The sequence below is a fragment of the Miscanthus floridulus genome, chromosome 19, assembly GCF_019320115.1.
Source record: "Miscanthus floridulus cultivar M001 chromosome 19, ASM1932011v1, whole genome shotgun sequence".
Lineage (NCBI taxonomy): Eukaryota > Viridiplantae > Streptophyta > Magnoliopsida > Poales > Poaceae > Miscanthus > Miscanthus floridulus.
The window spans coordinates 104,318,176-104,390,264 of NC_089598.1; the positions used below are offsets into that span (position 1 = coordinate 104,318,176).

The following is a 72,089-nucleotide window of genomic DNA, read 5'->3' on the forward strand; positions in this document are numbered from 1 at the left end:
AACATGTTTTATAACACTGTCGATGTTTCGAACAAACACCGACTAGTAAATTTATAATTGTTGCGCGTTAGGCCCGGACGGTGCACTAAAGGACACAAGATTTATACTAGTTTGGACCGAATGTCCCTACGTCCAGTTTGTCGTTGCTCGTGTTATCAGTACCAAAAATGGTTCGTAGTAGAGGGTACAAACGGTCGAGAGAGGGAAATGTCCCAAGTCTCTGATGGAATGGTCGAAAGGGCGCCAAGAGCTCGGTCGCTGCTTGCCTGTATGCGTGATGTATTGTGTGTGTTGAACTGATCCGTCAAGCGTCGGTCCCTTTAGTGGGGAACCCTGCCCTCCCTTTTACAGACCAAGGGAGAGCAGGGGTTACAGATGGGAGAAAGAGAAAAATGCCGAAGATATAGATGGTTATTGAGGGAGTCGGGTCTTCTTTTTTTCCCTATGTCTGCCCTACTTAACACGACAGGCCGTGTCAGAGGTGGTGTGTTCGCTGATCCTCGTAGGCCATGCCCTGACCTCATTTAGCAAGTGGGTGCGTCACATCCTACGCCGGCGGACGGTGCGGCGTGCTAGAGAGCCAAGTTGTGACCCCTCGGGGAGTAATAGGGGAAGTGACCATACGTCCGTCACTGTGGATGATGTGATTTCTGTCTTGGACCATAGTGGCTGCCGTATGCCTGTGTTAGTATCCACGTCCGAGGACTGAAGACGGCGCCTACTACACTGACTATTCGTGCACTGTTACGTCAAAAAGGGCTTAAAGCATCCGTCCCATCGTATCCTGGCGGTACCTTCCTACAGGCGTGTAGGGCATGGTCCTCGGCACTGCGTTTGACTTGAATGTCCTATCGTACCCTGTGCTTGTCATCATGAAGGAGCAGGGTGCGATCGTCGGGCGAGACAGAGCCCACCCTCGGACGTCAGGTGAAGCGGGGCCCGCCCCTAGCTATCGGGCGAGGCAGAGCCCGCCCTTGGACGTCGAGCGAGGCGGAGCCCACCCTCGGATGTCGGCGCGAGATGGAGCTAGCCCCTGGCCGTCGGGCGAGGCAGAGCCCGCCCTTGGACGTCGGGCGAGGCGGAGCCAGCCCTTAGCCATCGAGCGAGACGGAGCCAGCCCTTAGCCGTCGGGTGAGGCGAAGGCCAGCCCTCAGGGGTCGAGCGAGGCGGAGGCCAGCCCTCGGGGGTCGGGTGAGGCAGAGCCAGCCCTTAGCCATCGGGCGAGGCAGAACCAATCTTCCGTCGTTCGGGCAAGAAGCGTAGTAGTGTTCTTATCTGACTAGAAGCGTCAATGTTCAATAGTCATTAGTCCCACCTCATTAGGTACCCTGGTATTAGGTCCCTGACAGTAGCCCCTGAGCCCCCGGGTGATTTGAATAGAATCGCTCGGAGGGTATTTTGATTTGCCTGAGGGTGCGCGCGAGTGCACCCGTCGGGTGTAGCCCCCGAGCCCCCGGGTGATTCGGATAGAGCCGCCCGAGGGGTAATTTCGGATCCCTCGTGGGTAAGGCTGTGGGATTTGGTTTTTGTTAGCTAGATAGTTTTAAGGGAACCCTGGTATCCCATTCGCGGGGATTTCATCTAGGGTCAGCCCCGCTGGGACTCGATTGTGGATCGAGACCCCCCTGCTGCTTGTGTACCTAAGTCCTAGTTGCTTGCGGGCCCATCCCTCATTAGGACGACTGTGGAGACTATTGGGCTGGCCCTTGGACCCGTATTCCCTCAATGTGAAAAAGAGTCCTGGTCTGCCTGGGGAAGGTGAACCGTCCGACGTGATTTTGGTGGGAAAGGATAGAGATCGTGGGCGCATATCCTGCGATATGACACGACGGTGTGTCGTGGCAGGCTCAGAGATCGAGGTGAACGGTTGCCCTTCTCACATCCGTTGCCCCTATAAAACCACAGAGTTCGCCCCCAGGGTTTCGTACTTCGCCTTTTCGCCTTCACATTGTCAACCTCCGCCGCCAATCGCCAGAGCCTCCCATACTCGCATCACGGCCGCCGTCAAGCTCGCATCCGCATCGTAGCCGCCATCGAACTCGCATCCGCCCCCCTCCTAGTCGTTTCAATGGAGCCATGGAGCAGATCCAGCATCACCCCTCATCGCCTAGAGGGCCTCGTTCGCCGTGGCCTCCTCCGCCCGCTGACCGCCGTCGAGGAGTGGCAGCTGTCCAGTAATGAGGACGTGTCATTGCCGCCCGAAGGGTATGTCGTGTCCTTCGCTCACTTCTATGAGTGGGGAGTCGCCATACCTGCTCACAAGTTCCTTCGGGGGCTGTTGGATTACTACCAGATGGAGCTGCAGCACCTTACCCCCAATGGGATTCAGCACATGGTGGCGTTCATCGCCCTATGCGAGGGGTTCTTGGAGATTGATCCTCACTTTGACCTGTGGCGACATCTCTTCACCGTCAATCTTCTGAAGAAGTGGGATGGCAAGCAAGAGCTGCACGCGCCGGTGGGATGTGCCGACATTCACCTCCACAACAACCGGGCAGAAGCGTACCCATTAATGCATCTGTCGACCTCCAACAAGGGGTGGCATTCGCAATGGTTCTATGTCAAGGATGATGCCACCACCCCCCTACTAGTTTTCTCTAGGCGCGTCATCGAGGAGACCCCAGGGTCATGGAAGTGGGGCATCCCGGTCAAGGAAAAGAAGAACCTCAATGACCTTCTCGCCGCCCTCCAAACTTTGAAGGATAGGGACATGAAGGGATCAGGGATCATTGGCGCTTACCATGCGAGGAGGGTGGCACCACTGATGGCGCACGTGCTTCCCCTGCACCAGATGGTGCTTGGGGCGTCGTTTGAAGGGATGACACTTGTTGGTAAAGCGCTCTCTCCCTCCGAAGTGGCACAGCGCATCAAGGAGGCGATGGAGCCTTCGAAGGACACCGCTGGCGTTGTCCTTGATTTTGTGTTTCTGGTGCCGGGGCATCCCCCAATGCGGCCGGAACTGAGGTTTATTGACTTCGTAAGTTTTCTTTCTCCATACTCCTTTTTTACTTGAATTTCTGACCCCTTGAAGCTGACCTTAGGATGGCGGGACCAGTGAGGGCACTATTCTTCAAGGAAAGCCCGGCTCCATTGCTGAAGGATTAGACCCTGGCGAAAGCAAACCGTATTGCAGCCGAGTGGGACAAAAGGATGAGGGAGCTCAGGAAGGAGCTGCTATGGAAGCAGCAAGCACGTGATCAAGGAGAGGAGACAGACAGTGATGACAACAACGAACACGATGATAAGGTAGCTGCCGATGTGGATTGGAATGTCCTAGAGGACAAGGATATGCTGACAGACGCCCACCGGTCCATGTAGGGACCCTTCTCGTTCCACACAGAGGGAAGTGAGTCCGTGAGGTCGGTGGAGCTAGGCCCGTCCTTGGGTCCAGTGGGAGCCGGTGGATCCACCGTCACACCCAGGGTGCCGGTAGGGGATCGGTGGATGGAAGGGGGTGGATCTGCCACCGCCCCCGAGGTGCTGATGGTGGGGGGCGGCTCCATCGCCGCGCCCTCGGAGACAAGGGAGACAAGCCCCCCTGCCCGGGAGCAGGGGGCAGGCTCGAAATTGCCCTACCCAGACGAGTTGGGGCAGGGGTCTAGGGGTTCGTTCCCAAAACATTCCCGCTGCCCAAAGGCATCAGAGTAGGTCACTAATTCCCCTGTTTTCCCCCCCCTTTTTATTTTTCTATTTTGACCCTATGCCTTTTACTTCTTGCAGGTTCTTGCGACGGGGCCGCTCTCTAGGGCTGGCGCCCAAGAAGAGCCTTGCCCTTCAGGCAGGACGGACATCATTGCCCAACGTCGCTCCTATTTTGGACAAGAGAGGCGCTGATGCTGTGGCCTCGTTGGCTGGTCTGGTGCAGCCTATGGTGGCGCCTGCTCCCTCAGTGTTTGCCGAGCAAGCGGCGGTGGAGGTGACTCCGCCATCTATGTTGGAGCGAACAGAGATGCTGTCCGTGCCGGTGGCATCCTCTATGGCAGGCGTGGCACCGCAAGTCGAGGGTCCAGCGTCGCCGGTGGAGGTGGTCGCGACTACGCTAAGGCAGGAGCAGCCAGACGCAGCCACGGTGGTGTCCGAGGGGGCGGCAAAATCTACGCTACCGGATGCCCAGGTAGAGGTGACCGCGACAAGCCTGGCGCCACTAGATGTAGCCACGGTGGCTACCGAGGGGGCGGCGCAATCCGCGCCACCGGTGGCCTAGGCTGCGGCGCCCGAGGCAGGCCAAACGGGGGAGGACATGGCCAGAGGATCTTCGGGCATCGTGGTGGTGGTGGAGAGGCCCAGTGGGGGGTCACCCTTGACCCTAGTGTTAGGGGGCAGCTGCTCGCCCATGCAGGGTGAGTCACGCGCTCCACTGGATGGATCCCCAAGACCCAACGTCGACTCTCTTCTCGCTCGACGATGCTGCCGAGAGCATAGAGCGGGAGAGTCTTGACAAAGGGATCTCAGCGATGATGGGCGTCCTAGATCAGGCTCAGGTCATCCTATGCGACGTCATCGTACCTAATGGCCGGGTATCCGTTTGATCTTTCGTCTCGTTTTCTTCTTGTCTTCATGTTTTTCGTATTTTTGACACTAGTCTTCTTTTCAGTCCCTCATTGCTCATAGTCGAGAGAAATCCTAGTTCCTCCATGAGCAGAAGGTGGAATGAGACCGCCTCATTGAGGAGGCCTGGCTGCACAGAGATTTGAGCACCTAGCTCGCCACTGCCCAGCAGCGGGAGACCGAAGCACATCGGGACGTAGAGGAGATCCATGGGATGTTCGAGGACCTATCGGCGAGGGTGAAGCTAGATAAGGAGGTGGCTGCCAAGGTCTGAAAGGAGTGGGACGAGCTGCTCCAGAAGGACGTTGATGCCTGCCAGCGGGCCGTTGAGCTCCTAGAGGAGCTAGAGATGGAGCGGGATCTTAAGCTAAAAGCTGAGGATAGGTCCACGGCGCTGTAGCAGAGAGCGAACCAAGATGCTGAGGTGATCGCTCGACTACATAGGGAGCGCGACTAGGCTGTCCGAGGGCACAATGAGGCACATCGGGAGGCCAGGGCCTTTCGGGCTAATCTTAGAGACGCGGTGGCTCGAAGGCTAGAGGCTGAGGAAATTTCTACCGAGCTAGGCACGAAACTCGCCATGGTGCGGGGAACCCTTCAGGTTAAAAGCGATCAACACGATCTTCTATGCTCTGTCATCGTGGTGGTCTATGATGACCTACAGGTGGCGCAAGAGGAGGGGACCAGCTCCCTTACGACTCATGCGCTGGTATCACGACGCGGATGGGCCAGCTTAAGGAGGATGCCTTTCATGCCAGGATCACCCAAGCCTTCACTGTTGCCCGTTCTCATTACGATCAGGAGATCAACTTAGAGGTAATGAGCCAAGGCTTTGTGCCTGGCTATGAAGACCCCGAGCTAGATGAGATTGAGAAGGCGGTGACTCCCCTTGCGTGGAACCTGGCGAACAGGCTAAAAGACATGGTTCTCCCTTTGAGGAAGTAGTTAGTCGAATAAGTTTGATAAACATTTATCTGTAATATGTGGACAAGCATCGGTACTTTTGTGTCCGAAAATAGATTCATGACTTTGTTTCGCAATTTCGTTTTGTTTGTTTGATCTTACCTTTTTCCCTTTTTGTGATGAAAAAAGATTTATGCGATCCGACCCTTCTGCTTGTTAAGACTGTAGGGCCCAAGGTGTTTAGGAGAAATTTTGATTGTGCTGGTGAGCGAAATTACCGTAGCCATCTGAGCATGGGCTTTTTGTGGTCTTACCTATCTGTTCCCCCGAACCTTGTCGCTAGTCTCGACGTGAGGAAAAGGTCTAATGTAGCGACTGTTTCGAAAAAAGAAAGGAGGTGCTCGTACCTTTGTTAGCTCCCGAGTGACATCCGACCCCTTGCGGTCGCTAGGGCTGGATGTTACTAGAGACCGGAGCGAGGGTTGCAAACTTAGTCTTGCATTCGCACGTAACCCTTACTTAGGATTTTGGCAATCACTGCATGACCGTGTGTTTGGTTTTATCGCTGGCCTGGCCTTCCTCGAGCCCCACATGTGGTGGGGATTCAGTCAAGGGTCGGCTCATTTTGTGACTATCGCCCCGTCCACGGTTTCTATAACTGGGGGGTTAAGGTGATGTCACTTGCCTCGATGGCTCGAGTGACGCGCTTTATGAGCTCGCTAACAGAGATGTTCGGATGGAATTCGATCTCGTTTGCTTTGTGACAGGGTCGACAAAGCCCTCGGGTAGCGTTCCGTTGCTCCTTGACCCACCTTCTAATAGATTCTCCCTCAATGGGGATTCTATGGGCTCGGCTAGAGGCTGGATTGAACTAGAAGGTTGAGATGACCCTTCCTGCCTTAATGCAGGTCGGGCAAAGGCCGCTGAGGCTCATCTGTGTTTTTCTCCCCTAGTTCTTATTGGACATGAGGTGGCCTTAGACCCTTCGTGGGTCAGCCTTCGAACCTTGGTCTCTCGATCATGGATCAAGCGGCTCGAGCCCCTAGGCCTATTAGGGTCTGTTAGGGGTCGGCCATGTTTCGCGCGTTACTTCATCCTTAGTTTCTGCAACCGGAGGGGCTGAGTTGATAACACTTACCTCAATGGCTCGAGTGTTGTGCTCAATGAGCTCGCTAACGGGTATGTTCATGTGAAATCTAGGTCCATCATTCGCTGATAGGGTCGGCAAAGCCCTCATGTGGCATTTCACTACTTCTTAACCCGCCTCCCGATAGATGCCTGAGCCGTTCGATAGGCTCAGGTGGCCCATTGGCCTCTCCTCGATGGAGATTCTGTGGGTTTGGCTTAGGGCTAGATCAAACGAGAAAGGTCGAGATATCCCTGTCCACTTCTGAGCAGGGTCGGGCAAGGCCGCTGGGGCTCATCTCGGTTTTTCTCCCCTAGCTCTGTTTGACGCAAGGCAGCCTCGAGCCCTTTGTGGGTTGGCCTTTGAACCTCGGTCAGTCGCCGCTCATATTGAATGAGGCGGCTAACGCTTCGTGACGCGACAGGAAGCGTTGGAATGCAATGATTTGCAAATGCAACGTTTGGATGTATGGATTCAATGTATAACTTAATTGAAACGAAAGTGGGGGTCGATAACATTACCCTAGTGGTGTGAGCGATGGGAAGCTCTTACCAAATATGTCAGTGCGGGGTTTGGGTCCGACGTTTGCGACGAGGTCAGTGTAACCTACATAAGCATTGCCATTTTTTGTTTCTCTCTCTCGGCGGTGATCCGATCCATCTGATTGATTTAGGTGACCTGACAGCTTCTCCTTGAAGGAGATTCTATAGGAGGACCCCCCAAACCCTTCTTGGGAAGGCGGGAGCTAAAGCTTCTGGTTTGAGGAACTGTGAATTCAATTATGCTGGTGAACAAAAACACCGTAGCCGTTGGGGCATAGGGTCTGGCGGTTCGTCCAGTTGTATTCAAAGTTTTATACTCACACATCGTGCTTCCAATTTTAGACATAAGAAGGGGTCAGGCGAAGAGGATGTCTAAACAGGTAGACACCCTCGGCAGCCCCTAAGTGGTGTCCATGCCCCTGCCATTGCTGGGGTCAAAAACTCGGTAATGAAATTAACGCGCAAAGTAAGAAAATAGAGGTGCTTATCTTTCTACGGCCGTTCGTTCATCATTTTGCCTAGGCCGTTCGATCGACCTAGGAGGCCCGTTCCCCCCCTAGATGGGGGTTCCATCATTGGGTCATTCCATGGTCCTGCCTGGGGAAGCGGAGAGTCACCTGCATTCGGGTGTACCCTGGTTCTCACGCTCAGAGCGCATTAGTGGTGGGCCACTCCCAGGCAACGTCCTATTTGACCAGGCAACGTCTCATCGACCAGAGCGTGTCCCATCGGTTCCGGTGCGTCCCCTCAGGTTCCCGTCGGTATTGATTTCCCATCTGCATTGAATAAAGGAAGGAAGAGAGTTTTTCGCCCCAACCTTTCGCCTTTCCTCAGCCATCGTGCCTCTTCCTTAAATAGGGAGGGGGAGGGAAGTTCTCATCCCATTCTCTCGTCTATTCTTGGGCCGCTACCTCTTCTCCTTCCTTTCCACTAAATGCGTTCGTGCGTCGTGGCGGGTCCTAAGTGAGAGAGGGTAATGCCAGGGAGAGAAAAACTCATAGATCCGCTCATAAATCGGGAGCACGATGTTGAGCTAGAGGTCATCCAACATAGATGAGATGGGGTAGGGTGCCTTTGCTGAGAAGGGGCCACTACTGCCAAAGGAGGAGGGGCACTAGAGGGTGTCGAGCGTCGTCGGCTTTGCCATCGTTCGTTGCAGCCTTTCCTCGGCGGGAGACGCCCTTCGCCCAGGTGCCATTGTTAGGGTTGCGGCTGATGACGATGGTGTCGTCTCTGGACACCTCGATGGAGGTGCCGTTGTTAGGGTTGCGGCTGATGATGATGGCGTTGTCCCTGGACACCCTAGGGAGGGCACCATAGTCGTCGACATGATGCTTGACATTGCAGATGATGGTGCCCTCGAGGATCCCACAGAGCGGTAGGGCATCACCGATGGAGAGCGTGGCATGGCGACCGTAGCAGTGCTCATGGTAGGGCTAGTCAGAAACTGTAATCGAATAAGTTCATGGGGGAGTCCCAAAGTGAATAGTCTTTTGTATTTATGAATACATTAGTCCTTTTCATGATGGGATCACTTTGTAAGCGGTGAATTTGTGCAAAAATGAATAAATTTTCATCTTTTGTTACGTCAAATAGTTTTTTAGATTCCTCTTTTTCTATAGAAGAGGTTTTGGTGCCTTCCGACCCTTCCCATGGTTCAGGTCGCAAAAACTAGGAGTGCGGGTGAATCAATTCTGATCACGCTGGTGAGCAAGGAGGTCGTAGCCGCTGGGGCATGAGTTTCCCATAGTCCTATTAGTTGTACTCAGAATTTATTCTCGAAATCTTAGTCCTTAGGACTTGTTATGAGAAGAATGGAAAACTTAGAGAACGTTTGCAAAGGTAACACAGGAAGTGTTTATAAGATAAACGTATTTATATCGCTTATAACAGCCTCCGAGTGAGGTCCGACCCCTCATAATTTGAAGGGGTCGGATGTCACTAAAGATCGGGGATTTCTAAAGACAAAAAACTGATAAGGCAAAGTATGCATTTATTAAGGGAAAAAATGACATAGCTGCTCAATGTTCTAGGCATTGATGAAGACCTCGTCGTTGATGGTTTTCAACTTGTAGGCGCCTGGCTAGAGTACTTCTACGACGACGTACGGCCCCTCCTAGGGTGGGGAGAGCTTATGGCGGTCCTTGTTGCTCTGCACAAGGCGGAGAACCAGGTCCCCGACATTGAAGGCTTGGTCCTGCACCCATCGGCTATGGTACCAACGTAGCGCCTGCTGGTATTTGGCCGAACAGAGGAGGGCGATGTTGTGGGCTTCATCTAGTTGGTCCATGGCATCTTCGTGGGATGCCTTGGCTCCCTATTTGTTGTATGCTCTGATTCTTAGTGCTTCATAGTCGAGGTCCATCGGGAGGATGGCTCAGAACCACAGACCATGAAGAAAGATGTGTAGCTGGTGGCCTGGTTGGTAGTTGTCCTTAGGCTCCAAAGCACCGTAGGGAGCTCAGTGACCCAACATGCACTGAACTTATTCAACCGATTGAAGATCCTAGGCTTGAGGCCCTATAGGAGCATGCCATTTACGTGCTCGACCTGTCCGTTCGTTTGGGGGTGCACGACGGCAGCTCAATCAACTCGGATGTATTGTTCATTGCAGAATCGAATGAATTTCTTATTGGTGAACTGCATGCCGTTATCTGTGATGATGGAGTTTGGTACTCTAAAGCGATGGATGATGTCGAGGAAGAACAGCACTATAACACCCTAGGTGTTAGGCTTGCATAATTGCACTTGCATTTCATAAACATGAAGCATCATTCATACATGCATGAGCCTTGATGGTTTGAAACATGCTTTTGAAACATTGCAACATATATTTATATCCCATGTGTGTTTGTTTTATGATATGGATAGTGAGCAACACTCAAGTGCAACATGTTCAACTCACTCTTGAAACATGTCATATACTTTAGTGAAACATGGTTAGTTAGTACTATGCAACAAACTCATGAAACATATGAAGCATGGTTTTGAAACATAAGCAAAAATTCACTTGTTTTTCCCCTTGTTTCAATGCAAGTGATGCTTGCTTTTGGTATGATCAATGTGTGGTGTGGTTAATTATCACCTAAAACACCTTAACTACACTTAGGGTACATAGTGGAGCACTATTCATGTTAACTAAATTGACTAATTATGCCCTAAGTGAGGTTTGACCAAATCAGAAACCCTAGAACCAATTTGTTTGACCTTTTAAAAAGTATCACTTAGAAGCTTTGCATGTCTAGGCAACCTAAAGAAAAGTTATAGAAAATTATATGTGGAACAAACTTTGTTTAGAAGTCAAGACATGAAAATGTGTGGAACAGTCCCAAACATGGCCCACTAGTCAGATTTGGGAGCGGATTCAGCACTTAGAAAAATTTCTAAGTCATAGTTGCATTTACAACTTGTTGGAGCTGACTTTGGCTTGATGTAACTCGTGATCCCTTATGAATTAGCTAAAGGTTTCTATAGAACAATTGGAGACCTATCATAGCTCTACAACTTTGATTCAAGGATATTTTGCTAACATGCCACCGATTTAGAGTTTTGATGGGTTGAACTCGCGCTGTCATGCGTCGTTTCGAGCTCTGATGGCGTTCGGCTTTAGGCCATCATGGCTGACCGGTGTCAGGCCGAGCTCACCAAGTGGTGGTCGTACACCGGCGCTGCCCCCACTAGTCAGGCTATTGTTGCCACAATAATGCCACGCGCCTGATGGCTCGCTTCTTTGCTTCATCCGCGCCTCCTCGCCTCGCCAGTTTCCGTGCACCTCTATGCTAACCACCGGTGGGAATCGATGCGGGAGAGTGAGGTGAACACCTTGGTGGGGTCGGTTTCACCGGAGGAGCCGCCACTGGCAAGATAGCGCCACCCCATGCCATGCTCTGTTTTGGTGCCAATGAAATGTGGGGTCCACTGATCTGTGGGTCCCGAGTGTCAGTGACTTAGATCCAGAAAGCTAGCTCATTTGTGCTGATTTTGATGTTGTTTTGTAAAAATTATATCTTGAGTTTGGTAGATCCAAATTAGGTGGTTCCAGTTTTGTTAGGATCATGGTGAAGTGTAGTATTTAGGAAAAATATAACATGAACACTTGTAGTGGAATTTTTGGAAGAATTAAATTGAAACTTGAAATGTGTTTTTAAATGAATGCAAACTTGTTTAATTTATATCTTGAGTTCCTGTGCTCCAAAAATTATGAAATTTTGTTGGTGAGCTCTTCTTAATGAGTAGAAGATTTGGAAAAAATTTGAGGGTCAGTGCATGTATGAGTTTTGAGTTATAGATTTTCCTTTTATTATTGAATGATCCTTGCGTAAATTTTAGTAATTTATCTATGAATCCAATGACCATGAAATTTATTGGAGGGTGTCATGGTACCTTAAGGATGTTATGAAAAATATAAAATCTGTTGCTTGACACTTTTCACTAGAGTTTCCTATTTATGTCATTTTAAGCCTTTATGCCTTGTCATTTTTGTTTAGGATGTTATACTTGTTGAAATGATGTGAAATTTATATAGTGGTCTATTGGAGACATGTATAAACTACTGTAAATTTTGTGGAATTTTCTATACACTTTGGATATGTGTTTATTAATTAACCTCATTATCTAAATAAATTAATAAAGGTATGAAAAGAATTTATTTAGGAATGGCCACTATGTTTTCTGGTATTCTTTCAACATGTGTGATGAGTTGGTAAAGTTGGTTTTGTCCATTTGTATGTTTACAACGTAAGTTAATAATTATTTTCTTGCATTATATCTTTCTGGACAGTTTTAGGAACTTTGTAAAGTTCACCATGATAATTTGGGTTGCTGAGAAAGTGGTGAATACAAAAGTTGTAGATAACCTATGTATCTATCTCCTGTTAAAATTTGGTGGCATTTGGCCAAGTAGTTTAGGAGTTACAGTCGTTCAAAGTTAGATCACAGTTTTGCTTGCTCTCTGTCTTGTTTAGACCTGATTATGTGTTTATGTAAATTTGACCTGCTAAACTTGAGAATCATACTGAAGTGATTAAAAACGAAATGTAGATAATTTCATAAGCTTTCCAGATTGTCTCTTTGCATGTCTTTTGGTTTAGTACAACTCTAGTTATGAGTAAAACTAGTTACTGCTGTTTGTAGCCTGAAAACTGTGACTTCAATGGATAACTTGTTTGCTTGATATGAGTCGATGTGATGCGTTAGATGCTAGGCTAATTAAAATAACTTGTTAGTTGTAGGTGCTAGACCTATTACTGAAGATGAACAACTTTATCTTAGGTTGTTAGAGCTCGGTGAGTGTGCCGTTCTTGTTTTCTAAAAAGAGATATACACCTACTCAGTAAAATAGATGTTGATCTTGAATCATCGTGTCTTTCATACATCCATCTATACATGGCTGTACATTTCATCATCATCTTCCATCTCTTATGCATGCATGATTCTTATACTATGCATATGCATGCTATAGGTGTTCTGGAGGGAGTCACGCTTCTAGAATTCGAGCAAGTACTTTCGGAGGAGCAGCAGCAAGCTCAGAAGCAGGAGGTGTAGGCCCCCGAAGAAGGAGCCAACGAAGAAGTTCTTGAGTGTCCCAATGGGTTGATCCAAGGGCTCATGATGGATATTCTAGCCTATATATATCAGCCCCCGCCACCCCTAGGCATAATGAAAGGATCAAGATGCCCAAGAGGGGGGTGAATTAGGCTAATTCTAAATTTTTTTGCAATAATCAAACCCTATGGTTAGCCCAATTAACCCCTTGTGCCTAGAACAGTGTTTCTATTAATCTAACACACAATGGACTTACAACCTATGTTCCAAACTTACTCTAGCATGGCAATTCTATGAATATAAAAACAAGTATTGAATTGCTCAAAGTAAATGCTTAAAGTAAATGGAGAGAGAGAGAGGAATGCGGTGATGTTTTGCCAAGGTATCAGAGAGTCACCACTCCTCACTAGTCCTCATTGGAGCACCCGCGCAAGGGTGTAGCTCCCCCTTGATCCGCGCAAGGATCAAGTGCTCTCTACAGGTTGATTCTTTGACACTCCATCGCGGCGAATCACCTAAAGCCGCTCACAACTTGAGTTGGGTCACCCACAAGCTCCGCCGGGTGATCACCAAGCTCCCAATCACCACCAAGCCATCTAGGTGATGGCGATCACCAAGAATAATAAGCACGAACTCTCACTTGACCACGCGAAGCCTAATGAGAAGATGGATGCACACTTTGCTACTCTTGATTCACTAATGAGGCTACTCTCTTGGATTCTCAAATCTCAATCACCTCACTAGGACCTTGCTCATCTTAGCACTCACAAACGTGTTTCTCAGCTGTTGGAATGAGCAAAAGTAGAGTGGAGCTTCTATTTATAAGGCAGCCTGAAAAACGAACCGTTATGAGCTTCTGTGGGGTGACCGGACACTTCGGTCAGTTCAACCCACATGCCAGTGATAAAGTGTTGACCGGACGCTGGCAGAGTCCAATCACCACTGACCGGACGCGTCCGGTCGCATTAAACCCTCACTGGATGCTTACTGTACTCGACCGGGCGCTGAACCCCCATGGTCCGGTCAGCACTGACCGGACGCGTCCGGTCGTAGATTCCCTCTCTGGAACCTGAAAGGTCCTAATATGGCTAGAGGGGAGGTGAATAGCCTATTTAAAAATCTACAAATCAACTAGAGCAATTTGATTAGTATGACAAATAGCGTAATGCAAACTTGCTCTAGCTCTACAAGGGTTGCAAGCCACCTATCCAATAATTCTAGTTGCAATGATTACTTAGGCACACAAACTTGCTATGTAATTACCCACTAAGAGCTCTCAATCTTGCTACTCTAAAGAGCTCAACTAGATGAATGCAAATAATAAAGCAAGCTCTCAATTCTAATTACACTAAAGAGTTTGTATCAACTAGTTTGTAAGAATATAAATAAGTGAGTAGGGTGATTATACCAATGTGTAGGGGATGAACCAATCACAAGATGAATATATAGCCAATCACCGGGAGAATGCCAAAGACAAGAGACAATCGATTTTCTCCCGAGGTTCACGTGCTTGCCAACACGCTACGTCCCCGTTGTGTTGACCAACACTTGGTGGTTCGGTGGCTAAGAGGTGTTTCACAAACCTCATCCACACAATTGGACACCGCAAGAACTGACCCACAAGTGAGGTAACTCAATGACACGAGCAATTTACTAGAGTTACCTTTCGACGCTCCACTGGGGAAGGTACAACTCCCCTCACAATCACCGGAGACGGCCGTGAACAATCACCAACTCATACCGATCCTCCACCGTTGCACCGAGCTGTCTAGGTGGTGGCAACCACCAAGAGTAACAAGCGAAATCCACAGCACAACACGAATACCAAGTGTCTCTAGATGCAATCACTCAAGCAATGCACTTGGATTCTCTCCTAATCTCACAAAGATGATGAATCAATGATGGAGATGAGTGGGAGGTCTTTTGCTAAGCTCATAAGGTTGCTATGTCAATGAAAATGTGCAAGAGAGTGAGCTTGAGCTGGCCATGGGGCTTAAATAGAAGCCCCCACGAAATAGAGCCGTTGTACCCCTTCACTGCATTGAACACGGGCTGACCGGACGCTCCGGTCATATTGACCAGACGCTGGACCTCAGCGTCTGATCATGCGATGTGCACCACGTGTCATCGGCTTCAAACACTGTTCATCGGATTTCAACGGCTACGAAGCTGACCGAACGCTCTGGCAAAACTGACCGGACGCAGAAGCCTTAGCGTCCGGTCATTTTCGTTAAGCTCCCCGAGGCGTATTTCTTCGACCGGACGCGTTCGGTCCACCTTGACCGGACACAGTCCAGCATCCAGTGCAATACCCTCGGTACTGTGCAGACCTGTCAGTTTGACCGGACGCACGCTGCCAGGGTCCGGTGCTTTTAGACCCAGCGTCCGGTCAGTTGACCGACACCAGCGTCTTCGCAATCAACTCGTTTTTACTTCTAACTTCTTCACCCTTGCTCCAATGTTCCAACCACAAGAATTTACATCCAGTGCAATAGAAAATAGGCATTCCATTTTCCCAAACCCATCTCAACCCTGCAAACACCACCTCCTTTGTAGATGTGCCAACACCACCAAGTGTATCACCTTGTGCACAAGTGTTAGCATATTTTCACAAACATTTTCAAGGGTGTTAGCACTCCACTAGATCCTAAATGCATATGCAATGAGTTAGAGCATCTAGTGGCACTTTGATAACTGCATTTCGATATGAGTTTTTCACTCCTCTTAATAGTACAGCTATCTATCCTAAATGTGATCACACTCACTAAGTGTCTTGATCACTAAAATAAAATGGCTCCTATATTTTATACCTTTGCCTTGAGCCTTTTGTTTTTCTCTTTCTTCTTTTCCAAGTTTAAGCATTTGACCATCACCATGCCATCACCATTGTCATGATCTTCGTCATTGCTTCATCACTTGGAGTAGTGCTACCTATCTCATAATCATCTTGATAAACTAGGTTAGCACTTAGGGTTTCATCAATTAACCAAAACCAAATTAGAGCTTTCAGAACCTTACTGGAGTCGACCGAACGCTGCCTCTCAGCGTCCGGTCACTTGACCACTCTAGTGTCCGGTCACACCGAACGCAGTCACCTTGATCAAATGTACTGACCGGACCCTGTGGCCAGCGTCTGGTCACACTAGAGCCAGCGTCCGGTCAGCATTTGACCCTCCATTCACTTCCAACTCTTGAACATATGTGAATGAAGTTTGCTCCAAAGGATCTTAGGCATATTGAGAAGCTACCTAGTGCTAGTTTTAACAAGTGTGCACCACACCTAACTCACTAGACTCACTAGGTCAAGCTACCTATCCATACCCCCCTTAATAGTATGGCCAAAGGAAAAAACAAAGTCCTAAACTACTCTAAGTGTCTCTCCAACTCTAATCGACACTTAGAACTAGTCATCCTTAACCTTGTCATCCATCCTTTGAAAACCAAAATGATTTCCATCGTAGGGGCATGACCACCTCGATTGCCTAATCGATCTCCATTACCATGACCTAACTTAATTGTCTCTACAAAACACACATTAGTCATAGTAATCTTGTATTGTCATTAATCACCGAAACCCAACAAGGGGCCTAGATGCTTTCACATAACTCTAGTCATCAAGGCATTTGAGAAGACAGAAACCCTAATCATCCTTAGAGCTCTATCAATTCTAAGGCATAGCTAGTTAGGCTAGGTCAAGAGGGAGTCAAGCAGGCTTTGCTTGGATTCCTGATCATGTCAAGAGCGTGGTTTGGTATAATCTTTGTACCCCCTCTATTTTTTATCTCCATTACTTTGATATGCTAGCTACAATTGTTATGATAATATTAGTATTCATCTCATTTATGGTCTTGATTATAATGTTCATCGTCTACTTTGATTATATGCTTAGTATAGTTGGATTATCATTGTCGGGTTCATAAACCCGGGGTACCTCGAGGATCGGCTTCCACGCCCAGACTCGACCTAGGAAAACAACATATAGTTCATGGGCCGGCCCAAAAATCTAAATCACAGCGGGCCAAAAGGGTAGTCCAGTCACCGACCGGAAGGTCTACCCTTAAGAACAAATGCTCGTTCGTCAACTTCTTCGATCCACCTCTCCGACCAGAGCACTCGCTTCAGGCACCAGCCACCTCTAAGCAGTCTCTCCAATCAGAAGGCCTAGCCCAAAATGCTGCTTCCGACTCCGACCCCACGACCGGGGCTCGTGGGAACCCTACTCATTGCTCTTCTCCGACCAGCGCACTGAGAGCCGACTAGGGCCATCCGACCGGGGACACCCCGCTCGAAAGGAACTAGAAGACGTGCAGAGAAAGGCAAGGCATGACTCACAAGTCAAAACCACTGTACCAGGGACCATACCCTGTACAAAACAGTGCTCTGCAGCCACCCTGACATAAAGTATTGTAGGGACCGCTAGAAACTCCCATATGGTAAGCCCCCCATGTGTCTTTAGACATCGATCACAGTATGGGCTCTAGGATCTGCCATACCAGGTGAACATAGCGTGGCTCGCATGCCACTAGGCATCAAATAGTATTTTACAGGTACCGGCGCCATCATTCCTGAAGAAGATAGCTTGACCTCCCGTGCACGTCTGACATCCTACAATAACATCAACAGTATTAGGGGCGTCAACCATTATCCAGTTTTCATCACCATAGGCAGCAAGGCCTAGAAACATCCGTACTCTCTCCCTCTCACCTGTAAAGCCATCCCCTTCATCTATAAAAGGGGATACGCTCCCTCCAACAAGGGGAGATTGACTTCTTGAAGCTCAGACTCACTAGATCGACATCAATGCTCCCAACCATAGGACCACTCAGTTTCGACCACAACCCTTCCGGTCGGAGCCAGCTGAACCTCTTGTACACCCCCTCCTTACTCCTTCTCGTTTGTAACCCCACTACAGACTTCGAGCACTTGGGCTCAGGAATAAAGTCACCGACCGACCCCGACTGGATGTAGGGCACGTTGCTTGAACTAGTATAAATCTTGTGTCAATGAGTGTTAGGCCACCTCCGATCGCAACGTGCAGCAAAACTACAAATATTTACTAGTTGGTCACTTTCTGCACCGACAATCATCATGTTCATACATAAGTTCGTATAGTGCTCACTCTAAGGATCCATGGGTGGGTGGTTGACATTGTGTAAGAATGGTGCTCATACGTTATTTACCTATGGATACACCCTATATTTTGAGTCATGTGGTAGATCACGGATGTGACACTCCCATGGAGTCCTTTGTAGTCCACTCCCCGAGTATAGGTATGCATGTAGGATGCGATTACGAAGGAAGACAAACTCTGTTCTTAATCTTCCTTAGTAATATCCTTTATGTGTAGATATGACGATGGTATTAGCAATGACTACTAGGTATAATTGCACTAATTAATTTATGCTTTGACTTGTAATTAAGAATGACTTAGGAATTATTCCTCTAATATTCTACCTGACCATGCTAATGTTATAGAAAGAAGTACTCTGAGTGATTTTATTATTATCATTGATCAATACTTATCATATATATATATATATCTTATACTATGACTTACCCCTGTTATGAGTAGAATATTGGTTATGGTTTACTTCTCCATCAATAGTATAACTTATCAATATATGTCCATGCTAGACCTTCCCTATGGTAAAAATATAAATAACGATACCTGAAATACTCTCGGGTGAAGTGCTATAATGGTATATTATCTGTACGCTTGCAGATCCTTTTCATTAATATATTTATATATTCTTTCTAGTCACATAAAATGATAAAGAACTACTTAGTATTATTCTAATAGTAATGCTATGTAATACCAACAAGCATCTCTGGCATCATCACTAGGGATGATAACCTAGTAAAGTAATGTTAGGAAATATAGGTTTATAATAGGTGGCTACTAAAACAAGTGACAAGTTAATAAATACCAACACCGAAGACTATGCTTGGCCATAAGCAAGGCTTACCACCTAACGATTTCCAATCTATGATGCTAGCAGTGGGGGTCAGACCTAACCGATACAGCCATAAAAGCACTTATAGACCGGAACTCATCAACTAGCAAACCTTACCTAGGACTAAACATACCCTGACCACATGCTATCTTCGATCAAGATTGGATTAGAACGGCTAGATTAGTAAGAACCATCGTTAAAGCGAGGCGTAAACAATGTAGTGCGATGAGATGACGATTCAAAAAGAAATATAAAGCTAATCTATCTCAATCTTAACCAAGCAGGGAATTCGTATTAAAATTCATACGAGATTAGACTTAACCGAGGGCAGCCGTGTGGATTTTGATAAGAATCGAGGACAACTATCAGCAATTGCAAGAGATCATACTTAACCAAGGGCAACCTTACAATCAACTGATGATAACTAACTTATACAAAGCTGGCAAGAGGTCAAACCTAACCGATGCAGCCTTACAAACAAGGTATAAGTCATGACGGATACTCACAGACAAACTAGAGGTCAGACCTAACCGATGCAGCCCTACTCGCCGAAGAACTAGTCTAAATCTACTCTACTCCTACTCCTAAGGGGTGGCGTGAGCCAAAAAGTAATGGTATTGATTTGTGTTGATCATTGGAGATGTCCATTACAATGGCCGAGGTTTAATATTTATACCCAAGGCCTGACTATGAGTCCTGATCAAATAAGACCGGTTACAAACTTGAAAAAGAAAAACTCGCTAATTTAAGATAACTTGGATTCCAATCTTTCCCTTCTGTGGAGTCCGACGTGTCTTCATGCTTTGTGCCTTGCTGATCCTGCCAATAGGGTCCATTCCCTTAATATCGCCATTTCGCTAGTGGATCTGATAATCTGTTTAGCCTATTTGATTGGAGGGCTCGGCTTTCTTTGATAATTTCTTGTCTTTAGGGATCTCCTGTCTCAAACCAAATTTCTGTGTCAACACTATCTTCACTCCTGCATGAATATTAGCATAGAAGCTATATTTGTAGCTAGTAGCTACCTTGTACTTTTCCCATAATTAGATTGGCTAGCTAGTATGCTATGTCTATAGTTTCCTTTGAACTAAGAAATATCTTGATTTCAATGGATCGCATGATAAGCAATAAATTGGTCAAGGGCCAAGTAGCCTAAGATCAGGGGGAGTTACTTAAATTGAAATTAGCTAAATGGAGAAGTGACCTAATTGAATGGGATGGATTATAGTGGAAATTGAGTTGATAGATAAAACACACAGATGATTTGGGATTTATGTAGAAAAGGCATTATGGGAATTTTGCATTAATGGCAATTAGAAAATTCTAGAAGAAATTTCATGTGAATTTGGTGTGAGTACTTGGATTAATTTTTTGGCTAAACAATAAAGAAGCTAGAAAATAAAATAGTTTTCTAAACTATGATATGTGTAAATCAGAGGGAGACCCTGAATTTATAGAAATGCTGAACATTCTTAAGTGCATTTTATGTATTCTAACTCGCTGCATTTAGTGTGTAATAACCCCCATATTTAAATATATGCGTGGATATTTTCCATAAAATTTCATCATAGCATACATAAATGGGCCTCTGCTTGTAGTTGGAGATGCATGAATTTGATTATTTTAAGCTCATGATAGAAAATATCTTTTGAAGTATGCTATAAAGATCTAATATTAGCATTAGGGAGAGAGAAAGCCTATATTGAATGCCAAATATTATTTCCACATAAGGAAAATGATTTAAAGAAAATATTCCTTAAAGTTTGAAGCAGGAATAATATCACACACTAAATCAAACAATAGTTTGATTAATGCTCTTGTGAAGCATGAAGCGGAGCATATGCCTGATATTTTTGAAAAACGAGAGGAGTAACTTCAAGTTATACATCAGAAGTAGTGTTTACTAGTAGTAAACTAAATATTATAAAATCTACGGGGACGCCTACGGATTCTAGTTTAGTGTATACTTGTCAAATGAAATAAGAACAAACTCCATTCTCATGAAGAGAACACCTCATGAAGAGTATCATCACGAAGATAAAATCCAACACACTAAGCGTGCGCATCATTAGTGTTGAGTATGAAGAACAATAAATTATCTCTTGTTTGGGAAATAACAAAGAGACAGAATAATCTCATATTATGAGAATATTGAGAGAAAATAATAGTTGTCGACAACGCTACCCTATAATTGCAAATATTTCTCTTATGAGAATCCGGATCTAGAAAACAAAGTTCATGGCAAAGTCACCTATAGCGATTATATTGGGTCAATGAAGAAATCAATTGAGATTGAATCTCCTACTAAGAAGAAATAATTGTTCTGCTATATCTGTGCAAATGAAATGAATGAATATAGAATATGCAGTCAATAAGTGGATTATGAAAATCCATATAATTCCTAAAGAATATAAATCGTAATATATGAAAATTAAATCTCATACCAAGTATTAAGAAGTCTTATAATATATTCCTGAATGAATATTGAAGTCTCCAGAAGAGCATATCCTAAAAGGAATAGTCACTGAATGACTTTGTAGTGAATAACACTATCTCCTTGTGTATATCACATAATAATTTCTCATGTAGAGAATATATCTCATAAAAGAGAAATATTATTCAATAAGAATGAGAACATCCTTGAAGGATTTACCAGTCGAATCTTAAATAAACACCAGTAATCCCTGAAGTGAATGTAGACCCGAGAGAAAGAAAATGAGGAATCCTAAAATACCATGAATGTGTCATACAAATACTTAGAAAGTGCATATTGAAAGGCTATCAATGAAGTGATGATATCCTCTAAATACCATAGAAGGTATAAGAATAATGGTGACTTTGGTAATTGAATTATCCCCTAAATGCGAAATGCAAGATTGGATTTATTATTTAGTGATACAATCAAAATTCTAAAGATTTGTAGAACATATAATTGGAAAATCCACTAAGAAAGAATTATAAGTATTCAAACTCTAGTATAAGTTTGATGCACTATCTAGAAGATATTGAATATTATAACTTATTTACCCCCATAATCCTCTGAAAGAATTTGTTACCCTGAAGGATAAAATTTATTTATTTTGCACAACTAATAAGTGGTTATTATGCACGAACCATATTGCTCTTGTTTATACTCATATTATAATTCATAGAAGAATTGTGACACAATTTTTGTAAGATATAGTATTATGGTACCACATACCATTAACTAAGCACACAGTTGTGAGAAGTGTGATTTAAACAATGAAGTTCAAAGTATGGCTATATGAGGAGGAGCAATTTGATTGAATCTACCTTGATGGTAATTAAAACCACTAGAATTACAAAGATTATGTAGATCATATTTGCTAAAATATTGAAGTTTATGCATAGATCTTGAAGATAAATATCTATTCATGAAGAATAGAATATTCTGAAGAATACATGACCAAAAAGGTTAAATGTTGTACTCTTTTTTTCTAAGTGAGTTTTTACTTGAAGGTTTCTCACGTAAGGTTTTTAATGAGACAACATGTGCAATACAATTAACGAATGCGATGTACTCTTTTATCTAAGAACTGTTTTTTTTCACTGGATTTTCGGATAAAGTTTTTAATGAGGCATGTGCATATCGTGGTAATCACCCAAGGGGGAGTGTTGTAAAACATACAGACTCTATCCTAAAAGGAAAGAGAAATGTGGAATCATAATCCTAGTTCGTTTGTATGTGGGCTCTTACCAAACTCTTAGGTCTTGACAGGACTATATATGTTGGAGCTCTATATTGTAATCACCAATATTCATAGAAATAAAAAAGTCTCCCCATCTCTTGTGTTTATGTGTTTTACTTTCATCTACTATGTTGATCATGAGAGATGGAGAGGAAAATGTCTTAACCGCTGGCAACATGTTTTATAACACACGACTAGAGACATTTATTGGATTCTTTTTTGAGCTGGAATTTAAATGGTTTGGAGTTAGAATAAAAATTTTATTTTCATTGTTTAGTGATTTTTAAAGGAAGTATAGTATATCTCTCTTGTGGTGTCATGAGCTCTCCAGGGTTTGGGTACATAACGCACACATGGCTCAGTATCAAGAGATATCTCACTTACCACTGAAAGAACAACAACATTGGCCCTGTTCGGCTTACCCCTATATTCGGCTTGTTCGGCTTCTTTTTTCAGCCGGAACAGTGTTTTTCAGCCAGTTTTAACTAAGTTTCAGACCAGCGAACGGGGCCATTAAATTCTGGAGTAAATCAAAAAAGAATTACGAGTAACCACGTCAAGTCAAAGAACTTGAACTTGTTGAACAGACTCTTACAAAGAACCCAATAAAAATGAACAATGCTCTAAACAAATAAGTTCTAGACCTACCTGTGTGATCGGAAGCGAGGAGACAATACAGTTTCCTTCTATTTTGGTTTGCACTGTACCATTGTGTAGATCCAAAACCAGCCCCAAAAGAAATTAATTTAGATGATGAAGTAGTACTTCATCTATTCTAAATTATAAGATGATTTATCTTTTTTTCTAATTAAGTAAAATAATATATCTAGAAAAAATAATGTCTTATAGTTTAGAACGTAGGAAGTACTACCATATTCATAGTTAATTATACGAAGACGAGTATGTATCAAACGAAATTTGTTTCCACTTTGTAACGACTAAGGTCCGTTTGGAATAGAGAAACACGTCCATTCTAGTCACGAAACACTAGAAACCGCGCCAAACAAATTTCCTGGCGACAGGATAAGAGCCGGAATGTTTCTCGCTTTTTTTACGTAAGCACACAAAACGACGTAGGCTGGTTTCTAGTGATTTTGATTCTGGTCTCCCTTTTCCAATAGTAATTATTTTTTTTTCATAAATTCTTTTCAGTGTATTAAGTTAAAATGTATTGTATTGAAGTTGTTTGTCCACAGAAATATCAAAAAAAATTGAAGCATATTTCTATTTATATATTTTTTTTATAATTTTTTTTTTGAGAATCAAAATCCAGCCAAACAATTTTACGAAGTGATTCGATCTATCAATGGAAATATTTTTTTTGAGACAACTACGAGCCAATTCCTACCACATACACCTTGACACCTGACTAACGCCGTCGTTATATCGCACGTGCCTCCTATTCTGGCCCTCCGGGCAGAGTCGTCCATTTACGGTGCGATAATGATAAGGTGAGGGCGTCCGTGCGTCTAGACACACTCATCTGGGCCTGTGGGACCAGCCTAGTCTGTTTCTCCTCACGGTCCGTCTAAAACTAAAAATGAACGCATTTCTCTTCCTCCTCGCCTCGTTACGTGGTTTCATCTCGTCGTTGTAGCCGCGATGCCCGCACCCGACTGCTGAACCGGCACTCCCAGCGACCTTCCTTTACGTCCTGTCCTCGCTCCTCTCCATGCCGCTCCCCCGTGCTGCACTCTCTTCCTCTCCCGCGCCCTCCTCCATCCTCCATCACCACCACATCCGAGCAGGGCAGTCGCCTTTCTCCCTCTCCACCGTGCTCACCGACAGTCGCGTAGGAGAGGGAGGTGTCGTTGGCTGAGCCTAGGCCAGGCGCAGCGCGTATGGCCGCTGCCAGGTCGCACCACCATCCTCGGCCGTCGGCTGGCTGGAACCTACCATTCCCCGCTCTACTCTACATCGTCCGAAAGAAGAGTGAAAAATACATGTTGCAAGTATATGTTTCAAGTGTTTTAGATGTTTTATATGTATGTTACAAGTGTTTCATACGGATGTTGCAAAAGTAGATTACGATGTTCTCATATGTTACAATAGTTATATCCGTATTTTGCAAGCTTCCGTTTTCAATGTTTCATCTGTTTTTTCGGACGCATGTTGCAAGTGTGGTTATCTGGATGTTGCATCTACTTTCACACATATGTTGCAAATGTTTTATCTGGATGTTTCGTATGTTTGCAATGGTTTTCAAGTGCTTTTTATGTGTTTTTGCAAGTGTTTCAGACGTATATTTTAAGTGTTTTATCTGTATCAGACATATGTTTCAAAAGTTGTATCTCGATATTTTAAAAATAGATCCGATGTTGTATATGTTGCAACGGGTCGTCATCCACCTATTCCTGTTGACCGGCAGCGTGGGTTGCCTGTGCTTTGGTTGTGGTTAGTCGGGCCTCCAGTTCCTTCGTTTTCCTAAACCGTCCTTGTCCTTGCGAAGGTCGTCCGGTGTCCTCGGTGCTGTCCCTGCCTCCTCCGTTTTCCTTTGCCCTCTCCAAGCGCCGCCGCCGTCGCCGGCCCAGCTCCTGTCTCCGTGCTCTTCGTCGGCGGCTCCGTCGCTGCCCTGCGCGCGGCAATCCAATCCATCCCCACTCTGTCCTCATCCTGATACGTAGTTCATCGTCTACGAACAAACGAACCAAAAAAAAGCTACTCCGTACGTCGGTCTCGACTCGATGTCAGGAGCGGAGCTGCCAGAGGACGTCCTAGCGACGATACTCGCGGCTCTCGAGGTCCCAGACCTCCTCCGCGCGGGCTGCGTATGCTCCTCCTAGCGCCACGCCTGCGACTCCCAGCGTCACGAGCCGCAGCTCGGGGCTCGGATCCGGCCGCAGACGCCGTGCCTTCTCTACACCAACGCGTCCTCCGGCGCGAGCGCCGCGGGCCTCTACAGCCTCGCAGAGGAGAAGCCGTACACGCTCGCTCTCCCGGACCCTCCTATCCGCAGCTGCTACCTCATCGGCTCGGCCTACGGCTGGATCGTCACCGTCGACAGGAGGTCCGAGCTCCACCTCCTCAACCCCATCACGGGTGATCAGATCGACCTCCCGTCCGTCACCACCATCGAGCAGGTCAGGCCACTCCGCGACTGTCACGGTGCTGTTCTCCTGTACGAGTACTCATGGTACACTGCAACCCTTGCACAGAACGCTCAACGTCATCAGTCTTTCGCCTTCACAAGCTGCGGGACTATGTCTTTCAGAAGGCGTTCTTGTCCAACGATCCGTCCACTGGAGCCTACACTGTTGTGCTCATCCATAGCCTGTACTGGCAGCTCTCGTTCGCGAGAGCCGGGGATGACCACTGGACTTGGTTGCCAGACGGTGTTATGTATGCAGATTGTGTCTTTAAGGACGATGGCCTACTGTATGCAATGCGGGTTGATGGTGAAATCCACGCATACGATCTAAGTGACCCTGCATTGAAACCACGAGTTGTCATGGATGGGTTTAAGGTCGGGCCTGGTGGAATCTACATTGTCCAAGCTCCATGTGGTGATCTGCTGCAAATTCACAGGGATCTTGAGTATCCTGATGAGGAGGATGAAGAGGTGCCTGGTGACGAACCTGACTTAGACCCACCAGACGATGATGAGTATTTCTCAGAACCGGACAGGGCTACATCAGAATATGATGCAGAACCGGCGTGGTGGAGCGTATCAGAAGATGGTGCAGAACCAGAGTTAGACTCTATGCCACTTCACGAAAAGGTTGTGTTCAAAGTATATAGAGTGGACTTGACAGCAAAGAAGCTTGTGGAAGTAAGTAGTTTGGGTGACAATGTGGTGTTTCTTGGGCTCAACCAATCACTCTGTCTATGCGCCAAAGAATATCCAGAATTGAAGGGGAATCATGTCTACTTTACTGATGATGGTGAGTGTATGGCTTTTGGAAAGCAAGAAAAACGTGAGATGGGAGTTTTTAACTTGGATAATCTGACCAGTGAGAAAATTGTTTGTCCTCGGATTTGATCCAACTGGCCACCCCCCATGTGGATAGTACCAAATCCTAGAAAGATGAATCAGGCATTGCTCAGTTAGGTGTGAGATCTTGTCCTATATATAAAGGTAATCTTTTATCCTTGTTCGTTCCATGCTTCTAGTACTATCCTGTAACTTGCAACTGTACATTATTGTGAAAAGGATAGGAGTGTTTTGTTTGTTGCTTGGTGCAAATGGCTCACCACTGACGGTCTCATTGTAACTCTTTCATCTTTCATGTTTATAATAGTAGTTCTGGTGTCTAGGAATCAGCTATAGCTATACAGTGGTATTGGCCTATTATTCAGGGTGGTCGGCACGGTTATTTTAGCTGCTGCAGCTGCAACTGCAAACACTGTACTAGCAGCAGCTTATGGCAGCAGCTGCAGCGAACGAAGCAATTGGGTTTAATATATACTTTCACTTCTGAAAGGATCTAGTTCTTTTGGAGGAACATTGTTGGATCTGTGACAGTGAACGTGGGTATTTTTTGGATGCTTGTTCCTTGCATGAATAAAGAAGAATCATGTGTATGAGTTATTTTCAGGAAGACTTGATTTTAATGGCCATTTTTTACATCACTAGACTTGTAGTGGTATCTGCTAATGGGCATGTCAGCATGTGGGTCATTCTAGCTCTCTCGAACTCTAAAGAAAATGTTATTTTCCATGAAGCTGCATTTCTGGTTATATTTCAGAGAAGATAGATATTTCTGTCTTTTTTGTGCATCTGAATGAACTTGTATTTGCAAACTTTGAGCCAGTCATACGAAGATTCAGATAACTCTATTTATAATGTACCTTCATTTTTTACCCCAAACAAAATGTACCTTCATTTGAAATTTTTCCATAAGGAAATTGGTATTTCGTGTAGGTGGTCCTAAAGCTACATGTGGTGCATTGCATGGGATTTGGTACCCTCTCGGTGCTGATTCAGAAGTTATTTGATCGCCGTGCTTAAGCCAGTGCACCACGTCTCCTTATCACAGTAAAAGAGTTTCCGCATTCTAAATATTTGCTTGGCAGGCGTGTTTGCTCTTGCTTGTTGGACCTGTCACTGTTATTATTCACGCAGAACTGTAATTTTACTAGCTTGTGCTTTGTACTCGGTCACCTGATCTGTTCAGTGATGTTTTTGTGTGCTGATTTGCTGGTTCTGCAATGTTGAACATTTGGATCTGAGAAACGATAGCTATGTCACTATGGCTGTCCTGCTGCCTTCCTACTCTGGTCTTGGTAATTGCTGAAATAACAACCAGGTCCGATGCATGCTATTTCTTGAAAGAAATGCCGACTGTTTCTTGCTGATACACTCTGCAAGAGTTAAAACTAACGATACTAATTTGGTTAGCAAAAAGAGTATCAGATTGAAGGTTGGTCTTTAAAACATCCGGTTAAGAAAGAGTCTTTATAATACTCATATGCTGCACTTGACATCGAACATCATCCTTACAAAAATAACGTAATATAAGACGACTGTCAGGACTTATACGATTTAAAAGATGCAAGTTCCAAATCTCGAACAGGGAACAGCAATGGTTCACTTTCCCTAACCTTTTAGTTTTAGGTATACATAGAGATCGCTGGTCCAAATTTGTTCCTTTCGTTCACGGCATCTCGTTAGTCGCCTCAGCACTCACTCATCACCACTCACAACAATTCCTTTCCACGGCCATTGAAAACGGCAAAAGTGATCTTCTTCTTTTTTTTTTTAAAAAAAAAGGAAAAAGTAATCGCTAAAAGGGTTGCAAAGACTCTTCTCGACACAAGCGCACAGCCATTGCTCTCCTTTTTCTCATGAAATAATCACAATTAGCGAATGCTGCAGCACTAGGATATTCCATGGTTTATGTGCCAAATAAAAAGGATGCAATATGTAGTATAACACTAACTACGTACTGCCACACTTACTTGATTCAGTGCCAAGTTTTCTAAAACTCAATATTGTAACATAAACATCAGACCCCAAATAAATAATCAGCTCTGATTACACTGAAGAGGAGAGAATGTTTGGCTATGAACGAGGGTACTATACAGGTACAGATATACATAAAGAATGTTGACTGATTAGTGAAGCACTTTGCTCCTTATTATACTTGGGAAGGAGAAGAACAGTTTCAGCTATGTTGCCAATGGCCTCCCAGAATCTAGGAGGCAATCCAGATGTGAACTATTTCCAGTTGGTAGGAAGCTACTCAGGTCAATCAAGCAAATCAAGAATGCTTTGTTTCATGCACTCAAGCTATGCTTTCCTGGCTCGGTGTAGTTCACCTCTAGCTGCTCAACCTTCTCAAACTTAAATCCACGGATTCTGATCTCTTCCTTCTCCGAGGTGTCCTTGTAATCGACATGCTGGATAGTCCAGCCTTTATTTTGTACATGACTGGTAAGTTTAACCTGCAAACAGACATGGATGCATGGTATGAACCGCTGGAGTATGAGCAAAATATTTCGTTGCTAAGGTAATAACCAAACTACGGAGGTATCTGTAATATATGCCAGGACTCTGAGAGTTAACGGTGCTCAATGTCATGTATTACCTCTGCTTCATCGACAGCATTGACAATAAGAGTGCCGTCCAACGAGAGGCCTTCAAGGAAGACGTTCTGACCATTGATGACCAAAGCTGACCTCTGAGAAACTGAAGAGTTGTCATGCACTTTCTCCTTGACACTCTTGAAGGTGAGACCCCACCGTGGACTCCAGGTCATGCGTGGCCAAACCTCTACCTCTTGTCCGTTGAAGGTATCAACAACAGGGTCAGCTATTTGTGCACCAGCCTGGAAAGAGGGAGGAAAAGGAGCTCGTTGAGCTGGAACACAAACAATTTGAGAACGCCCATGGCCATTGGCCAGTGTGCCCTTGCCAAAGGAATATGCTAATGGAATCACCTTTCTCAAGATAAGGCTGTTCGCCTTGTAAATTGCCATCTCTCCCGAGGTTGCACTATGATAAGGATTGCCTTTTGGAACCTGCAAGAAGCCATATAAAAAATCTTATGATGCATACTCTCCGTAAACAAATATTGATAGTGTCGTTAGAGGTGAATGGAGGAACTATAGTTAAATCCAACCATTACTACAGGAAAAGGTCCAACATAAGTACCCAACAATTAACAGGCCTATCAATTAAGATTGTGTACCCTTAGCATAAATGCTTCACAATCAATGGTAAAATTTTAACGAAGTAAAATGAGAAAATCATCTCAGAGTGAATTGGAACTAGGAACCATACTTTAGCTGCGTCTTCAGGATTATTCTTCACAGGAGCATAAGCAAGCCATGTAGCCATCACCTAGCATTTAAGTAAATCAAGGCATGGTAATAAGAATACAATACAATAATTAGGGATGAATCATGAAAAATGCAGCAAAAATTCTAAATAATAGTTAATAACATGAATGTCTTCTGAGTAAGAAATAACACATGTAATGAACATCATTTGATTACACCCACTCTCCCGTGATTGTAGTGTTTTCCCCTTTTCTCTGAAAGGTAGAGCAGCACTTAGGATTCCTAACAGAATACAGAAAACAGGTTGCCTTTTTAAGAAAGTATATCATGTGAGGATAAGTGGATAACTATTTACAAGTTCTCATTTCCTGATAGTGCCCATTAATTATAAATTGGAGTGAAGGTACTGCAGAGAATCTATAGAATTCCTATGCTGTCTTATAGTTTTTTTTTGGGTAAATGCTGTCTTATAGCTACCACATAAACAAGATAACACATTGGTAAAATAGCAAGATTGGGAGACCCACAGGCTATATTGACTAGAAGAAAACTGAAAGCAGGAAACCATGGCACTCTTTCAGGGTACTGATCCAAATGGTACAACTGATAAAGTTGGTTAACTGATGCATCATGCATATGCTTAAGACTAAATGGATGATCAACTGCCTCTTACCGTGAATCCAACTTTTGCTGAGGGAGGCAACGTTTTTGGATAGTCTTGCATCATGCACTCTAGACGAGTGGAGGATTTAAATGCTGTCTTGGTCGAATCAGTATACCTAAATTGACAAAAATGATCAGAGGCTGGGGTTAAACAAAGGACAAACATTCATATTAAGAAGTTGTACACAAAACAAAGATCAAAGAAAAAACTAATACCATAATATCAATCACTTTAAATAGAAGTACTTAACAGCAAGTGGTTAGAAAAAATTACTTGGGATTTACAAATTCAGAAATGGCACCATGTGTTTTCTTGAGCTCCTCAATGTATGGTCCAAGCTCCAGTATCAACTACAAAAGCATAGTGTTTTTCATAGTACAACAAAATATGCAGCTTGAATGTAACATCATATAACAACATTGGCATAGTTCTGCCCAGTTTTAAAAGCAATGGATAAAATAAACATGAAAGGTTATAAGGCACATAATGTGACATTGAAGGTAACAACATCCACAAAACTCGTATTGGTTTTAGCATCACACCTCCGGATCATAAGAGCAGGACAATCATTAATAGATGGTCCATCCTCATCAGAAGGGAAAAATATGACATGTTGGCAAACCAAGAGTCCACGGATCTCTTGACGTGTGGTAAATTATCCTTTGGAACATATAGTTTAACAACAACAACAAAGCCTTTTAGTCCCAAGCAAGTTGGGGTAGGCTAGAGTTGAAACCCAACATGAGCCACTAGTCACGGTTCAGGAACGTTAATAGCTTCTTTCCAAGCACTCCTATCCAAACAAAGATCTCTAGTATATCCCAGCATTTCAAATCTCTTTTTATTGCCTCCCCCCATGTCAGCTTCGGTCTTCCTCTACCTCTCCTCACATTAATATCTTGATTTAGGACTCCACAATGCACTGGATAGGACTTGGAACGTATAGTTTACCTGGTTTATATTTCCAGGATATGGAGAATAGCCTGTCTCACAATTTGCATCTCCATCAGGATGTCCAGTTGCACGAAGGAGTGGATCAAGCTGATTGTACTCTACATTGATGACCATTGTTCTACCTGTGCACAAAATGGAATTATGACAAATTTGACAAAACAACCCTACCGTCAGTGGTTAAGAGAAGTGAAATGCATTATTTTGTTCAATTCGATGGACTAGCCGATTAGAATACCAGTATGGAACAATCGAGAAGTGATTCTCCTAAATCCTTGTGGATATAAGGATAGTTTTCTTGATTTTCATAATACATACCAACAAAAGATTGAAGTCTTGATTGATTTTTTTTTTTTTTGCTAAAAAATATCACAATGATCTACATATTTTTCGTTTAAAACTTAAGTCATGAAAAACTCATAGAAAATGGGGCAAACGACAGTAAAACCTACCATCAACATGAGTAAGTTTGGTAATTCCTCCAATTGCTTCCTTAGCCTTCCTAGGAACCGCGAGAGAATTTACATTGTAACCCTTGGTGGCACTGACACCAAATGCCGATGGTATTGCCTACAAAATAATCAAGAAAATCAAGTCGGTTCTCTGTAACCAAAGGTCCTGAGCTCAAGGAAGCAGTTCACCACAAATATATAAGGGTCCTTAGAAAGATACCAAGAGGTAACACAATGTACAACTAGGGAGGTAACTAGGCACTAAAATTTGGTACCTTACGTACCAGATTTCAAGTTATAATTTTGGTACCTCCTGGTACATTTTTAAGGATAGTAAAATTCTATCTTTTAACAGTAAAATTATTACACAGTAGGGAAGCCAGTGTACAAACATTGAAAAGCAATCCATTTGTATCCTGGAAAAAGAGAACCCACTTCCGCCCTTCACTCTTCCTAACAAAAGAATAGACAGTATAGTTTCATTAAATTACTTCATGATATATGGCTGCTAATTTTCTTCAAATGGAAGAAACTGCCCCCAGTGGTGAATTTTTGAATCAATGAACATACCATTGCTCAAGCAAGCCACTTGAATAAAGAAGAGAATGAACATCTCCATGCCCATGTGGCTTTGTCTGCCAAATCACAAAACTGGTAGTAAGAAAGGTGGACAGAAACTCAGTGTATGTGGAAACAATATGGTGCTATATTCAAATACAATTTTACTGATCCTCGAATGGAAATTTCCAACCTGAATTTTGTACTTGTCACTTGGGTCTAATGCAAGCCATGCATCATTGTCAGCTAGACATGCTACTTTTTCCTGAAAATGGAAGAGAACGTACAGTCATCACAAAAGGTAACTGCTATGTGCTTTGCATATATAAAAACATTTTTCCCTCCTAACTAGCATGTGAAAAGAACAAAGAAACAGAAGGAACCTGCTTTAGTAATTTCACTTGAGATGGTTCCATTCCAAAGTAAGAGTTTGTCTCCAAAAGCTTGATAGTTAGTGCATTTGTATCATCAGAAGTCATAATAACAAATGGGATCTTTGTTTGGCACCCATCTGCATGGTGGATGAATATCATCAATCAGAATAAAGCAACACCTGAACATTCTCTAAGGTCCAGCATGTATTATGTGTAAGGAATGAAACTAGCAACTAAATCAAGCAATTGCTAGATACCGAAGGGACATAAAAGAAAATGATATCACCTATTGTAAAGATCGAAAATCATTTGTAAGAATTAAAACAATGATAGGCTCCACAAAGAAAGAACTCAGATAAACGTAGAGTACATACCATCAACCATTTTGCAGCTGGCTTCTTGTAAAGCCAGGATAGACTCTATATAATGTTGAAGGAAACATTTTCCAGTAGTTGTTTCCCGGGGAAGTGCTACCTGACCAAAAAGTAACAAAATCACCAGTGAGAAATTACAGAAACATGGTTGGATTATCTCTAAACTTTCAAGGACACAAGCTAATAATGCTCATATACTCTTAATCCTGTTTTAGAGTCATACAGTTAGTGCTTTAAACTAGGAAATAATTTACTTTACCGCCTGTAGTCATTAAGCTTTCTTACAACCAAGTCCTCAATGATGTTTCTATTTTCTGTGCAGGATGATGTGCAATATCAGCATTCAGTAAGAGAAAAAGAGAACAAAATAAGATTAGCAAAATCAGAGTTACAAGACACCATACCAGTACAGCATCTAGTTTGAGTTCCAATTAAAGTGTGCCTAGCTACTGTACTACCTCATGACACAAGCTTAGATACTAGTTTGCTATTAGCAGCTCAGCACATACCTTAATTCCTTTGTAACCAAGCCTTTCACCAAGCCCTCCGGCTACAAGAACAAATGCAGCATTGCGGGCTTCTTTTATCCCAGCTGCTTCCAGTGAAACAAAATTGTCATCTCCAAAGTTCAAAACCTCCCCTGAAGGCACCTGTAAGTAAGGTATGGCAAAGTTTATTAGCTGTGTCATCAAGAAAAGTGGAAAGGTAAAGAAAGTAGAGAATTACCCAAACTAACATAAAGAACATCCATTTTTAAGCATCAATTTATCTCAAAAAAAAAATTTCAGGTTGTGGTGTACTCCCTCCGTTCCAAATTATAAGTTGTTTTGACTTTTTTGGTTCATCCATTTTCCTATGTATCTAGACATATTATTATAACTAGATGTATAGCAAAATAGATGTACCAAAAAAGTCAAAATGACTTATAATTTGGAACATAGGGAGTATTAAACTATTCATAGAACAATTCCCATGAAAAGGATAGATACTTAGGCCAAACTAAACCATTGGTAAAAAAGACTTACAGAAGGGGTGAAACCATCATATGGGTTTTTGCCTGCCTTTGAATCTGCAAGAAGTTTTTTGGCATTCTGGATGTAAGATACCAAACCTCCAGGATAGCTTGAATTAAGTTGGCGAACCTAAGACAATGACAAATTGACAAAATTATTAGAATAAAAGGAAAAAAAAACTTTATACATTTGTGCTTATGACTTCCTTGCATAGATTATAATGCAACTCCAGTCCCAAACAAGATATGTCTTGGACATTGGCACAGTCTTCAAAACATAGTTTTACTAATACTTTTTGTTACAAAATATTTGTAAAAAGATATAAAATATATACTTTTATGAAACTACATTCTGAGTTTGAATACACACCTGATCAAAGAAGCGTCTTTTCTTGTCATCATCGACACCTGGTTCAGGCCAGTGTTCAAACAGGTGAATCTGGCCCTCATTCAAGAGCATTTTTGCTAGCTCAACCTAGAATCACCAGGCAACAAGAGCATTGTAGCAGGAGAAAACAAAAACAGGTGTTTAATTCCATCGATTGAATAAACTTAGCATGGTATGTCGCACCAGAGACTAGTACATTTAGATACACTGTGTTCTGAAATAATGGTGAGCAATCATTCAGCCAAACCCAGGGCCAATAGGAACTTTTGTGATTCGTGAGGAGGGGCCAAGTTAGATGTACATCAGTTGAGGACCACCGTCCTGAACGTGTGAAAAGTGCAGTAGAACTTAAATTGTTCGCCCAAAGGACCACATTGTTTATTATACTAACAAGAACACTGTTCACAACTGAGAATAGAGGAATGTACAGATGTACCAAAGTATTCATACTCGTAGTAACATTTTTACACAGGAAATTAATGCTCGAGCACAAGTATATGATCTAAAGTATCCAAATTGAGTATGAGCACCATGCTTCCTAGTCCCACTGTGGGCCTGTGGCAGGAGCAGAGGGTGGTTAAACTTGAACACATTGGTACGACACCGGTACTGTTTTAGGAACCAGCAGTCACCATCATGAAAAACTGAAAATCACAGAATTAAACTTCATTTCTTCTAGAATTGTGTGTCAAGAGGGAGGAAGTCCTAAATTGTAGCGGTGGATGCGGGTCCACTTCGCCCCCACCGGCCAGGCACCGTCAACACGTGAGGGGACTTCAAAGAATGGCAGCGAGTCAGGGTAGTTATCCGTACCGTCCAGCGTCCGGCAATCAATCATCAGGCGCTACACCTAAACTCCTCCAATCTAATCAGGCCTTTAGTTTCAGAGTGTAAAGTTTTGGGGTGTCACGTGAGGATGTCGCATGGGGTGTTCGGATACTAATACAAAAACAAATTATAGAATCCGTCAGTAAACCACGAGGCGAATTTATTAAGCCTAATTAATCCGTCATTAGCACATATGTTACTATAGCACTTTATTGTCAAATCATGGACTAATTAGGCTTAAAAGATTCGTCTCGCAAAGTAGTCGCAATCTGTGTAATTAGTTATTTTTTAGTCTATATTTAATACTATATACATGTGTCATTGGATGGGATATGGCATAAACTTTTTCTTTAGGGGGAATTAAAGAAGCCCTCAGTAATATTGACCTACGCGGCATGCGAACATAGCTACCAAGTACCAAGTCAAATCAAATCATACGGCAGAGCGTCCACACACACCAGGGGCGGAGCATCGCATCACGGCCGACGAAGCGAGAGAATTTGGAATTCGCAGCGAGTGGAATGAGGCGTGAGATCGGCGTAGCACCGGCAAATCCACCGGCAACAACAGAACGGCCAGTACGACGGCGCGACCTCTTCTTCAGTACATACGGAGTAAGTATATAACAGACTAGTAGCAGGCTGCGCTCACCTCGTCGGGCGCGAGCAGCTGCAGGTTCCGCCGCAGCGGCGGGCACGCCGCCGCCCACTCTCCGTCGCCAGTGCCGGCGCCGGAGATCCCCAGCGCCGCGACCCCCGCCGCCGCGGCGTCGGTGCCCGAAGCCATCGCGGGCGAGGAGGCTGAACTGGAGGGCGGAGGAGGCGACCCGCGTCGCGTCGGTGACTGTCAGTTGCGTGACTGCGTCGTCGTCCTTCCGTGGAGGCGGAGGTGGGCACGCTTCACGGGGCGTGCAGTGGCAAACCGTTTCCTCGCTGGCTCTCTCTCCTCTGCGGTGGTGTGATTCGTCGGCTTGGAAGGTTTGGTTTGGAAGGATCGCGGCTGCCGTGCCTAGAAGAGACGGGTAGGATTGGTCATAGCTGTGGGCCCGTGGGTCCGTGGGCGCCTTGGCGGTGTGGTCCCAAAAAACTTTTTTTTTTTTTGAAAAAACAAAAAACTGTTTAATGATGGTAGCCGCTAGCATTTATCGCTGACTTCGGGCTCGGGGACAAGGCCGATCGCGACGAGCCCACAGCCGTAGAGGCCCGGCCCGTCTCTTGCGTCACGGGCCGTGTCGTAATTAAGCCCAGAATAGAAAATAAAAATTTCCGCCATATCCTAGCCCTGGCCTGCTCGGCTGCTAGCGGCGGCCGCCCTCACCGAACGCGGAACGCTCGCTGCCCATATCCTCGAGAAGTCGAGACTGACGACAGCGATTCCTCGGCGAGTCGGCGTCGGGCGTTGGCGACGGCGAGAGCTCTCCACGCGTGGACCACGGCTCTAAAGCCCCAGCCGGCCGGCGGCCGCCCCTTGCCCTCTTCTGCAGGCTGCAGCTTTGCCCAGCGGCCGCCCTGCCGGCGCCCCGCGCAACCACGCCCGGCAGCCGGCCGGCCCTTCTGCAGCAGCCAACAGGCAACCCGCCCAAGCTGAGGCAGTGAGGCTCCACGCCCCCGCTTCAGAAATCACGGTGAGAAAACAGACCGAACACGAAGAGCAGAACAGTACCGCATTTTTATTTCGATTTCATTGTCTAGTCCACTAGTTCTAACAGCAGCATTTTAATTAGCAACATTTCATATTGAAGGCAAGAATGGAAAGGTATTTTAGTAAGAAAGATGTGTCCAAGATTAGTCCAAAGGTAATTTTGCCCCTTTATTTTTAACTTTGTGATTTTACGCTCGATGAAGCTCCGTTTTGCCCTTACTATTAAGGGTTAATTGGGTTGATGCCATTACAATTCTCGCGTTTTTTAGAAATACCATTACTATTAGTCTTATTGTAAGCGTGCCATTACAATTACAATGGAGTCTGAAAAATGCCATTATGCACACTTGCCGCGACCTGTGGCCCAAATGCAGGTGTATACAGTTAGTACGTACATTCGTATGGACCCTTTGGCCCTCAGCTTCTCCATACATGCGGCCGTTTGACTGGATCGAGCCAATCCATTAATTCCCCACCGCCTCCTCTCTTACTCGAACCCTAGCTCGTCGGCCTCAGAGGCAACTACGACGGGCGGCGACTACTGCTCGCGGCGGCGGCGGCCGCGACTACCGTAGGCACCGGCGTCGATCGCGACTACTGCTGAGCGGAGATGGCATCCACAGCTGCCAGTTCAAGTGCTAGCCAGGTTGGTGGTCTCCCACGGATCGATTGCCCCAAATGCAAGATCCAGGTCATTAGGCGCAAGAGCAAGGCTGGCAATATGTATTACACTTGCCCCAACAATTTTCGGGTAATTTATCTTGCTTTTCCTTTGATGTTGGGTTCCATGTTCGTCCAGCTACAAATAGTGTTAAGTGGGTTGGGGTTTTGATTGTCAATTGCAAAACGATGACACTTGTGCGAACTATTGGTTTAAGGATAATACCTGGCCTATCTGCGCGCCAATCATCCAGACAAGCTCAGTGATGTGGAAATGGAAGGTGTACATGGCCCTTTTGTTGCTCCTGCGGTTCAAGGCATAGAACAGAAGAGTGACACAAAGATTGGGATGATGGATTTGAAGGTTCAGATCATTGACTTGAAGGTTGTCATTTTAAAGTTGGAGCAGGAGATGAAAGAATTGAAGAATGGAGGATTGAACAAGGCTTTTAGCTTAGGCAATGCATTAGTTACTGTGGTGATGCTAAATCTGTTTGTAAGCCTCTTAGTTGCAGTAGTTTGGAAATAAAGTAGTATGCACCTTGGTTCCAGTAGTTTGGAGTTTAGTGATCTTAGCCTGTAGGTTGTCAAGTGCTACTAATTTATGTTTATTTCTGTCTGTGCAACTATGTATCTATGATCAAGAAATATATGTTTATGTAGGTTTTGTGAATCTGTGAATTTGTGATGAATCTGTCAATGTGTGCAACACAGCTTCTCCGAATCTGTATTCCTTAATAAATGACCTCACCTAGTGAACCATCAATTTGTCCACTTTGTTTTCCGGGTGCCACTCATTCTCATCTATTTAATTTGGACCATATCATGTGAGCTGTAGCATTTGATGGTAGAGATGTATGTTTTGCAAAGGCCCGGGTCATCATCTAGGTACGAGTATATGTGATTATGCAATATATAGCAACTATGCAACAATCAGAACTACTAATTGGGACAAACGACTAGTTACTTTGAACCAAGAGCTTGGAAGCTGTTTATATCATGAGTTAAGAACCTCACTAAGAATCACAACGTGGTTTATATGTAGTTATATAACCTCACTGAGAACCAAGTGGCAGCATTGACGACACACGCTTCACAATTGCTGGCAGCTCTGAAGGCTCGGTGACGTGTGGCCAAGTGGACTGAGGTTCCAGATATTGGCATTCATGTCTTCCTTTGTTTCCATGGAACCCATGCTCAGCACACACTAAACAAAAATAGGGGGTGCCCATAACAAATATTCGGTGCTGACCATAACAGACATCGAGTTCAGGCCCTAGCATACATCAAGTTCAGGGCCTACAATATATCAAGTTCAAGGCCTACAATACATAACGTTCAGGCCACAAAAGAAACTAATTTCATGCTTGTGATCACAACATATCACATGATGTTTAAGAAGTCCTTCAGGCTTCTCACAACACTAGCTGCTGGAGCATCAGCTTTCTTTTGCTGCTTCTTTTTTCTTAGGTGTCTTCTTCTTAGGTGTTTTCTTCTTCTTGGGTGCACCCTTCTTCTTCGGTGTTGTCTTCTTCTTCTTCATTTGTGAAGGTCTAGCACTTTCATCGTCTTCCAACTGTTGCCTTTTTCTACAGATGCACACTATGATTAGCAAAAACTAGAGAATGTCACAAGAATTGGAAAGAGACATACAAATCATTTTATCTTTTTTTTCCTTTGAATTCAGTCCAACTTCACCATCTTCTCCTAGCTCTGGTTGTTTGCAAGTCTTAGAGAAGTGCCCAAAATCTCCACACCTTTTACACCTAACCTTCTTTTTGGTAGCATTTTTCTCAAGGCAACCTCTAATTCTCACCACTCCCGCCCTATCTGCAACTCTACCTAGCAGAGGAGGGAAAACTTTGAAGCCTAGGTCAACCTATGGCCACTGTGACCTGTCTGGCAATGGCTCAACTCTAGAAGCATATGCAGCCCTGAATATCTGAACAGAGTAGTACTCATGCACAAAATCTGCTATTTTAATTCCTCTGTTGGAAAGAATCCATGCCAGGGCATGTTTGCATGGTTTTCCTGTGATTTCCCACTCCCTACAAGAACAGGAGTGACCTTGCAGGTCAACCATGTGCCTCTTGTGGTTGTTCCAGTCATCTATAAGTGTTACTTCAGCTATGCCTTCATCACTTCTTGCAACCTTCATAACTTTGAGGTTTTTGCTTATATTGTTCAGGTCTTTGATGACATTGGGCAGTATACCAGCCTGCATATCCTTACCAATCTACCTTCTTAAGTACCTCTTTTCCATTATGAGTTCCCTAATCCCATCTACCAGTTCATGCAGCAAAAGTCCTTTCAACTTCTTTATCTGAGCATTGAAACTCCTAGAAACATTATTGGTCAAATAGTAACATTTACTTAGCTCTAAAAATCCACACCTGTACCATATCAACTTGTGATATTGCTGAAGGAAGTCAATGGCATCTGGGGCAAAATCTGCTATCTTCTGCATGTGCCACCTGAACAACCCTTCCGTGTAACTCCTTGCAGCAGGGTATAGGTGGTCAGTAAACACGTCTCCTTGATAATGCTTCATAAGGTTGTTATACATGTGCCTCATACACTCTCTGTACTCCACTTCAGGGAACACTACACCCATAGCCTTCTCAAGCCCTTTACAAGCATCAGTACATATGACTAAACCTATAGGTGAACCCACTGCTCTATTCAACTGCTGCATGAACCACTTCCAATTGTCTTCTGTTTCAGAATAAAAACCACCATATGCCACATGGTATAACTAGTTGTGCCCATCCACAGCAGTTGTTGATGCCAACTGCCCTATATATCTGCCGTGCAATGCAGACGTATCTACACCTATAAATGGCCTACAACCAGCTAAGAAGCCATCAATGCATGGCTTCAGGGCTACAAAAATCCTCTTGAAGCGCTTCTTCTTCTTCCCTTCTAACTCTATCTCTACAATGCTTTCAAGAGAACTTATTTCTATCTATGCTTTCCAATTGAACAATGGCTGAAAACTTTTTGAGTACTTCCCATGAATCTATTGTAGGGCAACCATCAAATCTGACCATGCCTTGGAGTATTTCAGTTTAATGCCATAGTCTCCTTCTAGCTTTTCCTTTGCATCCTTGGCTCCTTTATTTGGGTTCTTCTTGACCTAGTCCGCCAACCTATCTGCACACCAACCTTGACTAGCCATCTTCCCCCCCTTAGCTTTGTAGTGGGACAATTATGTTCAGCATGCAATGTTTTAATCTACATAAGAAATTAAGATGAATATCATATGTATAAATGAATAAGTTACAAACAGTAATAAAAGGACCACACCAACCTGTATTGCTTTCTTATAAAAAATCATAGATGCATGAATTCTCCATGGGCACCCTTCGGCAGCATAATATGCAATGAATCTTGTCTTGTCAGTTTGCAACTTAGCTAACTCGAAACCTTTCTTGACAGCGTAATGTCTAATAGCTTTCCTGAATGTTACTATGTTAGGAAGCAATTATCCCTTGACAATCTTTGGATTTTTAGGATCGTGGAGGACAGTTATTTCCTGGGGATTTGCATCATTAATTTCTGCCTCAAGAGGAGCACCTCCATCAGCAACAACAGGATCAGCATTATCAACAGATGGTTGGGCACTGTTAGTGTTGGCTGGGTGTGTAGGTGGTATTGAAATATAGATGTGCTCATCATCAACCCCAACATACTCCTCTTCATTGTCAAATATGTCTGGCTCCCTATCAGTCTCTACGTTCGACTCATCGGCAGTACAAGGATTGGCAGCAGAAGAAGCTTGGGCATTTGGAATGGCAGCAGAAGAAGCATTTGCATTTGGAATGGCTGCAGTTAAAGCATTTGCATTTGGAATGACAGCAGTAGAAGCATTTGCATTTGGAATGGCAACAGTAGAAGCACTTGCATTTGGAATGGCAGCAGTAGAAGCACTTGCATTTGGAATGACAGCGGCACAAGCATTTGCATCAGGATTGAAATCAGTAGGGTTAACTACTCCATCATCAGGTGGAATAACACATAAAGGCTCTAACAACTCATACTCAAGTGCATCAGAAACAGCATTATCAAAGACTCCTACCAACACACAGCAACACATTTCAGACTTATACATGTCAAACAAATCTATCATCTAAATGTCACTGTCTAATCTGACATCTTCTTTCATATTTTTGTCAAAGAACCACAGAGATGCAGACTGGTTAGAGGCCCATTTAACTTCATTCCGCAAGCTTTCCCTCAACAAGTCTAAAGAAAACGACCCTATCTCGACATCCCACTTAATCACAGAACCTTTGGTGTAAACTTTCCTACCCAACGCATCTATTGTATTGAAACCTTCAACTTTAATCTCTAGCGAGAAGAGGTCGGTCCTAGCAAGAAGTAAGCAGATTAAGTCAACGAGTTCTACAACAAATTGCAGTAACAACTAGCCTATTTGTCGATGGAAAGTCATGTCAGATCGAAATGGCTTCAGATGCATACCTCAGTATGCTGTCGTCCATTGCTGCAGCACGGTTACCATGCACCTCGTCCTCCATGGAGGACACGACCACCATAGTACTCAAGCTTGCACCATGATCTTCGATCGACTACCACCAGTCGCACCCACCACCGCCGCGAGCAGCAGTCGCCGTCGCCGCCGGTCGCAAGCGTCTCCGAGGCCGACGAGCTAGGGTTCGAGCGAGAGAGAGAGGAGGCGATGGGGAATGGATGGATTGACTCGATCCAGTCAAACGGACGCATGTATGGAGAAGTTGGGGGCAAAAGGGTCCATACGAATGTACATGCTAGCTGTATACATCTGCATGTGGGCCACAGGTCGCGGCAAGTGTACATAATGACATTTTTCAGACTCCAGTGTAATTGTAATGGCACGCTTATAATAAGACTAATAGTAATGGTATTTATAAGAAACGTGAAAATTGTGGGGCATTTACATATTTACCATTATTACGGATGACATCTTACACTGTGTCACTGACACATGAGTCACCGATATGGTACTTTTTATACCACTCACATCATAATGATGGTAAATATGTAAATAATCCGAGAATTGTAATGACACCGACCCAATTAACCCTACTATTAACACAGTCAGAAATGTTTGGATTAAAGGAAAAAAGAAAGAAAGGCACGTGTACCAAAAGCCAGTGAGACCCCTTTCTCTTTCCTCACTCGGTCAACCGAACGCTCCCGAACCAGAGTCGCGTGTTAGGGTTTCCAGGCGGCGACGCGGCGTGGCCACCAGGCGGCGGTGCGGCTCCATCTCCGTCCGCCCCGCTCCCCCCTACTCGTGCCCGTGGCTCCTCCCTCTGCCCCGCTCCCCCTCGGTGGCGCGGGTACCGGCTGGGGCGCCGCGCGGCCTGCAGCGGAGCTCGCCCCGACCCCTCGCCCCTGCTCGCGCCCGCGGCAGCACGACTGGGGCCTCGCCCGCTGCCCCGCCCCCGGCCCGGCCAAGATCTGACGATCTCATCGCCCCCTTCAGCCTGGTTGGTTGGTAGGCCCTGCTCTCCAAATCAAAGTAACCTCTTCGATTCAGACTTCAGTTCAGGCATCAGTGAAATTGTAAGATAAGGTTGTTTGATTTGTAAATTAGATTAATTTCTACGGTTCCCAAGATTTGTTGTACTTCTTTATGCTTGTCTGATGATTTACTAGATTTTGCGGCCGACGTGTTCTTGTCGTAGATTATCATGAGTATAGATTTCGTAGTCAGAGTCCAGACCAAACAAAGCTTTGGTTCTTGAGATGCTGGTTCTTGTTCCAATGGGAATATTGGTTGCTTATGCCAACCAAACATAGTGAGGGAAACTTAATGATGTCATTTAAACTTATATGTTAGTGTTTGACTTGTCATTTAGACCTGTATGTTGGCTTCTATTATGGTACTATGATGACATGTTACATGGATATGGTTTATATGTACTAGTTGTGTGATATTAAATTGTGTTTATGTGGATTGTCAGCCGAATTGCTGTCGAATTTATCTAAAAATTTTGTATGAAAATTGTCAACTTGCTGTCTGAAAATAGGGGTAAAAACACAAATAACATAATAAAACAGGGGTAAAAACGCATGGGCAAAGTTGTCCTTTTGTCCAAAAGTTAACGCCGTTAGAGGGACTTCACAGACCAGGGTAAAGTCTTCCTTTGTTTAAAAATCGCAGGGGTAAAATCACAAAGTTAAAAAAGCGAAAATCACAAATACACTTCAAAACAGGGGTAGAAACGCTTAAGCCCCTTACATTTTTATCTAATGTAAGCGAGGATAACATAGTTCACACTTTCATGGCCATGAACAAGCGTAAAGCAAAATCTCTCAAGCCGCCGTTGTTTCCTTCCCTGCTGCGACCATATCGGTTCCCCCGCACCTGCTGCTGCTGGACCCCTTCCTCAAGGTGCCACCTCCGGCTCTCTTCCGCAAGCTCTGGCCTGCTGCTGGTTGATGCTCTGCTCTTAGTAGTTTATACATCATGAGTACCAGGGCATGTAGGCAGGATGACTATACTGCTGACTAGGCTCGATTGTACGATTTGGAAACATTGTTTGATCTGTATCAATTCCACATCCACAACCACATTCCATTAATTAGGATTCTGCATGCAAAATGAATGGACCAAATTCAGTTATAGACGGTCAAATGTGTCTAAAGTTTCTGGGCTGTAATACACTTTTTGTTCTTACACAGATTGACTAGCATCTGCCTACAAATCATTCCCCTTGGTATTTATTGAGCACTGCAGGTGGTTGAGGTAAACATGCTGAGGATCATCTTGAGCCAGTCATGGAAGAGAGGAGCACATATGCTAAGTGAAGGAAATTCAGCACCGGCTCTATTAACTTGCTGGAGTCAATTTCACAGCGGGCAGGTAACACAGAGCATTGTCTGACAACAATAAGTTTAACCCTCGGAGTTCTGTCGTTATAATGATTAAATGAGCAGATTTTATAACTCAGCAACTTACACACCATGAAAAGTAGGTTAAGATGCTTATTAATGGATGATGTGAAGATGCAAATGCTGATAGGATTGTTTCTCTTTTCTTTTTTTACAAGTTTTTAGGATGAAACATCCTGGTTGGATTAGTGCTAAGTTTTCTTTTATCAGTTCTATCTGGATTGTGAATGACTGCATGCAATTGGATTTAGAACATGAATGATGAAAGTTTGACATATATTGTATGATTGTACCACTATCACTCATGGTTCAGGTGACAGGTATCTCTCCTAGGTCAAGTGATTGTACAATAGCTTGTCTCGTAATCCATTCTATTCCTAAAAAACTAAGCAAATCTATGATGGCTTGTTTGATGATAAGTAGACCCAAATACATTAGTTTGGATTGTCTTCTTGTATACAGTAAAGTTGGGACGGTCCATGTTACTCCCATAAAGTCTAGCCATAATTTGCTTAACCCCCTAAAGCGTTTAATTAACCCTCTGTTTTCACCTTTTGCTGCTAACAGTTCCCGGTGCACTAGATTAGACGGTTTTGCCAAGTAGGAAGACCAGTGGTGGTTGACCTAGCCAATTAGGTTATTTTGTTCCACGGAAAGATTAAATAGCTCATGGTTGACTAAACATAATGATACGATGTCCACCTTTTGCTTCATGCCAAGAATTTGAGGCCATTTGACAGCTGTGCTGATGTAGCCGGCGTTTCCTAAAGGCCTTGTTAATGTGGTACCAACACAACAGAAGCAATCAAGCAACAGTAGGATGGGAATGATCGTCGCTGTGCCACCTGAAGATTTGCGTGGACGTGTGCCTTACAGCGCAGCTTCACATTAAGGAACAGTAGACGTTGACCGTATAAGCAGCACCACAAACTTCATTCGTGCTGGCATGTCCTTGAGAATGTTGTCGATATTGCCCGCAACATTGAGGGACCCATCAACTTTGACATTTGCCTCAACACCGAGTATGCAGATTGGCTGGCTCCTTTCTCGGCGTGGTTAGCCGTGACATGGCAAGCATGCTGGAGGGTTTGCCTTTATTCTGGCACGGTGAACTCTTGTGGTTCTTCAATTTCATGGTGAGATGAGGCCGTTACAATAACATAACACAGATAGCAAATCTATTGATATAAGTTATTCTGGTTGGCAAGACCAAGTAGACTTTACATCCATGTTGCAAAGCCGAGAATGGCTAGAAGGAAAAGGTGAAAATGATCTGGTTTAACAAAGAGAGGATTGCGTTAGGGGGCTAAGCGGACATCGGACATACTTCCAGGGAGTAAAATTAACTTATTCCTATAATGTTCTTGCAAAATCCAGATAAATCTTTTCCCTCTGTGGTAGTGCCTAGAAGAAATCACATGCCTGAACTGGGTTTTAGTCTTGTGGGCATGGAAAGCTATAAGATGTACTTAGATGAGCAAACGCGTTGAATGGTTCATTGACCAAAGATGCAATGGCACTTAAGCTCAACATACTACTTAATGAGTCAGAATACCATGGCTCCTGCAATTTGCTTCTAGAATTTGTTATAACTGAATGCAATGTAACCTGCTAGTGTACATACTTTTCAGATTCGTCAGTTGCTGACAGGTATTGGATTATGTGTTTCCTTTCCAGGTCTGAAGTTCTTCCAGGAGCTTCTTTGGCGTGGAGGACTTTGTGGATGAAGACAACAGTAGGCCATACACATACAAGAAGGAGAAGAGATCTAAGAACCCTCACAAGCACATTTCTTTCAAGCGGCGCACCATTGCCTACATGGAGCCCTTCACGCTTGACGTCTTCATTTCCAAGCGCTTCATCTCGGTATCCCTTACACACCGATCGACTTGCAGGCAGGTCGCGGTTGCCGGGACCAACTCAAAGGACATCAAAGCGGTGCTCAAGTCGAGGTCCGACATACCCGTTAGGGCGAAGGAGGCCGACGTGTTTACCTGCACGTACACACCAAGGGAACAGGACAAGTTTGAGGGAAAGATTAGGGCAGTTGTTCAGTCGCTGATCGATAACGGGATCAATGTGAAACTTTATCTTGACTGAGTTTGTGTTGGTATGAATAGTCCTGTTGAAACTTGCAAATGAGTTATCTGTTGCTAGGGATGTAAGTTGGAATTGTTTTTGTGTCATTAAGTCGATCCAAAAACTTGCTCAAATGAAGTGGAATGACATTTCAGGTAATCTGAGTGAGGTGAGAAATGAACTAGAATGACATTTGACTGTAGTTAGTTAGCTGACATAAACACATTATTGGATACCTACTTGCATCCTTGTGACCTTGTCTGTTGCGTGGCCATAAATATACTTGGAGCTTTAGTGCCAAATAAGCCATCGTTTTCATTTTTCTTGCACTGTGTATTGTGATTGTGATCGCCTAGAAGCTGAGGCACTTGTCTATCTACGACTACCGAGACGTCATCAGAGTTTTTTTTTTTGGTTTCTGTCGTACGTAGCTAGTGGAGTGCTCAAGTGAAGTCCACCAGCAGTTGGTTGAGCTGAAGGCGGGCCAGAAGCTGAGCCAGGCCGACAGGAAAAGAAAACTGACGAAAGCGACCGAAGAAAAGGCACAAGCTACGGGTGGATCGCTTCGCTTTGCTTGACTGCTCCACCAAGTTTGAACTGACCAGCTGCTATGCTAGTCTTCACATTGTTATTAACCTCTAGTAGTACTAACTAGGTCATTAGATATCGATTTGGACCCCCACTAGGATGGAAGTACACATGACACAGGAAAAGGTTCACAAGAGTAGCCATCCATCAGCATGGCAATTGCCAATTGGCACTGTCTGTCTGTTGATTCTACTAGCTACTAGCCATTTTCTATCCGTCGACCCGTGGTGTCTACGATGATGGATGCGATCGAGAGGCAATTCCTCCATTTTCTCAGCTGCTAACCTACAATGGCGTGACCACCGCTCCGTTGCTCCGCGTGACCTGAACTGTGGAGAATGGAGGGAGAGGCACCATCAAGATCAAGCCAAGGGAATACCGTAAGAAGCAAGAATTTTTTTTAATAATATCTTTAATGATTAATTGCAAATCTAGCATTTGGATCGTAAGAATTGTAAATATAGTGTATTGTCGGCTTCTGGATAGCCGATAGGGACCCTATCGGCAACTGGTGGGCCGATAGGTCCCCCTCGGCGCCCCAGCAGCCGCCTAGGCACCTGACCAAGCCAGGCAGGACAGCCCAGTGGACCCATATCGGCCCGACAGGCATGTCGGCACCCGGTTAGCCGGTGGGTCCCTGTCGGCCTTCGGAGAGCCGACAGGCCCTAAAATATCTAACCGGCCGTCTTCTCCCTCGCGCTCGCTCTTTCTCTCTCGCTCCGTACCGGCGCGCCGTCGGCCGGCGCTTCTCCTGGCTCGCCGCCGGATCTGGCGGAGGGCTTGCTGCCACCGCCGGCCCCTGGCCCGCGCACGCCGCCCCCCAGCACCGCCGCCGGCCCCGGGAGTTCTCACGTACGTTCTTTTTAGTTAGTTTAGTTTATTAGTTTAGTTATTATTTGGTAGTTTAGTTTTTTTAGTTTAGTTAGATTTTGTTAGTTTAGTTAGATTTCGTTCGTTTAGTTTATTAAATAGATTTAGTTTTAGGAGTACTTTTAGTTTTAAGGTTAGGTTGACTTTTAGGGTTAGTTATTAGTTTTTCCCGTTTAGGGTTAGTTAGTTTAGTGAATAATTTTTCTTCGACGGATCGGGAGGACGTTCTCGTCCATCCTAGCACGAGCCGTGACTGAGAGTTCAAGTCCTAGGTAATTCAATGATTACTTTCCTGATTTCTCATGTACTACGTACGTAATATGCTCTATCTAGCCTTTTTTTTATAGGTACACGTGCTTCTTGCAGTGACTACACGGAGGATACTATCAGCTTTGGGACCTTTCACACAGACGACATTTCACATTGGTTCCCTGAGGAGGTAAGGCCCTCCCAGCTGCTTTCTGGTGCACCTCTACCCTGAGCATATTCCAGGAGCCGGAGCTTCAATTCCCAGCCGACCACACGTACACGACGTCCTTCATTCTCCGGGTCACGGATGCAAGCAGGCGCACGCAGGGCCAGCTAGCACCTGCAATAGCCTACTGGGCTGTGCAGGAACCAAACAAGCAGGATGCGGACACCTGCAGCAGCCTGCATCCTTCATATAACTAGTTATGATTGAATCCTATGCTACAATAATCCATACGGAGTAGCTATCAGTTCTTTGCACAAGAAATTCAGAAACTTCAGGCACAAACTGACAACCATGAGCAGATCAAACAACGCTAGGAGATCAGATACCATGGCCGCAGGCACTGTGGTTGCGTTTATCTCGTCGTCCTCGAAGCCAGGGAGGGTACCGACGAGAAGGCACCGAGTGCCGCTGGCGGCGGCGGCGGGGGCGCCAGGTGACAGCGGACGAGAGGCGGCTGCCCGCGCCCGAGCATAGTCGATGGGAAGGGGACGTGAGCCATCTGCGGTGACGTCCATCGCGTGAGGCCCGACAGTGCACGTGCTACCCCGCGGCTAGTAGGAAGCCGACAGGTATCCTATCGGCTGTTGGGAGGCCGACAGGAACGTCAAATTTTGCCCACACTCGAGCGCGTACGTGTCACCCGAGTGTCAGTAGGGCCTAAAACACTCGATCGAGGAGGCAAATAAAATCCTGTGTTTTTGATACATGTAACATACGATTGTTATGACCATTGGATCCAAATCAAAAGAACCAAAAAATATTCAAATAATAAAACAAAATTAAATAAAAAACAAAAAAAATAGTCACATTATTTCTATAGAAGCCAAATTGAAAATTTTCAAAGTGGAACCAAATAAAACGTACAGAAACTCAAACATCAGCACCTTTTCTCGTTGCTTTGTGAGGGTAGACAATTGCCTGACTCGTACGTAACTGGCCCTGTTGTTTTCTAGTGCTTGATAGTCTGTAGTGTAGTCTATGGAAAGAAAGAAGTCACTTGTTCACGAGCCAAGAGTTTCCAGCAAGGTTCTATTAATGGTAAACTACTTAGTAGCTAACCCCTGATTATAGGCAATCCCTGCTCTTGTATATAGGTAAAGAAAGGGAGAGGTGCCAAAAAAAATCAGATAACTATTCAAGTAATTATGACTATTATTATTTAATAATAATTAATTTACACTAATTAAACATAGAACTTACACCAAAATAGAAATAGTAAAATATGATCCAATAAGATATAATCTGTTACTGTTAATAAAGAAACAAATATACATCCATCTGCTGCTTTTGAATGGCGCCATGCATGCAGGCTGGTCCCCGCGTGGGGATCCCCGCTCAGGATCCTCTGTGGTCACGATGGACCGGCGTTTCTCCTGTAGGGGACTGTAGCCACAGAGTAGTCTGCTGCACTGGATCCAAGGGCGCCTGCAGGTGCGGTCTCCAGCACGGCACAGCGTCGGACACCACTAGCATGAGGACGCACGAGATCAGACTGACGACCAAGGATCTGATGGCCGGAAAAATCGAGTGACGGATGCCCAGATATCACTCAGGTGTCATATAGATTTAGCGCAAATTTTAGTATAACTGCTTCTACATTTGCAATTAAAGGTTAAAAAAATATTATTTTTTTTAAAAAAAATCTAAGAAGCAAGACGAGCCCGCCCCGATAAATATTATTCAATAAGTTTTTGTACCGGCCACTGGATGGAACATTCCCGGTACTCAGCTTGTAGAGCGTGCAGATTTATCCCCACAAAGTCTGTATTTCACTATACCAGGTTACCATTTTCTTTCACCGAATTACACAGTAGAATTTGCCGAAGCAAACAGTCCTCGGAGTTTTACATGCCACGTCGAAATCAAAGTGGCACGCATGTATATATATCGTATACTAATTAATACGGAGTATATACTGTACCACGAAATTTCTGTAACCCGCCACCACCCACCTTCTATGCGCTATTGCCCTGTTCGCTTGGCTGATAAGCCATGGCTGAAGGTAGTTAGTTAGCTGACATAAACACATTATTGGATACCTACTTGCATCCTTGTGACCTTGTCTGTTGCGTGGCCATAAATATACTTGGAGCTTTAGTGCCAAATAAGCCATCGTTTTCATTTTTCTTGCACTGTGTGTTGTGATTGTGATCGCCTAGAAGCTGAGGCACTTGTCTATCTACGACTACCGAGACGTCATCAGAGTATATTTTTTTGCACTACTACAGGAATCAATTTACGCAGCGTGGCTAAAATGGGCTCCGTGGCGGGCACCTCTTTTGCCCGCCACGGTTAACCGGTGGCCGGCCAGCGAGGCCGGCCACCGAGGCGCCCGCTGCGGGAAAAGGGTTTACCGCGGCGGGCCACCTTACTTGCCCGCCGCAGGAAATCATTATTTACCGCGGTGGGCGGTATGAATCGCCCGCCGCAGTTAATACGATTTACCATGGCGGGCTCTTTAAACTGCCCGCCACGGTAAAGAGTTGATTTACCGAGGCGGGCGCTTTATCTTGCCCGCCATGGTAAAGCCTGTACAAATACACAACACCACCCCTTCATCTTCTCCACGGGTCTTCCTCTCTCAAACTCAGGAGGGGAGGCTTTGCCCTAAAATTTGAGGAAACTTTTGATTTGAGTTGAAGGGCTTGGATTTGAGGGAGGAGGACATCATAAGAGGTTCATAAAGGCTCTCCCTCTCTCCTTCCATCCTCTCTCTCTATTTCCATCACCTAGAGTTCTCTCTAGATCTAGATCTGGATCTAGATCAATTTTAATGGAAAAAATGATGTCATGTATTTCTTTAACTTTAGATTCATCATAGATGCATGCTTTATCTTTCACATCGTTATTTCCTCTCTTTTTCATGATTTTGGACGTAAAAATCATCAATTTCTTCTAATTCTTCTTTATTTGTTGATTGTGACGGATAATGTTCGCAGGTATGATGGATAGGTCGGAATGGATGTACTAGATCGATAGAGTGAATGATCTGCGGTACCTCTTTGAATTAAGGAAGTTTATTGCTGCTGGTAAAGCTCACCGTGAGAGACTGAAGCGGATGACAACCATATGTCCACGTTCTCGTTGCAAGAACCTGAAAGCCCACCGAGACAGCGAGGTGCAAACTCATTTGATCATGTATGGTTTCGTCGAGGGCTACACAGTCTAGACATTTCACGGCGAAAGAGTTGGTGCGAGTGGCGGTGCATCTGGAGTGAGCTCTTCGACGCCGACGACGACAGCACCACAAGTGAATAAAGATCCTTTAGGAGCATCCGGCTCCTCATCATCTTCAGCAGCAGCTGTGCCAGCCGACAGTGACAACAGTTGTCGTGATTACATCACGGTGGATGATCTAATGCAAGACATGGCCGACGAAGCCGGCAACGGTGGGGATGGTTAGGATACTGTGAGCCAACCCAAGGATGTGCAGCTTGTTGAAGATCTAGTCAAACACTTCGATAAAGACGACGTTGTGTTGGGTTGCCCAAAGTGGTTGGAGAATTTCAGAGAGTTGAAGCAGGCGGCAGTTGATCCTCTCTATAAGGACGGCGGCGATTGTCCGAAGGAGTGCACAGCGCTCCATTTTAACCTCCATATGTTGATGTTGAAGGCTCGTCATGGTTGGTCTGACACTAGCTTCAATGAGTTGTTAAGCTACCTTGCCACCACGTACCCAACGGCTAACAAGGTGCCCGCCAATACTTATCGGGCCAAGAAGTTGATCCGGCCAGTGGCGATGAAGCTTAGAAAGTTTGATGCATGCCCTAACCACTGCATCCTGTATCGGGGCAATGAGTATGAGAATTTGACGAGTTGTCCGCACTACGGCTTTAGTCGGTACAAGAAAAATGCTGGTTGTCGCGTGGATGCAGAAGACGAGGGAGGCTTGTGGGGTGGTCGAAAGAAGAATAAGAAGGGGGCAAAGAAGAGCAGTGCAGCCAAACAGATCTCGGCTCAGTAGGACGATGAAGAAGAGGGTTACACGCACAGGAAAAGTCCAGCACTGTCAGTATGGTACCTGCATGTGACCGATCGCCTGCGTGCAATATTTGGGAACCCGGACGATGCCAAGCTCATGTCCTGGCATGCATCAGCTGACCGCCTGAAAGACGATGGCAAGCTACGGCACCCATCCGATGGCAAGTAGTGGAAGGATTTCGACGAGGCCTACCTAGAGTTTGGCAAGGAGCCCAGGCATGTTAGGTTTGCGCTGAGTACCGACGGGATGAACCCGTTCAGTGAGCTTAGCAGCTCGCACAGCACTTGGCCCGTCGTGCTCACCATGTACAACCTACCTCCCCATCTATGTCAGAAGCGTAGGTACCTTATGCTGACCATGCTTATCTCCGGACCGAAGTAGCCCGGCAACGATATAGATGTGTTCCTAGAGCCGTTCATGGAGGAAATGAAGATACTATTTGATGTTGGGGTCTAGATGGTGGATGCATCCCGCAAGGAGAAGTTCACAATAAAAGCAATCATCTTTGTCACCATCACCGATTACCCCGGTCTCTTCTCACTGTCGGGGCAGATCAAAGGGAAGACCGGCTGCGTAATTTGCATCGATGGGACCTGCTACACTTACCTTAAGGGATCCAATAAGATGGTGTACACGAGGCACAGACGGTTCCTTGCCAAAAATCACAGGTATAGAAGAAGTATTATGAACAAATACTTTGACAATTAGGACGAGCCACAGCGTGATCAACCGACGCAGACTAGTTGGGGGACAAAGGTGTATGAGATGGTCAAGGACATGGATCAGGTGGAGTTTGGAAAGAAGAAGAAGCCGCCTAAAGAGGGGACCAAGCAGACAAGGAAGCGAAAGTGGGACCAGACGGAGGAAGTCCCCGCCGCCGTTCCTTTCAAGAAGAAGTCAATTTTCTTCAAGTACCTGTCATATTGGAAAAAACTGAATACACCCCATGCCATCGACTGCATGCACCTGGAGAAAAATGTCTTCGAAAGCACGATCGGTGTCCTGCTGGACATCAAGGGCAAGACAAAGGATGGTATCAAGTCACGGACGGATCTTGTCAATCTGGGCATCAGGCCGGACCTTCACCCGGGACCGCCTCAGAATGGTAAAGTCAACATCCTGGGTGCGGCCTGCAACCTAACGCAAGACAAGAGGACAGATTTTCTTAAGTTGCTTAGGGGTATCAAGGTGCCGACTGGTTTCTCTTTCAACATCAAGAGCCTGGTCTCCATGAAAGACCTCATAATGATCGGCTACAACTCACATGACTGCCACATCATGCTGATAGTGTTCCTACCAATTACGATTAGGGCTATCCATCCACAGTACGTGAAGATGGTCATCACACGGATGTCATACTTCTTTAACCACATCACCCAGAAGGTCATTGATAAGGCTGAGCTGCCTGCCCTGAAGGAGTTCATCGCAGAGACCCTTTGCCAGCTCGAGATGTGCTTTCCACCATCTTACTTTGATATTATGCCACACCTAATGATGCATATGGTCGATCAGATCCATCAACTAGGCCCCATGTACCTACACCAGATGTGGACGTACGAGCAGTTCATGTCCACCCTCAATAGATACGTCCATAACCGCGCTTACCCAGAGGGCTCTATGATCGAGGCATACACAGCGGAGGAGGCCATGAACTAGTGTATGAGGTACATAAGAGATGGGAGGGTGATTGGGCTGCCTGTCCATCACCATGAAGGCAAAACCTCAGGGATGGGGTGCACAGGCCGAAAAGTACGCACCGATGTGGCAAATCGAACGGTGCAAGAAGCTCATTACAGCATCCTTCATCAGTTAGTGAGCATGGAGAAATACATTGAAAAGCACCTGGAAGAGATCCGCGCCGCTAATGACGGACAACGCACGAAGGCATGGGTCCAGAACCATCACAAGAGCAATTTCATAGAGTGGCTCAAAGAGCAACACATACCCCTTGAAGGATGCCCTGATGAAGATACAGAGACCGTTAAGAGGCTTGTGTTTGGCCCATCCAGCCAAATCACCACGTGGCAAGGGTATGACGTCCAGGGCTATAGGTTCCACACAAAAGACAAGGACAAGAAGAGCTCGGCATAGAACTATGGTGTTCGATACGAGGGCGAAGAAGAGTCCACGGGCCAGAGGAGGCAATACTATGGGCAAGTTGAAGAAATATGGAAACTTGACTACAGCCAAAACCTACGCATAACCATCTTCCGTTGCCAGTGGGTCAAACCGAATGCGGTTGCAGTGGACAGTTATGGGCTAACCATCATGGACCTCAAAAGTATCGGCTACAAAGATGACCCGTGGGTACTAGCAACCAATGTTGCGCAAGTGGCCTACTATATATATGTAGAGGACCCAAAAAGGCATATGGTTGTGTCCGGAAAGCAGCGGATTGTGGGAGCTGATGGGGTGCACAGTCCCGAACAATACAACAACTACGCAGAGCTCGAGCTTTTTACCGATCATCCAAAGAAGATCAAGGCCGTCGAGGACCAATTCAACAAGTCCAGGATGATGCCGTGGGCCCGCCCCGACGGTGAGAAGAGGACGGTGAAAGCACCTGCACCAAAATGATATATGTATCCCAGAGACATATGTAATAATATAGCTCGATCTATTGAAGACAAATTTTGTAACTTATTATTAATATCATGGAACCATACTACTCTACTAGTACTACTGAATCTACTACTACTACTATACAATACTACTCTACTAGTACTACTCAACCTACTACTACTATAGAATACTATAAAATATTAACCGTGGCGGGTACGTAACAGCGCCCGCCGCGGTTAATCGATTAATCACGGCGGGCAGTCTAAGGTGCCCGCTGCAGTAAACATTTACCGCGGTGGGCGGCTTATATTGCCCGCCGCGGTTAATCCGTGGGTATATATGTGCCGCTGCTCGCCCAAATTTTCTAAGTCTTTCGCGCCCTCGAATTCGACCCCGAAGGGCGGCCGAAACTTAGCGCCGCCGCCGCCGAGCTCCTCCGCGGTGACCCCCGCCCCCGTCCTCCTCCCCCGTGCCCGTGCCCCGCCCCCATCCTCGGAGCCCGAAGCCATAGCTCCGGCCGCCGACACCGAGGGCTGCCGCCATCCCCGTCGCCGAGCTCCTCCGCGGTGACCCTTGCCCCCGCCCCCGTCCTCCTCCCCCATGCCCATGCCCTGCCCCCGTCCTCGAAGCCCGGAGCCATAGCTCCGGCCGCCGACACCGAGGGCCGCCGCCATCGCCCCTGCTGACCTTGGTCGACCACATCGACGCCAAGGGCCGCCGCCTCCGTCCACGCGCCGGAACCCTAGCACCGTGCTTGCTCCTTTCTTCCCCGGCTCCATCTCCGAGGTTTGAAACTATATGTGATTTCTCCCTTCTGTGTCCAATTCTGAGCAATGCCTATTTCTACATGTGGAACTGTGATGAATTGGAACTGCCTGTGATGAATTCGAACTGCTGCCTGTGATGCAATTAATTGAGAACTGAACAGATGCCACTGCCAATAATGCCACTGCCAATGTTTAGCTACTGCTCCTATTGTGCATGTTGCCTGTGATGCCTTCTATTTTCTAATTTGAACTGAGCAGTGCCTACTCTTTTTCCTAATTTGAACTGAGCAGTGCATGTGATGCCTTCTATTTTCTAATTTGAACTGAGCAAATGGCTGTCTACTATTGCTGCCTACTTGAGATGAATGGCATATGTGATGCCCTTACTGTCTGTGATGCCTAACTTCAATAGTAATTTGAGCAATGCCACTGCCTATATGCTGCCTGTGATGATTTTTTCAACTTGCAGCTACCTGTGATGCTTTTTTTTGACTGAGCATAATGCCTGGATGAATTGGGATGGAATTGGGATGAATTTTGATAAATTGGGATGGATTTGGGATCTATTTTTTGACACTGTCTTATCTGTGTGGCATTTGCAATGATGATTTTTTGTTAAACTTATAAAAACATGTGTTGAGGCAGTGGCATGCAATGATGTGGTTCTTCTTGTGCTGAGGCAGCGACGATGGGATAGTTCCAGTTTCATGCATATCAACTCACGTAGCTCCTCCCCAGTCCCCCCTCTCCTGTCCCTACTACTACCCCTATCTCTCTATAATACTATACTGTGATGTGATGCTATTTTATCCTATTTTTAGTGATGAGATCAAGTGGGCTTGTATCTAATCCTATTTTTGGATTTCTATTGCTGCCTAGCTGTGATGCTAGACTTCAATGCTATTTTTGGCAGTGTCAATTTTTTGATTTCTGTTGCTAGACTTCAGGGGAAATGGGTGTATCCTAGCTGCCTACCACTTTGGGTAAGTCGAAGACATGCCTGTAGAGATAAGTGGGTAGCTAGCTAGTATTATTATTTCTCGTCGTAACCTGTATTTTGTTTCAATGACGTAGCCAAGGCCTCGAGGGTCACTGGGTTACATTTATCATCTACCCTCAGGATGACAGGGCCTGCGTATTTGATTCATTGACAGTGCCAAACTTAAAAGGGTACAAGGCCTTTGAAGATTGCCTCAGAGTGTAAGTGACTAAACTGTCTTCTCATATGCGTTCTAATGCCCTGCCTAATACTAGTACATTTTGTATAACGCTTATAAGGAGTACGTGAAGGATCCTGAATGCTATGATCGAAGAACAGAGAATTTTAAGGCTAAGCATAAGAACCGCATCAAAATCAGACGCAACTTTCCGATAAGTATTTGAAAGGTTTAATTGTGCTTTCCGTTCATATGCGTTCTAATGCCTGTGTTGTAATGCTTATGTATCGATCATGCAGTGTGCCAAACAACTGGTAGGATCACAAACCTATGGTTTCTACGCCTGTGAGTTCCTGGGGGCGTGCAAGCAGTACAACAACAGTTGGAGGATGCTCAAGAATGGATTGAACTGGTGGAGAGATGTGCAGAGCACCCAACACTCCTTCAAGCAGACAAAGGCGGACATATGTAAGTTTGTCTTAGACAAATGCGTGCTTGAAGGGGGGCACGTTCTTCAATGAGAACAGCCCACTAGCGATTTTACCGGAGTACGAAAGGCTGAGGAAATGGCCCACGATGATGCGTCCGCGGAATTACTCCTTAGCACATGTATAACGACTTTAATATGTAATTGTAATGAATTAACGATGACAAGAATGACTAAGTGAATGTATATATATGTATATTATCTCATGTGTAATGCCTGCATACTTTTTAAGTTTAATATGTGAAATCTGGATGTGATTTGAATTTGAATTTATATGCCTGCTGTATTTTTTTTAATTTTGGAAATAATTTACCGAGGCGCGCAAATAATAAAGCCCGCCACGGCTAATGAACATAACCGCGGCGGGCCACAAAAGGTGTCCGCCGCGGTAAAATAATTTACCGCGGCGGGCGGTGTAACGTGCCCGCCGTGGTAAAAGTATATTTACCGTGGCGGGCACGTTACACCGCCCGCCGCGGTAAATCGGTTAACCGCGGCGGGCAAAGCCGCCCGTCGCGGTTAAGCCACGATTTACCGTGGCCTCTAGCACTACTACAAAAACGAATTTGCGCAGCGTCACCAAAATAGCCTCCATGGCGGGCACAATTTTTGCCCGCTGCGATTAATGCCCATGATTTACCGAGGCGGGCCTTTTTTATTTACCGAGGCGGACGTTTTTGTCCGCCACGGTAAATAGATTTACCGTGGCGGGCGTCTTAAGATGTCCGCCACGGAAAATACCCTATTTTTCGCGGCGGACGTCTTAAGGTGCCCGCCACGGTAAATCGATTTACCGTGGCGGGCATTTTATAAGGCCCGCCGTAGTAAATACTGCCCAATCCAGAGCCCAGATACGATCCAATTCTGAGGTCGCGTATATATACAAGAGCCTAGGGTTTCACTGTGAGTCCTCAGCGCCACAACACACTTCTCTCCCTCGCCCCTGCCCTACCCCTCCTCTCCCGCGCCGCACAAATCTCTCTCCCCTGCCCTACACTCCTCCCGGTGGATCTCCTCCCTCCGCTCCTCTCTCCCCGGCGATGCGCCCCCTCCCCTCCTCTCCCTGGCGGCGCTCGGCTCGGCGAGGCTGGGCGGCGGCGAGGTGCGCTCGCGGCGCTCGGTGAGGCGAGGCGAGGCAGGGAGGCGGCGAGGCGCGCTCAACTCGGCGAGGCGCGCGCGGCGGTGCTCGGCGAGGTGAGGCGAGGCAGGGCGGCGGCGAGGCGCGCTCGGCGAGGCCCGCGCGGCGGCATCTACGGTGGATCCAGGGCGCCCGGTATGTCTCTCCCTCTCTCTCTCCCACCCTCTCTCTCCTCTCAGTCCTCCCTCATCTCTCTCTCTCTCTCTCTCATAGGCGAGGTGCTGCGCGGCGCAGGGATGGGCACACGGCGGCGGATCCAGGCGGCCGCGGCGACTCCCTGCGACGTGGATCCACACGACAGCGGATCCAGGGTGGATGCATGGATCCAGGCCGGCCGCGTCGACTCCCTACTCCCGCGACGTGGATCCACATGGCGGCAGCATGGATCCATGGCAAGACGGACCCAACCTGCGGCGTCGGCGCAGATCCGGCGGCGGATCCGGCGAGGAGGAGACCCCGGCGGTGGATCCAGCGAGGTGCGGTGGCTCCAGTATTGGGCTGGGACGGGCTCATCGATGGGCTCGAGAATGGGCTCGCCGGCAGGATCCTGTTTTTTTTAAACGATTAACCGCGGCGGTCATCCTAACGTGCCCGCCGCGGTAAACCGATTAACCGCAGCGGGCAAAGCGGCCCGCCGCGGGAAGGCCACGATTTACCGTGACCTTTCGGCGCTGGCGGACTCGTTTGCCCGCTGCAGGAAAGCTAATCCGCCCGCCGCCAAAAACGTTTCTGTAGTAGTGTAGGCCGCGGCGGACGGCTTTGCCTGCCGTGGGAAACCGAAAACGTCCGCCTCTAGTAAAGTTTGTGTAATAGTGTTGGTTTCTGTCGTACGTAGCTAGTGGAGTGCTCTAAGTGAAGTCCACCAGCAGTTGGTTGAGCTGAAGGCGGGCCTGAAGCTGAGCCAGGCCGACAGGAAAAGAAAACTGACGAAAGCGACCGAAGAAAAGGCACAAGCTACGGGTGGATCGCTTCGCTTTGCTTGACTGCTCCACCAAGTTTGAACTGACCAGCTGCTATGCTAGCCTTGACATTGTTATTAACTTCTAGTAGTACTAACTAGGTCATTGGATATTGATTTGGACCCCACAAGGATGGAAGTACACATGACACAGGAAAAGGTTCACAAGAGTTGCCATCCATCAGCATGGCAATTGCCAATTGGCATGTTGATTCTACTGGCTACTAGCCATTTTCTATCCGTCGACCCGTGGTGTCTACGATGATGGATGCGATCGAGAGGCAATTCCTCCATTTTCTCAGCTGCTAACCTACAACGGCGTGACCACCGCTCCGTTGCTCCGCGTGACCTGAACTGTGGAGAATGGAGGAGGGAGAGGCACCATCAAGATCAAGCCAAGGGAATACCGTAAGAAGCAAGAATTTTTTTTAATAATATCTTTAATGATTAATTGTAAATCTAGCATTTGGATCGTCGGAATTGTAAATATAGTGTACTGTCGGCTTCTGGATAGCCGATAGGGACCCGCGGTCGTCGATGAAGCTGACTAGTCGGAGTCGATTCCGACTAGTTGCCGACGGTGTGAAGCCCGCCCCCGGCTAGTTTTCTAGTCGAGGTCGTTGTCGGCGGGCGTCGCGCGGCGTAGTCGAAGTAGTCCATCTTCGATTAGTTTTTTAGTTGAGACGAGTAGTTGAGGTTGTCATCGGCGGGTCGCCGAGCGCCCTTGTGAAGTTGGAGTAGTCATCGGCGAGCGTCACGACGCAGTTGAAGTAGTCGCCGGTGAGTCACCCATCGAAGTAGTCGAGAAGAGTAGTTGAAGCAGTCGTCCTCAACTAGTAACTAGTCGAGACGAGTAGTCGACGAATCGCCGAGCGCCCTCGCGAAGTTGAAGTAGTTGTTGATGAGGTAGTTTGCGGCCGGATGTCGATGCTGCCGACTTGTCGCGGTGCGAACTTCTGGTAGCTTCTTTGGTATAAGTAAAAGAATTCTTCCGCCAGGTGCACATAATTTTCGCAATTTGATCTAGCGTTGCATGGTTAACAGCGGCACAACATCCTTTAGTAGCTGGAACATGTTGCGGCAGTGTAGCACATGGCCTTGATCCCGTAGGTCTGGATGAGCAGCAACTTTTGTGGTGGCTTTTTTGGAGTGCACGTAATTGAATTCCACTAATTTGACCTCAGCGGCTGGAAACAGTTGGCTGCCTCGGTATGCTATCTTTGATGCCTTCCGTGGATAACAGGAACACGGCATAGCTTGAATAATAATCGAAACGGATTCCTGGTAGGACTCTGGCCCAATGCCGTTGCCTTGATCCTGTCGTGGACATCGGCGGGTCAATTGCCTCTCTCCGGTCGGCCGTGGTATACGATCTCGGACGACAGCACGTACTCAAGTCGGTCTTGTAATAACGGGGAATTTCATCCAGTCGGCGAGTTGTGATTGTCGGCACGTAACAGCGACCACGCCGTGCCGAGTAGATTGATCTTGATGACGAGGTCCTTCGAGCTCTCGGATGCAAATTCGCCGAAAGCTCCTACCTGGCGCGCCAGCTGTCGATGTTTGATCACCGATAGCCTGCCACGGGGGTACCCGAGGCAGTATGTTCGGGCTTCAGCGTATGCGTAACTCGACGGTTAACGCAAGAGACAGTCGATTTATCCTGGTTCGGGCCCTCGATCTCTGATCGAGTAATAGCCCTACGTCCAGTCGGCGTTAGCCTTTGCGTTGGATTGATTGTAAAGTGTTGTGTCGTCAAAGTCCTGTCTCTAGGAACCCTGTCCTCCTTTATATAGTCAGGAGGTCAGAATCCTAGTCGGTTTACAATGAGAGTTCCTGGTAGAATTACAGAATAATACTACCACTAAGATAACATGGGAAGAATCCTAGTTAGACTGAATCTTCTCCATTCCTTGCGAGGTACCCCGTGGGTCCCGCACTGACCACCGATAGCCTGCCACGGGGGTACCCGGGGCAGTATGTTCGAGCTTCAGCGTATGCGGAACTCGACGGTTAACGCAAGAGACAGTCGATTTATCCTAATTCGAGCCCTCGATCTCTGATCGAGTAATAGCCCTACATCCAGTCGGCGTTAGCCTTTGCGTTGGATTGATTGTAAAGTGTTGTCTCTAACTCTCTTCTGCCCTCCTGATCTAAGGAGCCCTGCCCTCATTTATATAGTCAGGAGGCCAGAGTCCTAGTCGGTTTACAATGTAGAGTCCTAATAGGATTACATGGTAATATTACTACTAGGATTACATGAGAGGAATTCTAATCAAACTAGACCTCCTCTCTTCCTTGCGGGGTATCCAGTGGGTCCTGCATCGACAGTGCCAAAAAAATCAGATAACTGTTCAAGTAATTATGACTATTATTATTTAATAATAATTAATTTACACTAATTAAACATAGAACTTACACCAAAATAGAAATAGTAAAATATGATCCAATAAGATATAATCTGTAACTTTAATAAAGAAACAAATATACATCCATCTGCTGCTTTTGAAAGGCGCCGTGCATGCAGGCTGGTCCCCGCGTGGGGATCCCCGCTCAGGATCCTCTGTGGCCACGATGGACCGGCGTTTCTCCTGTGGGGGACTATAGCCACAGAGTAGTCTGCTGCACTAGATCCAAGGGCGCCTGCAGGCGCGGTCTCCAGCATGGCACAACGTCGGACACCACTAGCATGAGGACGCACGAGATCAGACCGATGACCAAGGATCTGATGGCCGGAAAAATCGAGTGACGGATGCCCAGATATCACTCGGGTGTCATATAGATTTAGCGCAAATTTTAGTATAACTACTTCTAGATTTGCAATTAATCGTTAAAAGGTATTATTTTTTTAAAAAAATCTATGAAGCAAGACGAGCCCGCCCATATAAATATTATTCAATAAGTTTTTGTATTGGCCACTGGATGGAACATTCCCGGTACTCAGCTTGTAGAGCATGCAAATTTATCCCCACAAAGTCTGTATTTCACTATACCAGGTTACCATTTTCTTTCACCGAATTACACATGGCACGCATGTATATATATCGTATACTAATTAACACGGAGTATATACTGTACCACAAAAATTTATGTAACCCACCACCACCCACCTTCTATGCGCTATTGCTCTGTTCGCTTGGCTGATAAGCCATGGCTGAAGGTAGTTAGTTAGCTGACATAAACACATTATTGGATACCTACTTGCATCCTTGTGACCTTGTCTGTTGCGTGGCAATAAATATACTTGGAGCTTTAGTGCCAAATAAGCCATCGTTTTCATTTTTCTTGCACTGTGTATTGTGATTGTGATCGCCTAGAAGCTGAGGCACTTGTCTATCTACGACTACCGAGCCGTCATCAGAGTTTTTTTTTTTGGGTTTCTGTCGTACGTAGCTAGAAGTCCACCAGCAGTTGGTTGAGCTGAAGGCGGGCCTGAAGCTGAGCCAGGCCGACAGGAAAAAAAAACTGACGAAAGCGAGCGAAGAAAAGGCAAGCTACGGGTGGATCGCTTCGCTTTGCTTGACTGCCCCACCGAGTTTGAACTGACCAGCTGCTATGCTAGCCCTGACATTGTTATTAACTTCTAGGGCTTGTTTGGAACGGAGGTATCGAAAACATAGGAAATGAAAAAAACACAGGAATAGAATAAAGATGACATGACAAAACAGAGGATAGGAAAAACACAGAAAACATATAGAAGGTGGTGTTTGGAACACAGGAATTGGAATTATAGGAATCTTTGGTGGATACCAAAGGGCAAAAGAAAAAAAAATAGCAACATGCTTCACTTGCGTTAGCTGAAATGTTTGGGTCACTGACAACTACGGTACGCTCCCTTCTTTCATGTTTTCTTCACGGGCAGTGCATCGGGCATACGCAATGGAAAGCAAACCAAGATATCCTGGTAGATTTTTTATTTCCTGTGAAATGAGCATCCAACTACAGTAAAATGGAGGAAAGGAATCGATTCTTCCTGTGTTCCAAACACTCCAGTCAACTTCCTTTCCTTTGGTTTTAGTTCCTATGATTTTCCTTAAAAAATCCTTTGTTCCAAATGACCCCCTAGTAGTCCTAACTAGGTCATTGGATATCGATTTGGACCCCCACTAGGATGGAAGTACACGTGACACAGGAAAAGGTTAACAACGGTAGCACAAGAGTAGCCATCCATCAGCATGGCAATTGCCAATTCACTACAGGAAACTAGATCTTTGCCGAGTGCGTAGAGGGCAAAGAGCCACTTAGGGTTAGTTAGTTTATTTAATAATTTTTCTTCGATGGATCCGAAGGACGTTTTCGTCCATCCTAGCACGAGCCGCGAGAGAGAGTTCAAGTCCCAGGTAATTCAATGATTACTTTCCTGATTTCTCATGTACTACGTACGTAATATGCTCTATCTAGCCTTTTTTTTATTGGTACACGTGCTTCTTGCAGTGACTACACGGAGGATACTATCAGCTTTGGGACCTTTCACACAGACGACACTTCACATTGGTTCCCTGAGGAGGTAAGGCCCTCCCAGCTGCTTTCTGGTGCACCTCTACCCTGAGCATACTCCAGGAGCCGGAGCTTCAATTCCCAGCCGACCACACGTACACGACGTCCTTCATTCTCCGGGTCACGGATGCAAGCAGGCGCACGCAGGGCCAGCTAGCACCTGCAATAGCCTACTGGGCTGTGCAGGAACCAAACAAGCAGGATGCGGACACCTGCAGCAGCCTGCATCCTTCATATAACTAGTTATGATTGAATCCTATGCTACAATAATCCATACGGAGTAGCTATCAGTTCTTTGCACAAGAAATTCAGAAACTTCAGGCACAAACTGACAACCATGAGCAGATCAAACAACGCTAGGAGATCAGATACCATGGCCGCAGGCACTGTGGTCGCGTTTATCTCGTCGTCCTCGAGGCCGGGGAGGGTAACGACGAGAGGCCACCGAGTGCCGCTGGCGGCGGCGGCGGGGGCGCCAGGTGACAGCGGACGAGAGGCGCCTGCCCGCGCCCGAGCATAGTCGATGGGAAGGGGACGTGAGCCATCTGCGGTGACGTCCATCGCGCGAGGCCCGATAGGGCACGCGCGGCCCGCGACCTACGACCTATCGGCAAGTTAGAAGCCGACAGGTATGCTATCGGCTGTTGGCAGGCCGAGAGGGCGCCAGACGTCAAATTTTAGGCCTGTCTACTACCTGGCGCTCGGGTGATTCAGGCGTAGGTGTCATCGAGTGTATGTATGGCCTAAAACACTCAATCGAGGAGGCAAATAAAATCATGTGTTTTTTTTATACATGTAACATATGATTGTTATGATCATTGGATCCAAATCAAATGAACCAACAAATATTCAAATAATAAAACAAAATTAAATAAAAAACAAAAAATAGTCAGATTATTTCTATAGAAGCCAAATTGAAAATTTTCAAAGTGGAACCAAATAAAACGTACAGAAACTCAAACATCAGCCCCTACCTTTTCTCATTGCTTCATGAGGGTAGACAATTACCTGCCTGACTCGTACGTAACTGGCCCGGTTGTTTTCTAGTGCTTGATAGTCTGTAGTGTAGTCTACGAAAAGAAAGAAGTCACATGTTCACAAGCCAATAGTTTCCAGCGAGGTTCTATTAATGGTAAACTACTTAGTAGCTAACCCCTGATTATAGGCAATCCCTGCTCTTGTATATAGGTAAAGAAAGGGAGAGGTGCAAAAAAAATCAGATAACTGTTCAAGTAATTATGACTATTCTTATTTAATAATAATAATTAATTTACACTAATTAAGCATAGAACTAACACCAAAATAGAAATAGTAAAATATGATCCAATAAGATATAATCTGTTACTGTTAATAAAGAAACAAATATACATCCATCTGCTGCTTTTGAATGGCGCCGTGCATGTAGGCTGGTCCCCGCGTGGGGATCCCCGCTCAGGATCCTCTGTGGCCACGATGGACCGGCGTTTCTCCCTCCTGTGGGGGACTGTAGCCGCAGAGTAGTCTGCTGCACTGGGTCCAAGGGCGCATGTAGGTGCGGTCTCCAACACGGCACAACATCGGACACCACTAGCATGAGGACGCACGAGATCAGACAGACGACCAAGGATCTGATGGCTGGAAAAATCGAGTGACGGATGCCCAAATATCACTCGGGTGTCATATAGATTTAGCGCAAATTTTAGTATAACTACTTCTAGATTTGCAATTAATCGTTAAAAAGTATTATTTTTTAAAAAAATCTAAGAAGCAATACAAGCCCGCCCCAATAAATATTATTCAATAAGTTTTTGTACCGGCCACTGGATGGAACATTCTCGGTACTCAGCTTGTAGAGCATGCAAATTTATCCCTACAAAGTCTGTATTTCACTATACCAGGTTACCATTTTCTTTCACCGAATTACACAAGGCACGCATGTATATATATCGTATACTAATTAACACGGAGTATATACTGTACCACAAAAATTTATATAACCCACCACCACCCACCTTCTATGCGCTATTGCTCTGTTCGTTTGGCTGATAAGCCATGGCTGAAGGTAGTTAGTTAGCTGACATAAACACATTATTGGATACCTACTTGTATCCTTGTGACCTTGTCTGTTGCGTGGCAATAAATATACTTGGAGCTTTAGTGCCAAATAAGCCATCGTTTTCATTTTTCTTGCACTGTGTGTTGTGATTGTGATCGCCTAGAAGCTGAGGCATTTGTCTATCTACGACTACCGAGCCGTCATCAGAGGTTTTTTTTTTGGGTTTCTGTCGCACGTAGCTAGTGGAGCGCTCAAGTGAAGTCCACCAGCAGTTGGTTGAGCTGAAGGCGGGCCTGAAGCTGAGCCAGGCCGACAGGAAAAGAAAACTGACGAAAGCGAGCGAAGAAAAGGCAAGCTACGGGTGGATCGCTTCGCTTTGCTTGACTGCTCCACCAAGTTTGAACTGACCAGCTGCTATGCTAGCCCTGACATTGTTATTAACTTCTAGTAGTCCTAACTAGGTCATTGGATATCGATTTGGACCCCCACTAGGATGGAAGTACACGTGACACAGGAAAAGGTTAACAACGGTAGCACAAGAGTAGCCATCCATCAGCATGGCAATTGCCAATTCACTACGGGAAACTAGATCTTTGCCGAGTACGTAGAGGTTTACCGAGTGGTAAAACTCGAGCACTCAGCAAAGAGCCACTTTGCCGAGCGCCAAACCCAGCACTCGGCAAAGGGCGATTTGCCGAGTGCCTGACTCTCGGCAAACTCAGGCACTCGGCAAAGAAGTTCTTTGCCGAGTGCCGAGCTCTCGGTAAACATGGGCACTCGGCAAAGAGTGCTAGGGGGCAAACGGCATCCATGGCCGTCATCTTTGCCGAGTGCCGGCCGTTAGGCACTCGGCAAAGAGCTGCCACGTGGCCGGCTCAGGGGCCACCAGTCTGGCTCGCCTTTGCCGAGTGCCACGTGGTCGGCACTCGGCAAAGGACCTCTTTGCTGAGTGCCAGCCCTACCACTCAGCAAAAAAAATTATTTTTTTTATTTTGGCCACCAATTTTGTTGTGAAGCATTCCTATAGTACCATGATCAACATGTTCAAATTTGGCACATTTTTAGTACATTTTGCTATATTTTTCACTTTATTTCGATTTGTTGAATTTTTCCGGAAAATGTAGATTTGAACTGCGGGTGCATCGAATATTCGATTTGAATGATTCAAAAAATGATATTCTTGTTTTTGAGTGTAAAGTTAGGCCAAATCCATGAACTGGCCCAAAATTTCGATCAACGTGCGCACGGGGCAACGCCACCATCTTCCGTGCGGGTGGTTTTTTAATTCTAAAAAATGCAAACGAATTTCGAAAATCGCGAAAATTGTCGAGATGTCATGATATCGTATGCGTATGCTGTGGTAAAAATTTGAAAAAGTTTTCAGCACGTTGCACGTACAATGTTCACAAACCAGTACATCCCCACATGTGTATCTCTATATCACATGTGGGGATGTACTGGTTTGTGAACATCGTACGTGCAACGTGCTGGAAACTTTTTCAAATTTTTAGCACAGCATACGCATACGATATCATGACATCTCGACAAGTTTCGCGATTTTCGGAATTTGTTTGCATTTTTTAGAATTAAAAAACCGCCCGCACGGAAGATGGTGGCGTTGCCCCGTGCGCACGTTGATCGAAATTTTGAGTCAGTTCATGGATTTGGCCTAACTTTACACTCAAAAACAAGAATATCATTTTTTGAATAATTCAAATCGAATATTCGATGCACCCGCAGTTCAAACCTACATTTTCCGGAAAAATTCAACAAATCGAAATAAAGTGAAAAAATATAGCAAAATGTACTAAAAATGTGCCAAATTTGAACATGTTGATCATGGTACTGTAGGAATGCTTCACAACAAAACTGGCGGCCAAAATAATTTTTTTTTGCCGAGTGCTAGGGCTGGCACTCGGCAAAGAGGTCCTTTGCCGAGTGCCGACCACGTGGCACTCGGCAAAGGCGAGCCGGCCTGGTGGCCCCTGAGCCGGCCACGTGGCAGCTCTTTGCCGAGTGCTGGCACTCGGCAAAGATGGAGTCTTTGCCGAGTGCCAGCCGATCTGGCACTCGGCAAAGCGCGCGGCCCACCACAAAACCGACTGCGCACGGCCACACACGCGAGCACGCCCGCGCCCGCCGCCGCCGCACGTGCCGCCTCGGCCTGCGCCCGCGCCCACCGCCGCGCCGCCTCGGCCTCGCCGCGCCGCCGCCACACCGCGCCCCAGCCGTGCCCCGCCGCGTCGCCCGGCCCTGCCCCGGCGCGCCGCCTTGGCCCCGTCCCGGCGCCGCCGCGCTGTCGCGTCGCCACCCCGGTCCAACCCCGCCGCGCCGTCGCCCCCGGCCCCGGCCCCTTGCCCCGGCCGGTCGGAGAAGAGGAGGAAGGAGAGGAAGGAGGAAGGAAGAGGGGGGAGAAGGAGAAGGAGAAGGAGAAGGAGAGGAGGAGGAGGAAAAGGAGGAGGAGGAAGCGCCGCCAACCAACCCATCCCCGACGCCCAGCCATCCTCGCACGTCGTCGACCACACCTCGCTCGGCGGCCCACCAGTCCATCCATGCCGTCCTAGGTACACTCTCTTTTCTCCTTTTTCCTTTCTCGTAGTAGTGTAGTCGTGTGTTGTGTTGTGTTGTGGTGGTGATGGTGGTGGAGGTGGTGGTGTAGTTGTGGTGGAGTAAATGGAGGTGTTTGTGGAGGTGGAAGTGGTGGTGGGGTTGTGGTGGTAGTGGTGATGGAGGTGGATGTAGAGTTGGAGGTGGAGGAGGTTTTATGGCTTCATAATTAAAGTATATGGTTGTGATGTATGCTTGTGGTGTTAAATGTGTACTTGTGGATGTTTGTGTGGTTGCCGGCCATCGTGCCGATGATTTTTTGCAGGTTTTGGGAACCTCACCGTGCAGGGGAGGTTCTGCCGATTTTTTTTTGGAAATGACAGTATTTTCTTGTTTTGTAGAGAAGAGAGGATCCGGAGTAGCCCCGCGCCATGCCGGTCTGCCTGCACAGCGTCGCCTCACCATAGCACCGCCACCCTAGGTATAACCCCTGTACCCATTCCTTGGTCGTAGATCTCGTCACCCAGTTAGGCGTCTCCCGTCCGAAAAAGATATGGTTCCCACCGTATCTCTTTTGGATTGTCCATATTTTTTGGACAGCCCATGGATGCGTAGATGGGTTAGCTTCCATGTTCTGCTCCCATTCGAGTTGGAGTTTTGGTAGCACCTCCCCGTTGTTCTCCGGATACACACTCTCCTTTGTAGGACGTGTATCGGGAGAACAGCGGGGAGGTGCTGCTGAAATTCCATCTCGGATAGGAGCGGAGCATGGAAGCTAACCTTATCTACGCATCCTCGAGTGGGATTAGGACCTATCCTTCACCTATTAGATGGTAGGAACGCCGTGTAGATGCAATTGCTGGTTTTATTACTCGCTTACATATGTGTATGATAGAGGATGGATAACCGTGAGTGGATGTACACGGGCTACGCAAGTAAGAGCCATGAATGGGTTAGGGGGACCGGTCATTTCCTGGAGCATGCATTTGGCAGGGCTGCTAAAGGGTTGAGTTGGATGCCGTGTCCCTGCAGCAAATGTAAGAACACAAAAAGAAAATGAAAGAGTCAGGTGGCGAGAGATCTTTACAAGCACGGATTCGTTGCAAACTATACCCGCTGGATCTACCATGGTGAAGGCGATCGTATTAGAGAGGAGGTGGTGAGACCACGCTTCGAGGAGTATGATGGAGATGCCAGGATGGCAGACATGATGGCAGACTTTCACGATGCACGGTTCGTTGAAGGATTGGAGGAGGAGGAGGATCCAGAGGAAACCACAAAGGCATTCTTAGCCATGCTGGATTTGGCATAGAAGCCCCTTCACGAGAAGACAATGGTTTCGCAACTGGATGCCATTTCACGCCTAATAGTGTTGAAGTCGCAATTGAGCCTGAGTCGAGACGGCTTTGATGCCATGTTGACAGTTTTGGGCAAACTGCTTTTGGAGGGTCACATCCTGCCAAAGAACACATATGAGTCACAGAGACTCCTTCGTGCACTTAAGATGCCGTATGAGCTGATCCATGCTTGTCCGAACGGGTGCGTCCTATTTAGGGGAGACCACGAGAAAGCAACGCACTATCCAAAGTGCAAAGCCTCTAGGTTTATGGAGGTAGACGGTAGTGATGGCAAGAAGAAATAGTCTAAGATCCCCGAGAAGGTCCTACGATACCTTCCTTTCCTACCGAGGATCCAACGGTTGTACATGATAGAGGAGTCCATGAAACAAATGACATGGCACAAGAATGGCAAAAGATACAGTCTTGACAAGATGATACACCCATCGGATGGTAACACATGGAAGCACTTCGATGACATGCATCCTGGCAAAGCTATGGAGGCTCGGAATGTACGTGTAGCGCTGGCAACAGATGGGTTCAACCTGTTTGGAATGATGGTGGCCCCGTACACTTGTTGGCCCATTTTCGTGATCCCCTCAATCTTCCCCTCGGCGTTATTTTTGAACCCAGGAACATGTTCTTGTCGCTGATAATACCTAGACACCCGGGCAACAATATGGGTGTGTTCATGCAGCCAGTGTGGGATGAATTGCAAGATGCTTGGGAAAAGAGGGTACTGACGTACAACCGAGCTACAAAGAACTTCACAATGCATGTGTGGTACCAGTATTCAATGCATGACTTCCTGGCGTATGGCATATTTAGCGCGTGGTGTGTTCACAGGAAGTTCCCTTGCCCAACATGCAAGGCAGCTGTGATGTTCACCTAGTTGAACAAGGGTGGCAAGTATTCTTCGTTCGACAAACATCGTCAATTCCTGCCTGACAACCATGAATTTAGAAGAGACATCAAGCACTTCACGAAAGGTGTTGAAGTCACCGACCCCATTCCTCAGATTATGGGCGGTGCCGAGGTCCTTGCCGAGATAGAGGCTCTCCAAATTGATGAAGTCAAGGGTGGTTTTATTGGATATGGTACCGAACACATGTGGACTCATATATCGGGCTTGACTAGGCTCCCCTACTTCAAGGACCTTCTTCTTCCACACAACATCGATGTAATGCACACAGAAAAGAATGTTGCCGAGGCACTCTGGGCAACACTCATGGACATAAAGGAAAAGTCAAAGGACAACGTTAAGGCTAGACTAGACGTGGAAAAGATGTGCCATAGACCAAAGCTAGTGATGAAGACCCCTGCGCCCAGCAAGAGATGGAAAAGGGGCCCGGCCGATTACATCCTGAAAAGGGGCAATAAGAAGGAAGTACTGCAGTGGATCAAGACGTTAATGTTCTCTGATGGGTATATGGCGAATCTGAGTAGGGGAGTGAACTTCAAGACTATGAAAGTCAACGGGATGAAGAGTCATGACTTCCACATATGGATTCAGCGGCTCCTTCCTGCGATGACCCGAGGATACCTCCCTGAGCCAATGTGGCGCGTACTGGCAGAGTTGAGCTATTTCTTCCGCCAGCTTTGTGCCAAGGAGTTATCTCGGGCCGTGATTGCTGAACTAGAGCATCTTGCACCTTTGTTGCTCTGCAAGATGGAGATGATCTTTCCACCTGGCTTCTTCCTGCCGATGCAGCATTTGATTTTGCACCTACCACATGAGGCACGTTTGGGGGGCATGCAGGCCTGTTGGTGCTATCCAATCGAGAGGTGTCTAAAGGTTCTTCGAAAAAAGTGTAGAAATAAAGCCAAAATTGAGGCTTCCGTGGCAGAGGCATTCATTCTAGAGGAGGTGTCGAACTTCACAATGGCGTACTATAATGAGACCCTTCCCAGCGTGCACAATCCACCCCCTCATCACAACGCCGTCGAGAGTTCATCGAACCTCAGCCTTTTCACAGGGCAACTCGGAAGAGGAAGCGCAGGTACCCCCAAGAACTTGCGAGATTATGAGTGGCGCACTATCTTCCTCTACGTGTTGTTAAACCTTGAAGAAGTGAATCCTTATCAGAGGTAAGTTCTCAATGAGCTTGTTACATACGCCGTCACTATCCTCCACCTATCGATCCAACCACCTTGTCTCTTGTTTTTTCAGGGAATTTATTAATGAATACTGGAGAGGGAATAGGACTCCTTCCCCTCAAGAAGAAGACCATCTTCTCAAATATGGTGTGCTCGATTTTATT

At 45.9% G+C, this 72,089-nt stretch overlaps 1 protein-coding gene and 3 pseudogenes across 1 annotated transcript; 2 read left to right on the forward strand and 2 right to left on the reverse strand.

Moving 5' to 3' along the window:
- Positions 1–24,741: 24,741 nt before the first annotated feature.
- LOC136529538 (F-box protein At4g35733-like) lies at positions 24,742–27,424 on the forward strand (annotated as a pseudogene).
- An 830-nt stretch (positions 27,425–28,254) lies between these two features.
- LOC136527325 (UDP-sugar pyrophosphorylase-like) lies at positions 28,255–36,155 on the reverse strand. The gene is made up of 17 exons (XM_066520012.1): positions 35,800–36,155; positions 34,303–34,407; positions 33,946–34,062; positions 33,430–33,570; positions 32,921–33,020; positions 32,556–32,683; positions 32,366–32,437; positions 32,185–32,249; positions 32,007–32,067; positions 31,611–31,732; positions 31,163–31,283; positions 30,485–30,561; positions 30,221–30,326; positions 29,549–29,608; positions 29,206–29,286; positions 28,855–29,094; positions 28,255–28,711 (listed from the first exon to the last, which is right to left on the reverse strand). Exons 1-17 carry the CDS (start codon positions 35,932–35,934, stop codon positions 28,544–28,546), a joined length of 1,899 nt encoding a protein of 632 aa, XP_066376109.1. The 5' UTR covers positions 35,935–36,155; the 3' UTR covers positions 28,255–28,543.
- Positions 36,156–36,477: 322 nt separating this feature from the next.
- LOC136529379 (uncharacterized) lies at positions 36,478–46,684 on the forward strand (annotated as a pseudogene).
- On the reverse strand, positions 38,833–39,673 carry LOC136528624 (uncharacterized; annotated as a pseudogene).
- Positions 46,685–72,089: the final 25,405 nt, after the last annotated feature.

Excerpts from the sequence above, each read along its gene's own strand:
- LOC136527325 (XM_066520012.1), bottom strand. The coding sequence starts at position 35,934 with ATGGCTTCGGGCACCGACGCCGCGGCGGCGGGGGTCGCGGCGCTGGGG. Across the intron at positions 33,021-33,429 it reads TTGGTTACAAAGGAATTAAG|GTAGCACTTCCCCGGGAAAC; the intron begins GTATGTGCTGAG and ends CTTTTTGGTCAG. Across the intron at positions 32,068-32,184 it reads AGTGGCTTGCTTGAGCAATG|GAAGAGTGAAGGGCGGAAGT; the intron begins GTATGTTCATTG and ends TTCTTTTGTTAG.